Source organism: Carassius carassius, chromosome 50, assembly GCF_963082965.1.
Source record: "Carassius carassius chromosome 50, fCarCar2.1, whole genome shotgun sequence".
Taxonomy (NCBI): Eukaryota; Metazoa; Chordata; class Actinopteri; order Cypriniformes; family Cyprinidae; genus Carassius; species Carassius carassius.
Genome location: NC_081804.1, coordinates 6,969,744 through 7,033,352, shown reverse-complemented (window position 1 = coordinate 7,033,352; position 63,609 = coordinate 6,969,744). Strand labels below are relative to the sequence as shown.

Here is a 63,609-nt window from a genome sequence, read left to right as displayed (position 1 = left end):
TTTTTAACTCAACCAGATTCTATCGGTAATGAAAGAGGTAACTTTCTTTACTAATGAGTCACTTAATTATTCACTCAACTCTTCAGTTCAGAAACACTCATTCATTCATTCATTCCAATGATAAGCTTTATAGATGAGTCACTCAACTGTTTTTTTTTTCCTTAAAAAACAAATAAATCTGGAGTCACTGAATGTTTTATTCAACCAATTTGTTCAAAGTACATATCATATGCTATTATGTAAATTATGACAAAATATTCAAGCTCCAGTTAACTATTCCTTTAGTCTTATAATTTGCATCACAGCGAAAAGAAAATGTGGCATTGTCCATCCAACCCCACAGCATGAAGAACGACTAATATCCAGCACCTTCCCCTCTCCTCCTTCCCACCAACCACTTCCCAATCAGCCCAGCCAAGCGATTTATCATCCTCACCTGCGGCCGCTCCATTTATCATCCTTAGATCGCATCTCCAACGGACAGGAAATGTTTATTTTCGCTCATTACAGTCACCACCATTCCCCTTCCACCAATGTCTTCTCAACCCCCCAACCCTTATGTGATACCTGGGCCTGTCTGATCTCATTGCATGTACCCCCGTCTCATGCAGACCATGCACCGCTGCCCTCAGCCATCAAGCCCTCACAGCCTCCAGCACCACTCCATTTGCATTTAAATGGCCAAAAATACACATTTCACAGCCTGTTATTGGATTACACTCCCCCTCCCCTGATATCTCCTATTAGCAACCGGAAAGGTTAAATGGCTAATATTGTCGAGTCACACCAGGACTTGTAATAAAATTGATGCGATGCTACACAAACTCATATGGAGGGGGTTCGAGGGAATTACCTTCCATTTTATACACCAGCGGCATCCCAATTATTCTGTCAGACCTGCAGTGATAGCAAATAACACCCACATTTCATACAAGTTAACTCGCCCGGGCAAGACTGCATTAGAGTTGAATTATGAGGATCCAATAGGGATTTGTTTGCAGTCTTGCATAAAACCCTTCATCCTGGAGAATATGATCAAGAGCAGAGTATTATTACAGTGACTGCTACAAGCTACCCTTGATTGCACGCCATGTAGTGCAGATGGTAAACAACCATCTCCGACCACCGATAAGGGCACTTGAACCTCTTTCACACTGTGCTTCATTCGAGATCAATCATTACAATCCTCTGCGCAGGGAAAGGACTGTTTGCTTGCACCAAAAATCCCACTTTTTCCCACATGCCGCGTGGCATTGAAATTCTCATTTGGAACCAAATCTATTCAAATTTAAATTTTTTATTTCTATTGTAAGTTAACATCAATATGAGCGAGCCTGTTCATTTCTGAGCCGCTGTGAATAAACAGCTCTAACTTCAAGGTTGTACATTTTCAATGCTCGTACAGTAAGTCGGTCTGCTGTGTTTTTCTGGCCTCTAATTACTAGATTTGGTTTGGCTGGGATGAACCAAAGCTCTTTTTAGAGTCTGTCTCCCCCGTATTTTGCTGAAAACTGCACCTCTGCATCCGCTCTCCCTGCTGACAAATCAATCCAACACTTTTCTTTATAGCAGCAGGCCTGCAAGGAGCTTTCGACTGCCTCCTTTGGTTTTGTGGATTGCAAAGTACTTCGGTAACAGTGAATAAAATGTGCATATGCTGCAGTTAAGTTACTTTGCCATGTAGTCTACAGTTAAGTATATTGTCCTTATTGGAAAATTCACACAGTTATACTTTAAATACAAAAAGAAAGTATGCAAAAATACTATTTTACCATATTACTACTATAATACTATTTTATAGTATATCATATTTAGACAATATGTGAACATTTACAATAAAAATTTAATTTTTAGTCAAATAATTCATATTAAAATTGTTTTAATAAAACAAATAATATTAATATTATAATCAATTAATTTTAACCTATAATTTACAGTAAAAAGCAAAACAATCTTTTCCCCTAGCTTTTACTGAAGTCATATTTTGATCATATTTTATATATTTTTTTTTTTTTATGTAATATGTTTATGTATAAATGTATTGATTTATTTTGCAAGTTATGTATAAGTATTAGAATGTTTAATGTCATACTTTAGCCAATTTTACTGTGAACCAGATGTTAGTTTACTAACAAATTGAACAGTAGGCCTATTTTTTGCTGGTGGATATAGAAGTCTTCTTCGGATATAGAAGGCTTTTTATTTATTTTTTGCAAGAAAAGCAAAATATCAGAATTTTTTTTTTTTTTTTTTTTAATAGATTTCTCAGATGAAGCCTTGAGTGGCTGGTAATTTGTAGGATACGCATGCAGATGGTGTGTGTACAGAATCATGCGAGCATGTGTCCATTCCCACTGGAATATATCTGATGAGATTGTGTGAGATTAAATTGTCTGAAGCCTCTGCACCTGAACTAAATTGATTCACACGACATGGCAGAGAGCCCAAGAGACAGTTAGATTTATATGACAATAACACAAAAAGCAAGCACTCCACTCATCTTGCATAAAAATGGAAGAATGGAAGAAATGCAAGGATGTGTTTATCATGGGCTACAAGATCTGCAGGTTTACCTTCAAACCAGGGTCACTCAAAGAGTTCGTGTTTTTTGACATACTAAACATAGTTAAACATAAAACTTATACTTGCTCCGAAGTGACAAATGTGATTTCTGTTTCTGTTCTTTTTACAAATTTCTCTGACACACAATATCACAGTGAGTTATGTATTCAATTGAACTCAGAAGGACCTGAAAACCTTGAATATTTTATACATTTGTAAGATACACGTCCATTACAGTGACAGAATATGCAGTAGGCCATTGTAAAAACCATTTGATGTTAAGCTTCCTTTGACATTAGCTTGTATTATGCAAGAGTGCTCTTTATTAAACATTCATGCTTACACATCAATCTCAAAGGTGGAGCGAAACCCTTTTATATTGTGCGAGGAGGAAAAGAAACATTAAATAAATTGCCACAGGAAACATCCAAGCACCAAAGAAACTATTTGACATTACAGCAGATGAAAACGATGTAAAAGGCAATGTAAAAATGCTGCTGATGTAGAGCAAACGGCCTTTAAAAGTGAAGCTGACCCTTACTAAGGCCACCACTGAATTAAATTTGATATTTTATCAACAGGGGAGAGCTTTGACTGGCAGATTAATTAAACAAAATGACATGTGTTACCCAACCGCAGTCGCATTTTATGTGAGCAAATGCGAACTACTCCGTTTGCCTCAGGTAAGAGATCAGAGCGCATTTCAAATGTAAATTTATTTAAAATGTCGGTTTCTAAACTTCAACTTGAATACTTTGTTCCCCATGTTTGCATAAATGTTCATTCCATGGATATTTTGATATGCGAGTCAAAGTCGGTAAGGTAAAGAATGATATTTTTGCATAATTGCATCCACTGAGTGGACCGGCGTACTGTAATACACGGCTGATGAAGGGGGTGAGAAGCAGCTGCCAGCTGTGGTGTAATAAAACCCTTTTATGCCTCACGCTGATTGCTGAGCTATGGAGGTTGAGCTTATGACCACCGAGCTGATTTCCGCCACCAGAATAGCCCTTTTCGCCATCTAGGCTGTGTTTGAATGCTGAGAACATACCGATTCAGATTCAATGTTTGCGTAATATGTTGTCCAAGATTCCTTCAAGTGGTCAGTTTAATAGGTGTGCTCGAGCTGAACTATACTTGGCTTCCACCAAAAGATGAGATTTCAGGCAGAAGAGGAGTAAAGAGCCATTTTCTGCTTCCTGTAGTGATGCTTACTCGTTGTTTTATCACAAGATAAAGTGGATTAGATGCAATATTTGTCAAACACATTTTCAGACATTTTCATAAAGCATGGTTGGACAGTTGGCTCATGGTTTGACGGTTGACTAAATTATTACATTTTCACGTCAGAAACCTGAATTGTAGTGAATAAATATTTGAATATGTCCAAAGGTGAGATGAATTTGTTCTATCCGCTTAGAAGTGATCTTGTGATGCCTGAAATCGTAAAATCGTAAAAAATGTTGTCAACATAGATAATTCAATGTTCTTTTCAAACACATTGCAGTATTAAACAGACTTACCATAGAAGAAAAGTGTGAAATAATGTTGTGGTTTTCAAACTTTTTTAAGAGTGGATTCTGACAAACCGAAACACCTCTGATAGGCCAATGAGTTCCAGAAATCAGCAGATATGTCTGTGATTGCTACAATGTTCAACACTGCTAAAAACACATTATGAATAATCTTGGATGTGGTCCATAGTATAATAAGCTGCTGTGAGGCGGCTGCCGAGTACTGTATGTTTATTGTATTTTTAAAGTTACGTTTGTCTGTTCCCGCTTCCTTCTTTTACTTTGTTACATACACATTTTCCTTAAATCATCCTGGCGACCCATTTTTCAAGTCTCATCTCCGTCAAACTGGTTTGAAACCTAGGGTTTGAGAACCACTACATTATTGTATCCCTCGTGTCAAAACTGATAAATTATGAATTGTGGCATGAAGGTGTTTGTGCAAGTGCAGTTACAGTACATACTTACATAGAGCTTATTCCAATTATAAGACCTGACACATTTTGGAAAAAATTTAGGCTTGTGTATTCCAATGTATCTTATCTCCAAAAACGGTTATATTAGAATCAATTTGTCATAAATAGTGGTCTGAATGTTACGTCAGTTTATTGTCAAAGATGAAATGGGTGCTTTGTGATATGTTTCTCTGAAAATACACTCACTCTTACTCTAATGATGCTGATTACTCGCCAAACTTTTTCTTTTCTTTTTTTTTTGACGTGAAATGGGGGCATTAAGTACAGTCATGAATCTTGTTCTTTCTCCCAAATGGGAGCGGCGTCAGGGGCAGCGCAGGATTAATGGTCATTCCTCCTGCCTTCTCCTTTTTTCTTCAGGGCCTGGGTTTCTATTCACCCACAGGCTAATGCAAATTAATATCCACTCTCCCAGAAAATGAGTCCTGCAGAGCTGGGCTCTCTCGGCCCCGACAGATGCCGAAAAGGAGTTGCCGAGCACAAACACTTCATTAACCAATTCTTCGCGCATTAATAGAAATAAAAAGCAGTGGAACCTTGCCACAGACTGGATGGTGGTAATCAGTTTTCTGCTTGATTGTTTGTTTGCAGAAGAGAAAGTCCACCACCCATGGGTTCTCGTTCGGTTAGTGCGATGTGTATATATTCTGAGGAATTTAATAACTTATAGAAACTAGTTCATAGTGTAGTCGTCCTTGATAAGATTGGCTTTGCTCTAACTCACTTATTCATTCATTTATTCATTCATGCCTACCAATGTGTATAAAATGACTAAGTTTCAGAGCACTTTTGAACCTGACAAGGTTAAACATCTGCATTGATTGGTAGCTTAGAGGGCACACTGTACATGCAAGTAAAGAGCCTTCAGAGGACTGTTCTCATGCACAGCTTTTTAAGTGCAGATGCCACTCAATAAAGTGGCACGATTAAAGCTGCCTCCTTTTTTTTGTCCTAACCAGCTGCGAAAAGGACATTTTGTCAACAGTTTGGATTAATTAAAACTCAGCAATTCATTTGCGTCAATGTCTGGTTTGAAAAAGTAAAGAAGTATTTTTTTTTTTAATTATGGTTCATAAAATAAATACATAAAAAGTTTAAATAAAAATGGCATTTTTGAAATATTGGATATTAATGGTGTGTTAAAGGATGATTTTGCTGGCAATGTGAAATTTAAGCAACTTGAAATGAGTAGGATGGCTGAAAACTCATTATTTGTAAAACAATATGTTTTGATATTGTCTCTGATTAAAACGTAATAGCAAAAATGGCATGCATAAATACCACTTTGGCATGCATGAAGTGGGCTAGGCTTCCTATGCTTGCGCTTTTCAGGAAGTCGCACAGATGGAGACTTGCCTCCGGTGAATTTTTCACATTATCTACAATTAGACATTCTGAACAACATGCCTTTCGGGCATCCACTGCCCATGATACAGTTTATTAGCAGTAGTTTTGGGACAAGGAAGGTTTCGCACAATATGATGATGTTTGACAAATTGAAAGTGCATTGTACAGGCTGATTTCCATAAAAATAACTCTTCAGATGGCAGGAGACTGTAAAGACACAGAGCTTCCTCAGGGAACTAAAGCGTTCCAACCTCCCTGTGTGCGTCTCTGTTTCTCAAGAGAGTCAGAGATGTAAACACATCACAACACAACTTCACATCTGTCATTTTTCTAACCTTGAACCACTTAGATGATCGCATATGAGGTTTATAAATACTGTACCATTGTTTAAAGCATCTTTAAGATGTCACTTTTTTCTTGTCCTTTAAGTAAAAAGGAACGGAATATGACTAATACTGTTAAATATAAAGCTGTCTCACTGGAGAATATGAAAAAATATGATTAAAAAACGACATAATGAACATAATGTCTTATTCCAAAGTCATGTTGTATGCACGACATTTGCCATAAATAAATAAACTCATGAGTTTGCTAGTGGCATGCTCTGCTATTATGATTAATAAATGTATTTATTATTATATTTATTTAATATATAAATGGTTAATATATTCAACTGTAAATAATAATAATAATTTGCATCTAATCTAAAAATATAAAAATAAAAAATGTAACAATAATCAATAAAAAATAAATTAATTATAATAAAATGTAAAATAATGTTTAAATAATAAAATGTTATTAAAAATTTGAAAAGTAAATAAAAATGAGAAAAACCTCATTTGAAATAATAAACACTTTCAAATTTGTAATTTAAATTTTGTTTAATACAAATAATTTACAGTACTTTAAAGTTTCATTCCAAAGTCATATTTTATGCACATTATTTGCATAAATAAATAAATAAATAAATAAAACCCATGACTTTTCTAGTGGCATGCTTTACTGTAAAAATGTATATATCTAAAATATATATATATACAGTATATAACAAAAGTATAACAAAAATCATTTAAATATTAATTACATTTTAAATAATTAAAAAATATTTATAGTTCAAATCTAATAAAATAATGAATTAAGTGAATTGTATTAAAATGTTTATTCAGTACTACTTTTTGTTTTAATGATTTATCAACTTCATAATTAATCTTTAGGCAAATAGTTTGCATGGTTTTATGCACATGCATGATATATTTTTAGAACTTGATAAATGTGCTTTGACATTTAGTCTCGTTCCAATATGTTTTATCAAGCAATTTCACATTTGCATGATTTATCAAGCATATGAGTATGTGGCATATTTGCTTCTCATTTTAATGACCCCTTTCCTCTTGTCAAACAGAAACGATAAAGGCAGCGGCACAATTTCCTGTTGTGAGGGGCTAAAAATACCTCAGACTTGCTGATCTAGATGGATTCAGTCAATAAAAAGATGTGAAAATTACAGGGCAGCTCAAAAGGACAAGGCTAGTAGCCGGTGAGCGTGCGTTTGTATGAGTAACCCTATATGAATATGTGTGTGTGTGTTTGCACCAGGATGGCATATGAATGCATCTGGCTCTTTTCACAGGTGTGAAGGAAATGCAAAAGACCCAGAGACTTGATGGAAAGCCCATTCTATTTAAAATACTCTCTTAAAGCCAAGTGCAAAATGGAGTTATAGGAGACCTGTTTGTTAGACCACTTCTCTCAGCTTTTCTCATTTGGTGAGCTTCAAATAAGATTCAGTGTGTTACCACCATCAGTTTTCAGCAGTCCGTCTACCTTCTTTACTCTCTGCATTCTAATTTGATTCTCTTTCATTCGCCATTCATTTTCCTCCCCCTCTCTCTCTTATTCACTCACTTTCTCTTAAACTCCTCGACATCTCTGTCTTAGCAGTCCAATTTCATTCCAATCAGCCTTGAACTGTCCAGCAAAATGAAAAAAGGAGCCAAAAAGAACAATGGAAGGCATTGTTAATCAAAGCAAGCAAGCCAGTGTTATTGGATACCACATTAAAGCTAAAATACCTGCTTTAGAAGATGCTTTAGTAAACAGATTGCACTTGCTTTTCTAAATGCTATTGTACATGGTCTGAAATATTTCCAAATTAAACATTAATTGCAGCAAGTGAGTAAGACACTAACAAGCCAGTATTGCTCAAATCGCTTCATTTACTTGTAAATAATGCTGTGTCTTGCCAGGTCTAGGCGATTTATTGAATATTAATGGTGTGTTCAAAAAAACTTTTTACTTGATATCAAATTTAGTTCAGTCATTCCTACTTCCAAATATGCTTACTTCCCTGATATACACTACGAAAATGTTGTGGAAAAAGCCATATGTCACATAAATAGGAAGAAGTCTGAACCATAATCATTAAAAAAAATAATCAAAAAAAAAAAGTAATAAAAAATAATAATAAATGTAAAGTCTGCTAAAGTTGTCTGAAAAAATATAATAGTTTCAATAGCAAAAAATGCTGTTAGACTTATAAGAATAAGTTCAAACTATTTGTTTCAGTGAACCAAACCTGTTGATTTGAAAATGTCGATTTGAAAGTGCAGATTTAGATTAAAAAAAAGAACAGTTGTGATTCTGATACAAACTGATTTATTGAGTGTATTCATTTAAAACCTATTTAAAGATTTACTTTGATTGACATCATTCAAAAAATAAAAAATGGTCTAAATGCTTTCAAACCTTTTCAGATGAAATACACAAATATTGAGATATTGAATATCCTTATTTCTCACTAAGCCCTATTATATAAAACTAAGCTGAGATTTTCTGGAACTGAGAGAGAGAGTGATTTCAAAATGTATCAGTGGCTCATTTGCATATAGAGGAGGTTGCACAATCGTGACCAGTGTGAAATGAGTTTGGTCACTGATGAGAAAATAAACAGTATTTGTTGGCTCCTCTATACACTGAAATGCACTTTCTTCACAGAGTGTGTGTTTCAAAAAATAAATGTATTATACATTAGACTTTACAAATCATTTGAAGGTCATCCTGTGAATAGTTGCATGGAAACTGGAAATATAATTGAAAGGGGATCCAGTAACATACAGTATAACAATAAGAACAAATTAATCAAACTGTGTTTCTCTGCCTTTTACAACCTATCTCTACTGATAGCAAGCAATTGGGAAATGGGAAAAATCGTATCTTCAACTTCATTAGCTGGGTTATCTAAATTACAGCCCTTATCTGTTTTAATTATTATAAGTTTTAAGTGACTTCTTTATCTGTACTGTTCAAATACAATGTGGTGATATACTGCTGAAAGTTAAAAGAAAAACTGTAGAAAATTTCAATTACAAGTCTAAATCTACTAGGATTTTCTTGCTCTAGAACTATTAAACTGATATGAGGTTCCCATCTGCTTGTCATCTTATTCTAAGTCATCTGACAGACCCGAAAAAAAGAGGGAAAAGTTCGATTTGAAACTGCAATCCACATGATGCACTGCTGTTTCATTTACAAGCCCAGCAGCTCCAGAATGCAGTCTGATTTCAGCACCATGGAGAGCTCACAAAGCAAGCTCCTCACAGCTGAGCTCTCCTCTTTCAACTAGGGAATTTCTCTGTGTATCTGTGTTTCATGTCTGTTTTTGGAAAGTGGCATGGAATATATTTTCCTACCTTACTGGATGGGTTCTGTCATATTGTTGCCCTATTTTCCCTCTCCCCAAATGTAAATTATTTAAATATCCCTATTTGAGGACATTTTAGGACATTTTATGCCACTAAATCTTTGATTACTCAATTATTTGTGCTAACTGTGCAGCCTTCTAAACTCTAAAATATATGTTAGTCATCCTGTCCATTTTGGGGTCAAATAAATAAATAAATACATACATGGGTCAAAGATGTTAAAAAGTGATTTTGTGTCCATAGAAAGCACATTAAATGTAAATAAAATGTCTACTTTTAAGGTTTCAAATACGTTTTTGGAGAATAAAATGTCGAAATTTGGTTAAAATAAAGTTACATTGTCATTCAGTGTAACACAATATTTATGCAAAAATTCTAACAACATGCTTATTCTGACGTGTACATATTAAAATATCTAAATGAATAATGGAGCATACTAAATTTTATTGTGTTTTAAATTAGCACAAAATTCTTACTGACATGGGCAAAACCTAGGATAGTGGCAAATGTTAAAAATGTAAAATTACAACTCATTAGTATTTGGGGTGAAAGTAATTAGTCTTTTAATATGTCATCAATTGATTTTTGTTGTAAATATGCCTGACAAGATTGTTACACTGAATGACATTTTACTGGGTGTCTGTAAATCAGGGGGAAATTTATGATATTTATTTTTTGCTCAGGAAAACAAACACAAAATTGCAATTAAATAAAACAGAAAACTTTTTGCATTTTTTGTTTGGGGGGGGGGGGGACTTCAACAGTTTAAAGCAGTATTACACTTTTTTTAATGCTTAAACACTTTTTCATCTTTGACCCACATACATACACACATAAAATGATTTTATTAATTAAATAAAAATAATACATTATTTATATTCATGCATAATGAATATGTGTGTGTGTGTGTGTGTGTGTGTGTGTGTGTGTGTGTGTGTGTGTGTGTGTGTGTGTGTGTGTGTGTGTGTGTGTGTGTAATCATTGTACTGCATTTAATGTGGTAAAGTTAGTTGTGTTTTAGGGTCAACTGCATTCTTCACTGACTTAAGAAATCGATCTGAATTAAGCTAAACTGAATTTTCTTGCCTTGTATTGTAGTATCTCAGTGCATAATGTTAAAACAAATGTGAAATGCTTCCTTTCTCTCTCTTTACTTCTCCTTTTTAGCTTGTCCTTGATGCCATTTCACTCAACCCAAGGCGAAAAAAAGCTACACAGAGCTATTTTAGCAACACAATGGCTTTTTTCATACAGCTCCACAACCTTTTTGGCACATTATCCACAGGGCCTGTGAGGTCATTTATATAAGACTGTAAAGAGCCGCGGTCTTTCAAGGGCTATAGTAATACGCCTTTGGATTTACACAGTTTCGTTTTGCGCATATGAATGTACATTTCTAATAAAAAGCATTCACGAGCACAGACCTTTATTACTGTGCTGTGAAACACCTCACTGTGGTTTAATTAGTCCCATTACCCAGCATTCTCTCTGGCTGAGCATTGATAATACAGCGAATGCAAACGCTGTGTAATTGTATTCGAGGCCCTCGCTTGAAGCCGGCGTCTGCGACACATTAAAAATGAAGCAGCACACATACCCAACTCTCACAAACACTCCACTTGCTAATCTCCTGCCTGAGTTAGCACTTGTTATGTTGAGGGGAGAGTCAAATAGTATGGCCCACTGCCTCACAGACAAATGTGCCACATTAGCATTTGAATATGTATTGTATTCTAATCTCCTTTCACTCAAGCATATTGAATATAAACCAACTTTTTTCCTGTCCATTCAGATTAGTCACTTTGCATTGCTCCGAAAGGACATGGTTAATATTCAGTATCAGATTTTCATATCTTGTAGGTTCATTGTGTGATAATGATATTTTATGCTATAATACATTTTTTAGCGATTTTTACTGATGTGGGTTTTATACTAGGCTTTGTCTGAAGTCTATTTTTTTCTTTTGCTCTGATACAAACCTATCTTTGAAGCTGTCATAAACTTTAGAAGGATGTTGAACAAGGTTTCTGTGTGCTATATTTAATCAGAGATATGAAGGCAGGAGTTAAGGCCCATTCACACCAAGAACGCTAAATATAAAGATAACTATAAAGATAACGACATTAGCGTCCACACCAGCAAACGATATTGTCTGTGTATTCTAAGCGGATGCGCGTCTGCTACTTTAAATTCTCGAGCTGGAGGATTGATTCTGATTGGATGGCTATGTTTTTATCGTTCATCAGAAAAAAAAATCGTTCTGAAAGTGATTCCAACGATATCGTTTCTCTTTGCCTTTATCGTTATAGTTGTGGTGTGGACTCCGCTATTCTTTAATATTGAGAACGATTTTTAGAACTGTATCTTTATCGTTATCTTTATAGTTATCGTGCTTGGTGTGAACGGGCCTTTAGCCAGCTTCTTCAGAGCGAGCCTCAAAAGGCCAGATCAAACATTTTGTGTGTGTGTGTATATATATATATATATATACAGTACAGACCAAAAGTTTGGACACACCTTCTCATTCAAAGAATTTTCTTTATTTTCATGACTATGAAAATTGTAGAGTCACACTGAAGGCATCAAGGGCTATTTGACCAAGAAGGAGAGTGATGGGGTGCTGCGCCAGATGACCTGGCCTCCACAGTCACCGGACCTGAACCCAATCGAGATGGTTTAGGGGTGAGCTGGACCGCAGACAGAAGGCAAAAGGGCCAACAAGTGCTAAGCATCTCTCGGGGAACTCCTTCAAGACTGTTGGAAGACCATTTCAGGTGACTACCTCTTGAAGCTCATCAAGAGAATGCCAAGAGTGTGCAAAGCAGTAATCAAAGCAAAAGGTGGCTACTTTGAAGAACCTAGAATGTGACATATTTTCAGTTGTTTCACACTTTTTTGTTATAATTCCATATATAATTCCACATGTGTTAATTCATAGTTTTGATGCCTTCAGTGTGAATCTACAATTTTCATAGTCATGAAAATAAAGAAAACTCTTTGAATGAGAAGGTGTGTCCAAACTTTTGGTCTGTACTATATATATAGAACCACTCTGATTTCGTAAGCCCATTAATTATAAAATTTATAATATTCATATTTAATATAATAACAGGATAATAATAATTGGATTGTTTTTAATGTTAACATTTACATTTTAAATAAGTTGTGTGTTTTAAAAAGTAATTACCTGTTTTCATTTGTAAACATTGACCTCGTATGTACCAAATGTACCAAACTAGTTCTTGCATAATTTACAGCAACAGCTGAAAGAGAATGTCTTCCATTTAAGCAAAATTCCATTACAACTAATTATATACCTTGAAGCTGCGTAGAAACTCCCTGGACAATGACCCACAATGCCCTTTTATTGTGAAAGGAAGTCTTTCTTGAACAAATACTGCTTAAAATCTACGGTAATAGCATCTCCATCCATTAGCATCGCCCCTGTTACAAGATGGGAAAACCTCTGGTGTGTGCTACATAAAACACTTTCGCTACTAACAGGCTTCTATAATTAGAGCTTTGTCAATCAAATATTGAATTTCTGGACTTGTTTTATTAAAGGACAGTATTCAAAAGAAAAAAGAACAGCCTGTCTCATACAGTTTATAGCAAGGGACCCAAGCAGGTGGTGATCATTAGTCTCTGGGTTTGATGTTGCTTCTGGGAAGTGTCTACGTCATTGTGTCTTATCAAAGAGAAATACACCACCAGACCACAGCTACAGATGACCACAGCAGAGCTATTGTGGATCTGTTCACCTCTAACATAATTAGGGGTTAAGTGCTTTAAAATGGCCCTTGACTGATTTGCTTCACCAGAGCCATCATTAAAGGATTTGAGTTCTGCACGGGAGGGCCTAATAAATCTCTGTTTCTCACTAAGTGTGAAATCGTGAGAGTAGATTTCATGATTTCAAGATTCACCCTCAGCACTTTCTACTGACCTAAAAGCTAAGCTTTGCAGTCAGACCCACAAGTGAGAGAAGCGCCTGCAGTCAGCTGCGAGCAGCAGCCCGTGACAAGTTATGTCCATGGTTTGACGAAGCACATCTTCAGAATGAATGGTGTCAGGTCATTACAATGACATATTCTATGGATGGATCACTGTAACATGTCCTCCAGCCAATATGCCCGTATAGGTTGTTTGTCAAAATCCCTGAAATACGACCCATCAAAGTGTATACTACAATTATGCCCCTATCGGCAACAGGACACTTTCATATTAATGCTTTGTACTCTTTTATCTGTGTCATAATTTGGGATTCGTATAGCTCAGTTGGTAGAGCATCATGTTATATACGACAATATGCAATCATGTGATCATGGGATCATGGATTTGATTTTGCATGATTTCTGTGAGGGTAGGTTTAGTGGCGTGGTTAGGTGTGTTCATTCGTACGAATTCATATTAATAAGTCACCTAGTAAAATATGTATGAATTGCTGTGAGATCATGTTGAACCATGTAAAAAGTCTGCACGCTGCATTTAAATAAACACACATTTTGATTGGTAATGACAGTCATTTCATGACAACAGACGCAACACAACACTGTCATTATTTTTACGCCCGCTAGAGGGCACTTAACTTTAATATGTAAATATAGGTCGTAATAAGGTGCTTGCACAAATTACCTATAGGGTGTTTTTTTGTTGGAGAAAAGTTTGGGTGGATTATATTTTGTTTGTTTCATATGAGGCGAACAAAACAAACAGATCCTTATACATATTAAACAGTTTTATAATGTTTTCTCTGAAACAGTGGGGACATCTAATTACTGCATTTGTTGTGATGTTAAAACCTGTGCAAATCTGCTCCTCGCAAAAAGACAGATATCAAAGTGAACATGTGTCCAATTATGGAAGCGTATGGGTAGCAATATTCAATTTGGGATGTAATATGCAATATGTAAAATGACATTTATGGCATTTCTTTATTTACATTTACATTTTCCAATACATTTGTGCAACGTTTGGTGCAAAATAAAAATGAAAATTAAATTACATAATTTTCATTTGCCGTTTCATACACCAGTTTTAATATGTAAAATGAAAACTAATTTTAACGCTTTTATAAGTTGCAAAATTAAAATTAAAATGTATTACAGAAATGATTAGATATGTATAACATGTTTAAGCAAAAACTGTGGCAAAATTATCATTTAAATGTTATTTTTCTTAAATGCATTAACACTCACATTCAAGACACGATTACATTTTCATTCAGTGTCCCGCAATGAATGTAGCAAAATTCAATGTGCACATTGAAAATGCATTCCGAGCCAATCACGTCTCCGCCCCCTCCCAACATGTCAATAACTGCGTGAACAAGGCGGGGCTTGCGGAAGGTCAGAGACTCAAATCTCAAGCGTGCCGCCATCTTGTAGCAGAACTTCACTTGCGTTAGCATTCCCATTGACTCCCATTCATTTTGGCGTCACTTTGACAGCGAATAACTTTACATCTAAGGTGTTTAAAGACTCCATTTGTCCATTATTTATTTCTAAAGATACACGACAATGTATAAAGAGCTCTATTACCTTCTATGTTACATTATGGCCCCGTAGAAACAGTTTTTGTAAATATAGGCTAACGATTGCGTCATAACCACTCGACTCTCTGTCCCACAGTAGAGAAATTACCGTACAGACAGGAGGAGAAGCTCGCAGGCAATCGGGGAGACGTCAAGAGAGAAGCCCATAGATACAAGCCCTGTCGTTACATTTTAAAATACTATACAAAATAATTAATCAGAATACTTACTCCTGCTCACTCATGCCAAAGAACTCCCCGCTCAAGCTCGCCGTCTCTGCAAGATTAACGATGGCAGTTTGCACGCACAGCTACTAGAAGATTTACATCTGTCAGACAGGTTGCTGATGTCATCAAGCTTAGTTTGAGTCTGCGCGTCAGAAACGGAAGTGCTAAAAAATGCTAAAAATGGGCTTCACTTGTCTCAATTGAGTTCCAATGGGGTCGCTGTGTCCATTTCTTTTACTGTCTAATGATCTCAAGAAGAGGATTCAAGTGAGAGAACATGGACAAGACAGTTGGTCCGTGTACGTTTTGATCATTTCGGTTTATGGCTTCAATATTTCATTCGCACTTGTGGGCGGAGCTGAAACGCTGCTTTCATCTGATTGGTCGAATTGCTCCACCTTCAGCTTGGTCTTTTCATTCTTTCAGGCAGAATAAGAGTCAGTGCGAGTGACACACTGTAATGTCTGAAACCACCGCTCACTGTTAATTAGCATAATATTTGAATCAGATGTAGCTGGGCACATAATTCGTGCTGCTGAGACCTGCAAATTATTTCTAGGTTGTAGTATTGTATAAATATTGTCCCACTGATAAATACAGTGAAAATAGTTCTGTCTCTTTGGATAAAAGTGAAGTGAAAAAAAAAAACAATAATAGACTGAACAGTTCCATGTCTGTAACATTTACCACTCTCATCTTTTAAGTCATAAGGCACTAGGTATGTGTGTGTGACATTAATAAATAATTGTAAAAATTAATATAGTTACATTTCTGAAAAAAATAGTAAAAGTAGCTCTATGCTGCTCAGTGCTCCTGTAGCCTACCCCAGAGCGCCCTCTCGCTACTGTAGACGGTAATGTTTTTTCTTGGTTCTGAATAAATGCGACTTAATAGTCCAGTGCGACTTATATATGTTTTTTTCCTCGTCATGATGTATTTTTGGACTGATGCAACTTATACCGAAAAATACGGGTAACATTATTTTTATTATTTATTATGAGAGTAACTGACACAGACTAGAACTTTAATGTTTCACCAAATTCAGCTCAGATCTTCAGACTCATCTGACTCGTGTAGCTGTATAACTGGCCAGACTTACCTTCCCAAAAAATCCTATTTAATTTTATTTCATAAATTTAACTATATTTATTTCCACTTCACTGTTATCCAAGGAGACAGAACTATTTGCACTGTTTTTATCAGTGGGACAATATTTATACAATACTATAACCTAGAAATAATTTAACGGGTTCTCTTGCAAGTCGCAGCAGCACGAATTATGTGGCCAGCATCATCTGATTCAAATATTATGCTAATTAACAGTGTGCGGTGGTTTGAACATGGTGAACATGTTATACATATCTAATCATTTCTGTAATACATTTTCATTTTAATTTTGCTACTTATAAAGCGTTAAAATTAGTATTCATTTTACATATTAAAACTAGTGTATGAAATGGCAAATGAAAATTATGTGATTTAATTTTCATTTTGCACCAAACGTTGCACAAATGTATTGTAAAATGTAAATGTAAATACAGAAATGCATTGCTATTTTACATATTGCATTGTCATTTTGCATATTACATTCCAAATTGAATATTGCTACCCATATGCTTCCATATCCAATGACATGTGTGAGGGTGATTGTATCGATGTAGACCCCATGCACTGAATTTCAAGGGGGATGCGTTGAACCTGACTCCAGACACGGCAGGCTGACAGTGAAATGCCTCGGATTGAGAGTGGATACAACATTCATTAGACAAGGCCCTAAATGAAATGGAGAGCTAATGGACTAGAAACTAAATGAAACTCTGGTCTGTGTGTGTGGAAAGCAGGATTTCTGGAGTTTTTTTTTACCTTGGCTAAACAAACTTTGCATCAAATATTAAAATAAGATTATACGTATAATGAAATTTTAAAGCTAATGAAATCAATACAACATAGTATAATGTCTCCTCTTTATATTTCAAGCACATCTTAGCAGTATCATTGAGTAATCATAAGTAGACTATCTACTGTACAGTGACTTTGAATGCTGAAAACAAATGTTTCTATAGGAACTATGGGTTCCATCTATCTAGTACTTTTGTGAAAGAGGCAAAAAATAATAATTTGCAGAAATTTGCTTTTATAGGTGAAATACAAAGAGTAGGAGAAGAATTGCAGCTCACTGGAACAAAGAAAGTCATAGTTGGCATATTGGGTACTGAACAGTCTGAACACAGGCTGTTGTGGAAAAAAAAAAGATCTTTTACAAGAAGAGACTCTTGTAAAAGGCCTTTAAAATGGGTTTCATTTAAAAGTAATACCACAGGGATTAATCTCAGCATTATACGCTCAATTTAGGATCACATTTTCAAAACATATAGTTAAATATTAAAGATAAAAAACTCCCAAAGATAAAACTCCCAAATGTTTAGTGCTGCAGACCAGTGTTATTTCAGTATTAATTTTATACTGTAATAGTGTTTATTAATATTTAGATTTTGTTTCTTCTCATTTTATTTGAGTTTCATTTTAGTTAAATTTTTTTTTGTAATTTTGTTATTTGGTTTTTATTATTTTTGTATTTTTGTATTTAGGTTTATTTATTTTTATTTCAGTTCTTTTCTTTTATTTACATTTAGTAATTTTAGTGCTTCAGCTTTTATCAGTTAGTTGCCAAGGAAACATTTCTAGTTTTCATTTATTGTAAGTTTTTAATGAAATATTTATATTTTATTTTATTTCAGCTTTATTTCAGTTAACAAACAAACAAATACTCTGTAATACAGTATTTTTAGTTAACAATAATAACTGCTGTGGACATGATAAAAAAAACACCTAGCAATGGCCGAGAATACCCAAACAGCCACTCCAAATGCATAAGCATCCACACAGAAATGTACAAATAATACTATTTATTAAATATGAATATTTTAGCAAATCATACCTATAATTTCCAGCAGTTGTTTTTCATATAAAAAATATTTTAATAACCAAAATGTAAAAAAAAAAATTACTTATAATGAAATATATTAATGTTTTTTTTTCTAGCATATTTTCACAAATATTTTTCCTATATGGCATTTGAATATTTTTCTATGATATTTTGTAGCAAATTTAAAAAAACACATAGCTGGAAGTAAAAACGGATTATTTCTTTGACAGTGAAAATATTGGCAGGTCAATTAAAATCAGAACTACAGGTCTGACAGGCCAGCAGCAAAACTCCTTAATGCTGAACACTGAAGGTATATCTGTTTGTAATGCCAACAACACACATGCCTGCACACACACACTCACTGGTTTTAGATGGTGGTGGATAAGAGAGTCTGTAGACTCAGTATTTGTATTCAGAATGCTTTGGTCCAGTTGAATGAGTTCATGTTTTTGTAATGATGATCGTAATAAGAGGCTGTGTGTTTTTGCTAAGATTTCCCACGAGCCCCATTACAGACATCAGACAGCTGCCGCCACTACCTCTGTCCACCAGTTCCAGCATCTGCTACACACACACACACACAGATGCCAATAGACACCATTCACTCACATACAAAGGCGGACTTCCTGAGGAGCCAGTAGGGGCCTCAAGTTTCACTTCTCACCTTTAAAAGGCCACTGGGACCGCGTACTCTTGTGCCAATAACCGTGCCAAATAAGGTTTATTAACATTTTAGACAATCAATCATTCAATCAATCAATAAATAATTTTCTTTTCATTTTAAAATGGCCTAATACAAAGGAATGCATCAATGTATCATTTAAATGCACCTCAAATATCATGCTGACCGGTTTTATTTCACGTATTAAATCAATTTTCTTTTCTAAAATTGCTTATTCGTTAACTAATGTTTAAAAAATATATTTAAAGAAGTCTGCTATCATGTAAATTTGCCTCAAAACTTATGCCAACAAATTATATTTTGCCATTTTTTACCGGATTTCTCTTCACAAATAAATTATTCAAATTGGCCTAAAACAAAGAAGTACAGCAAAGAATCAGTCATCATTTAAATGCACCTCAAAAATAATGCAAACAGGGTTTATTTTATGTTTTAACTCCATAAACTTCCTAAATTGCTTACTCATTCTCAATACCTTAATGAAATATATCAAGAAATCTTTTATCACCTCATGTCAACAAGTTTGCCAATGTATGTGAATTTTCCAGATTGCTTTGCTTATTCATTCTCTATTATTTATAATGAAATGCATAAATGTTTCAAATGGTCCACAAGAGTAACATAACCACAAAGCCACAAAGTGATGTCAACAAATCCCACAAGACCCAATCCACAGTTGCCAAACATGTTAGCCGATAGCTTCCTGTGTGCCAGAAATGGGAGGGAATGTTCTTCCACGTTTACCTAAAACTAACTAATCACGAGAAACCAATATGACCCAAACCTGACTTCACCGATCTGTCGTTTTTTCCCTCCGAGGGCTCAAGATTAAGCCGAACAAATGGACAGATTGTGCAAAAGAAACCCCATCTCCTTTCAAGCCAACTTTATTACATTGTGTTGTCATCCGATACCATGATTAGGACAATGACTCTCAGTGTGAGACAGCGTATGGCTATACGAGACAGAAACGAATATCCTTCGATTCACACAAAAGCGGCCTTAAATGTTAGCAGACATCCAAACTCAGTAAAGGACATTTCTGTTTTCCTTTCATTCCTGATTATTCAGAATAGATGGACCCCAACACTATGTCTGGCATACAATTATCATTGGGCCCATTTAGCAAAGGAAAGAAAGAGCAGCTTGTTGATTAAAAAGCTTTTTACTTAAGACGTGTCCTCCATTAATTCTATTCAAACGCTCACGTCAAATCGCCTTGTCTGGAGGCTAATCACTATGAATGATCTGCAAACTCAAGCAGCCCAAAGAGAAGCTATTCATAACTGTTAGCAGCCTCAATAATAAAGCCTTCTAATGCTTTAATGGCTGTAGCTGGTGTGTAGTGGGATTCATTTTCCTTTTTAAAAGCAATTACGTTCACAGGTGCGCAGTCTCTCTCAGAGCTGTTTACTGCAACACAGGGTGCAATAAACCTTCTTTTGGATGGCATAGACTAATTTGAAAACAGCTGATTGATTCATATGCTAGACTTTATAGCTTCCACGAGCTCTCTGGTGGATGCTAGCTCAGTTTTAGTATTGTATAATATGTTAAAACTACGCTAATCTAACTCACACCCGATCCTGGAAAGTTGAGCTTTTCGGTGGCACGGTTATTTTTAAAGAGTGCAGCTTCTCATTACTGTCAAGAACTAAAGGACCGTCTTCTCCGACTTAAAGGTGCTAATTTCGCAAACAGTGCATTTTTTACCAGTCAAGTCCTCGTTTCTTTATATTTTCTGTGGCACGCAGCAAAACCAGCTTAAGTAACATATTGCAGCGGAAGCTAAAATTCACAAAACTTAAGTATGCAGATTACACGTACTTTACGGCACCTCTTGACTCTATTTGTCTTTAGTTTCTGTTACTGTCATCACCTCGCTCCTCCAGACGTCTCAAAGGGAAGCAGGCAGGTGCAGAGGGTCATTCATGGCCGTGATACGTTCTCATCCATTCTGACCGAGAAAAGGAGCTTTTCTGAGAAACATCTAAAGTGCTCGTCTGCCCACCAGCTGATAGCAGCATTTCAGACTTAGAAATTTTTTATGACAGAGATAATATTGGAAAGAAAAATTGAATTCATCATTTTAACCCTTATGTCATTCCAAACCTGCAGGATTTTATTATTTCCATAAAACGCAATAGATAGTTGGATGTTCAAGATGCTGTTTTCCATCAAAGTGAGCCTTGACCAAGGCCTGTCAATGTCGAAAATGAGTAAGCAATGTATATGTAGCATAGCGGTCGCCGTGATTGATAGCTGATAACTGGAAATGATAGCTGATTCACAAGGGCGTAGAAGCACCTAACTCTGATTGTAAGCCTAAAACAGATATTTCCTGAAAAGTTATATCTCAATTCTGATTGGTTGATTGGAATGCTGTTCCAGGATCAACATGGTGAAATCATGCTCAGTGTAGCCTAAAAGTGGTTCATATCATTAGCATATCACAATAGGTCTTTCAATTTACTCGCCTTCATACTTCATCAGTATATTAATTGTTAATTATTGTCCATATATTCTTGTTTAAATAAAAACCGCAACAAGGATAATAATAGCTACAATTATTATTTATTAAACATTGAATATTTTAATATAGTTAATAGTTCAAAATAATTTAAAATATATTGTATTTTCATTCATAGCTTTATTTTTTTCAGGCTTACACCTCTAACTCTAAATGAAAAAAGATAAACAATTAAAGATCTTTTCCGCACATACTGTTAAAAATAAATCGGTCTTTATATGTGACCCTGGACCACAAAACCAGCCATAAGGGTACATTTTTTGAAATTGAGATTTATACATCATTTGAAAGCTGAATAAATAAGCTTTCCATTGATGTATGGTTTGTTATGATAGGACAGTATTTTAGATTCAACTACGGTATTCGAAAATCTGGAATCTGAGGGTGCAAATCTAAAAACTGAGAAAATCACCTTTAAAGTTGTCCAAATGAATCTGGATCTTTATGTAATGTCCTAAAGATTTTTGGCATAAAAGAAAAAACTATATTTTTAACCCATACAATGTATTTTTTGCTATTGCTACAAAAATACCCCAGCAACTTAAGACAGGTTTTGTGTTCCAGGGTTCACATATATGAAATAAGTGTATAGCTTCCTCAATATTTTTGGAAAGGGATCCAATGCAAGGGAGTTCGTGGCATCAAAAAGCTTACAAATCTCTGGGTTAACAAACTCCAGGAAGCATCCCTTATTTGTCTTTTCCTTGTATTTCATTGATTTCTTCATTGTGTTTTCATTTTGATAATGGAATTTGAGACGGTTTATTCTTTGTGACATTAATGATTCAGACTGACCTACCATGTTTGAGCCAAATAACAAGGCCAGTGGATTCAGACTGCAGAACCAAATGAGAGTGGCAAATTATCTAAACATCAGAATCTAGCAGATCATCCGACTCATTGTCTCCGGTGTGTTCATTTCAGTTCCGTTCTTGTTCGAGGTATGGAGGATGAGTCACTGGAAGCGTTTTTAAGCTCATAAATGCACTCTGCTCATCATCTGCAACTGATGAAGTCATAATTACAGAGCTTTGCAGCCGTGCAGCCGCCAGATATCATTCAGCATCACCTCCATCCTCAGAGGTCTGTCTAAGAGTCGGGCCAGTGGAAAGAGATGCTGCACAGCCACAGTTAGGAATCCATGTTCACAGATGGTCACAGCCTTCAAACACTTTGTGCAACATCAATCTTGTGGACGTGACATTTGGCCCCCTCCCGGCACCTTCCACAAAGGTTGCTTTTGAAAGATTACTTCAGGGAGCGTTTTTCTGGAGAGCAGAACAACCTGATGTATTTCGGTCTTGGAAAAACCTCAAAAAGATTAACAGCAGACTGCACCTGCACCTGCAATCGACATATTTTTGTACAACGTGATAAATGGATATCCTAGTTTTTCAGTTATTAACTGCATTAAAGAGTTTCTGTACTGGTCAGCAGAGATCTGGTAGCTGGTCATTAGTGGTGCCTCCTAAAGCAAAGCATTGCTAATACTTTTGCTCATTCATGAGGGATTTGAACAAATCACTAAGCAGTAAAATTTGGTGCATTCATTTTCCTGAATGCATAAAATCAAGCAGCTTGTTGAGGAAATGTTCGATTGCGTTCGATTTTTATACCTGGTGGACAATAAAATGTATGAAAATATCCTTAGACTTACACTGAAGAGGAGACCTGAGCCATATCTAGAGTCCAGAATATCATAGATTTTGGTCCATCCAGTGACTTTTGAGGTACTACTAGCACTGTTCTTGCCATCCAGCTGGTCCTTGTAGAAAAGCATTATATAAATGTAAGGAATTATTATTATTATTATTCAATTCAGCAAGACAAGACTGCTTTGCTGTCTTCTCACACCATGCCAGCTCTGTGAGACATCCAATAAATCACCCGTGCATTAACTGGCATGGACACTCATTCCTGGCAAGACAAGAATTAAACCTAATACAGCATGGATCAGCACCACCTGTTCTCACAGAACAACAAGACTTAGACCCAAAACGTCCTGGTTTTCATTTAAAAAAAACAACACTTTACATAAAAACACTCTTAAGCCACTATAAAACGGCTTTTGGGGACTTACTTGGTTTGAAATTAAACTGATAATGTCCGTATTAAAACTTTTATTTTACTAATCAAGTCACATTCATGGATTCATATGCTACTCATATAGTCCAAAACATACTAATATATCTATTATAAATGTCAGAAAGAAATGAGAAGGTCATTGAAAAAGCAGGAACTTGTTAATCATTTATAATGTCTGAGACGCATAAAGATTTTGAATAACGCAAAAGTTTTTTCTGAAGGCAGATTTCATCAAATAGTATGCTTTTTACAACACTTAAATTTTACAAGGATGTACTTTATATTAAAACTACTTCTACTGATAGCAAGGGACAGCTTAAGGGTCAGCTCTTTTGATGCACGTTTTAAAAGCATTCAATTTTAATTGTCCATGGTTGATTTTATCCAGTAAAAAGGGATTAGTCTAAGAGATATTTCTCTGGTATCACTACATACAGCAGGAGGTTTGAAGGCTTATTGTAGAGCAGGTTCCAGCTTGTCAGCGACTTTGCCTCTGCTTTGTCAGTGATTGAATTTAGAGCCTTTAACACCTAGAAATTTATCAGACCATTCATAACAAACGTCTGGAATGTCCCCAAGTTCAGTCTAGACTTACCATTATTGAACAAAACACATGGCACATCTGAAATTGGATTGGTTGTCTCGGAAAATATATAAAAAATAAGAGTGAGCCTCTTTTTTATGCACTCTGCTCAGTTTTCAAGCATGATAAGTTGTGAGGTATTTAAGTCATTCTTAAATCCAGATCTCAATTTTGATAGACAGAAGAAAGAATCTTCTCTATGAATGTTATTAAACTTTAGACCTTAACAATTTAACTCAAGAAATCCATGCTGGCACTGTAGATTAATAGAAAAATAAAGTGGGAGGCTAGTTTAAAACGTGTACTTAAAGCGCCATCTAGAGGCAAGTAAATGGTCTATTATTTTAAAATATATTTGTTTTTTAATTATAATAAATTATTTATTGTTTAAATGTATGGATTAGAATATTTATACAACATCTTGTATAGAATATAATTTCTTAATATAATAAATTATAGGCTCAGTAAACTTCCAAAGGGCCACAAGATGTCTGAAAAAAGAAACAATGTTACATTATACTGTACATACTAGATTAAAATGTTAAAACCATTAATAATAATAATAATAATAATAATAATAATAATAAACCTGTAACAGGAAAAAAATCTGAAACTTTACAACTCAACATTTCTCCCACTAAATAAATAAATAAACAATAAATCAGCGGATATAAAATGTTTATTTACTCATGTTTCCTGTAAATAGCTAAAAAAAAAAAAAAAAAAGACTAGTTGCAAAAGGCGGTTATGAAGGCTGTTCATGACCCCTTTAAAACATTCTCCATTTAATTTTTTTTGCTTTCATTCTAGTAAAGGGGGGAAAATAACATTGATGGCAATATTCATTGCACTTGCCTGATAAAAAAGTAGCAACTTGCACAAAATATTGTGTAATGAATCTTTATATCTACTACTTATATCTACACACACACACACACACACACACATATATATATATATATACATACATACATAAAATAGTGCCGAAATGTATCTACCTGTACTAGTAGAGCTGGAATGCTAAATTCTCAAATTAAAATAAATGAGTGACACCAACAATCAAAAAATTTCAACTGGTTTAGCTGGTTTACTACTACTAAATGCTTGTAGGATTAAAATGAAAGATTTATAACAAAACAACACAAAAGTCACATTCACAATTATCCTTTAAAGTTAAAAAGTACTTTAAAAAAAATTTTTATTGGATTCTCTGGTTCCAGGAACCTTTAACATACATTGAACCATTCCATTGAAAAATAAAATTTAAAAATTCTTTAAATTATTCAAATGTTCTTCAAACTAAGAAAAAAAGTTTATTTTAAATGGATACTCCACCCATAAATACACAATTTAGTCATCATTTACTCACCCTCATTATTTAATACATTTTGAAGAATGTTGGTAACAAAACCATTTCTGTTCCTAGAACCATACAAAATATAATCATACAGGTTTGGAACGATATGAGGTGGAATAATTGATGACAGAATTTTCATTTTTTAAGTGAACTATACCTTTTAGAATTGTTCAAAAAAAAAGTTCTTTCTAGAACCCAAAATGGTTCTGTGGTATTGCTGCAAAACAAAACTTTATTTTTAAGAGCAAATGACAAAATAATCATAGCAGAAAGCCATGTAAGCAATAAAAAAGAATGTGCGTTTATTTACATTGAAAGGTTAACGTAAAATCAGTTTCAATCAGTTAGAAATTACAAAAGAAGAGGAAGAAAAAAACTAACCAGGGAGCAGGACTTCAACGGAGCAAAAACAAAGAAAATAATAAAATACAAATCCACTTTAACTAGATTCCCATTCCCAAAAACTACCTACATAAAATAATAATAATAATAATAATAATCATAATAATAATAATCATAATTTTAAAAGTTATTATTAACTTTCCTAATGTGTTTACAGTTTGATTTCCTAGGTGTGTGCAAAAATGGAAGACAAGTGACATGCTTCCCTAGTCTCTGTCACTGTTTCCAGCAACTTCAGAAAACACATGCAAATAGAAAAGCACTAGCAAATAAAGAAAACCTCTTTATCAGTTTGACAGCAGGTGCTGCAAATGCACACAATGCAAACAAATAAAGAAATGCATTTCAAATGCTTACAACATGACCAAATAAAGAATTTTATTTGAAGCGTTTCTTTGTTTGGTTGTTTTGTGAGTGTTTGCAATGCATTTTGTTCTTTTTGGTTGTGTGTTGTCAAATTGATTAAGTTGTTTTCTTAATTTGCAGGTGCTTTTTTTCTATTTGCATCGCGTTTCTTTATTTAGTTGTGTTGTGAGCATTTGCAGCAGTGCATCTGTTGTCAAACTGATGAAGTTGTTTTCTTAATTTGCAGGTGTTTATTCTATTTGAAGCACGTTGAGCTCTCTCGGCCACCGTAGGCCGGCGATCACAAATCATAACAAACTGGCAAGTAGCAACATTAAAACTCAGAATATCAAAGTAACACCAAAAATTACAAATTAAAAAAAATGAAAACTAGTTAGTTCAAAGCAGGAACGACATTAACTAACACACACACACAGTCACTAAGCCTGTTCAATTGCTTGGTAACACAAATTGCTAATCAGCAAATCACATGGCAGCATCTCTCATTTAGACATCTAAATGTGGTGAAGACGACTTGCTGATGTTCAAACTGAGCATCATGGGGTGTAGAAAGGGGATTTAAGTGACTTTGAACGTGGAATGGTTTTTGGTTCCAGGTGGGCTGGTCTGAGTATTTCAAAAACTGCTGATCTCCTGGGATTTTCAAGCAAAACCATCTTTAGAGTTTATAGAGAATTTTTGAAAAAAAATATCCAATGAACAGCAGTTGTGTGGACAAAAATGCCTTGTTGATGTCAGAGGTCAGAGGAGAATGGTAAGAGATGATAGAAAGGCAACAGTAACTCAAATAACCACTCTTTACAACCATGGTATGCAGAATAACATCTCTGACTGCACAACACATCGAACCCTGAAGCAGGTGGGCTACAGCAGCAGAAGACCACACCGGATCCTGCTCCTGTCTGCTAAGAACAGGAAACAGAGGCTACAATTCACACAGGCTCACCAAAATTTGACAATAGAAGATTGGAGAAACGTTGTCTGGTCCGATGAGTCTCGATTTCTTTTGCGACATTCAGATGGTATGGGTCAGAATTTGGTGTAAAGAACATGAAAGCATGGATCCATCCTGCCTTTTCTCAATGGTTCAGGCTGCTTCTGGTGGTGTAATGGTGTGGGGGATATTTTCTTGGCACACTTTGGGCCCCTTAGTGCCAATTGAAGATAGTTTACCTCTGTTAGAAAAAGGTTTGAAGTACAAGTACACATACACATTTCAGCTTTCATCAGATACATTTCTGGCTTCAAATGTTTGCATGTTAAAATTATCATCACTGATTTTATTTGCATTCAGCAAATATATTTCACAGCTTCCTCAGATATGATAATCCATGTTGTGGTAGGAATGATTGCTTTTTAAAATTAAACGTAACAAATCAAAAAAGAAAAGTAATTGTAACAGTTTCGCTTTGCAATGAGAAGATGGTTCAACATGGTGAAAAAAATAATATTTATTTATTTATTTGGAGGACTTTATTTGTACTCCAACTTAATTTGTACTTTTTTTTTTTTACATTTAGTCAAGTATGGTTTTGGCCAGATACTTTTCCTCCTTTTAATTTTGACAGAGTATCTGTACTTTCACTTGAGTATAATTTTTAAAATACTTTTTATCCCTTTGCAAGCCTGAATATCATTCAGTTCCTACTTTATTAATTGTTTAAAAAAAAAAACTGAACTATTAATCAGATTTAAATATCCATCCAGATGTGTAATAACAACTTTATATATTTAAAAAAAATCATAATAACCAGAAATAAAAAAATTAAAAAAAAAAAAAAATTAATAAAGTGCTTTACTATTCTTTCTTGTAAAACGATAAACTCATGGATAACAACAATAATTATATTTTAGTGTTAGAAACACTGTGACTAAAGAGCTTACACATACTGGTAGATTAGCCATTACAGAAACATAAAAAAGATTTTGGTTATCACCAATCATAATAGTTTAGGGCAGCTGTGGAAATGTTTTCTTATGTTGGAATGAAACACAACACAAAGGACGAAGGGCTTCTTATTCTTACCCAAAAATACAAAATGGAAGAAATAGAAATACAACTGAAACTGAATACAGTCTTGCTATTCAAGCTGTGTATGAACATTTCTATATAGAGAGGTGCTGGTCATATAATTAGAATATCATCGAAAAGTTGATTTATTTCACTAATTCCATTCAAAAAGTGTATATACTTGTATATTATATTCAAATGTTTATTTCTTTTAATTTTTATGTTTATAACAGACAACTAAGGAAAATCCCAAATTCACTATCTCAGAAAATTAGAATATTGTGAAAAGGTTCAATATTGGAGACACCTGGTGTCACACTCTAATCAGCTAATTAACTCAAAACATCTGCAAAGGCCTTTAAATGGTCTCTCAGCCTAGTTCTGTAGGCTACACAATCATGGGGAAGACTGCTGACTTGACAGTTGTCCAGAAGATGACCACTGACACCTTGCACAAGGAGGGCAAGACTGCTGGACTGGACTGTTGATGAGTGGTCCACAGTTATGTTCTCTGATGAAAGTAAATTTTGCATTTCCTTTGGAAGTCAGGTTCCCAGAGTCTAGAGGAAGAGAGAAGAGGCACACAATCCACGTTGCTTGAGGTCCAGTGTCAAGTTTCCACATTCAGTGATGGTTTGGGGTGCCATGTCATCTGCTGGTGTTGGTCCACTGTGTTTTCTGAAGTCCAAGGTCAACACAACTATATACCAGGAAGTTTTAGAGCACTTCATGCATTCTGCTGCTGACCAACTTTATGGAGATGCAGATTTCATTTTCCAACAGGACTTTGCACCTGCACACAGTGCCAAAGCTACCAGTACCTGGTTTAAGGACCATGGTATCCCTGTTCTCAATTGGCCAGCAAACTAGCCTGACCTTAACCCCATAGAAAATCTATGAGGAAGATGCGATATCCCAGACCTAACAATGCAGAAGAGCTGAAGGCCACTATCAGAGCAATCTGGGCTCTCATAATACCTGAGCAGTGCCACAGACTGATCGACTCCATGCCACGCCGCATTGCTGCAGTAATTCAGGCAAAAGGAGCCCCAACTAGGTATTGAGTGCTGTACATGCTCATACTTTTCATGTTCATACTTTCGTTTGGCCAAGATTTCTAACAATCCTTTCTTTGTATTGGTCTTAAGTTATATTCTAATTCTCTGAGATACTGAATTTGGAATTTTCCTTAGTTGTCAGTTATAATCATCCAATTAAAAGAAATAAACATTTGAAATATATCAGTCTGTGTGTGATGAATGAATATAATATACAAGTTTCACTTTTTGATTGGAATTAGTGAAATAAATAAAAAAAATGATGATATTATAATTATATTACCAGCACCTTTATGTATGTATATATATATATATATATATATATATATATATATATATATATATATATATATATATATATATATATATATATATATATATATATATATATATATATATATATATATATGCCTCTTTTCCATTTTGCATTTACTTGCACTTTTAACTTCCATACTTAAGTACATTTAAGATTTAAAAAATACTTCTCGGACTTAAGTACAATAAATATCACATACTTTAAGACTTTTACTCAAGTAATATTCTAAACAATGACTTCAACTTCAACCAAAGTCATTTTGTTTGGTAAGATTTCCGGACTTTTACTTGAGTATGACTTTAAGGTACTTTATACAGCACTCTTGGTAACAGCTGCTATTAATGATGGTTATTCAGTCAAAGGCAGTGAGCGATTGTGTCAACCTCTTTAATAATAAAATTAATAAATATTATTAATATTAATATCATTAATTTAATAAGTAATATTGTATTATACTACAGTATATATTACGTTGCTACACTATTGACATAAATGTTTCATCCATATTATAAATAAAAAATATGACTTGGCCACAACAAATAGCCTTTAAAATTCACTGACCCTAATCTGAACTTTGTTTTATCTGAGCATAGCAATGTGTAGACCTACCACGAGGGGGTGCGAAACACCACTTAATTGCAAACACGTTAATGCAAGCGCGTTTCTTCAGTTTATGCTTATAAAACATTTAGACCGTCATGTCCTCTAGTGTTGTGCTCAGTGCATATATTGAACAAAGACTTGCCGTCTGTTTACCTCAGAACACTTAAGCGTGTGCTTTACGTGTGTTACCAGTTGCATGAACTGATATCCTGATTTACCGAGTATTTCCCACGAACACGGCGAACAACACACCAGAGAAACGTGACGGGGCTGGACTTCCACCGTGGGGCGGAACCAATAGCCGCCAGGAAGCGCGAGTCACTCACTCTGGTAATCCGTACACGTGTCGTTCTGCTACCCAATGAAAGAGACGAGAGGCGGAAAAACCATCGAGTCTAGTGTGACTGCCCCTCATCTCAAACTTCACAGAGAGGCATATGTGGCTCCTGTTCGGCTGAAATCGTGAATTTGTTTACGCTTGTGAAATACCATCGACTTCACTGAACCTTTAAGATGGAATAAAGTGCAACTATGGTGGTGAATTCCGTGCATTGGTTTCGCAAAGGGCTGCGGCTTCATGATAATCCGGCTTTGCAGGAAGCACTCAATGGCGCGGATACTGTACGGTGTGTTTATATTTTGGACCCGTGGTTTGCAGGCTCGGCCAACGTGGGAATCAACAGATGGAGGTACGTGCCTTTTGTTTTAGTTTTTTTTTTAGCTATAAACAGACATACGGTGTGAAGGGTAAACTACGCAGCATTTTTGCACAGTCGTTGTTATGTTTTGGCCCTGACATAGGCCGACTGGTGCTCTGCTATGTCATTTCAAGGCAATACTTGTGCATATATCTTATTTAAGTTGAAAAAAATGTAACGCTGTTTTTTATTACCCGTGTATATTATAAAATGCGTAAATTATTGACTCGCGTAAGGGGCCCAACTGCGGTTTAGAGCAAGTGAACAAACTTCACAAGTCAGGTGGACACTTCTGTTCAACTTCTTTAAATCCAATAGATTGTTATTTCTATTTTAAAAATAGGTCCTGAATGAATTCTTCTTTAACTGCATGAAATGTATATAATTGTGGTGGTACCGTGACAGAGTTCAGACATCTCCGCTAACGTTATATGGAAGCTAGCAGGCCAGTCGTTTTGTTCAGACCCAATTTTGGTTTTATACAACCACTAAAATTACCAATTTCATTATTGCGTCACTGGCTGTGTCTTTCGGTGGATTCAAACACGCAGTTTGGAGACAGAATTTATAAAAGCGTGCGCGATTCTGAAGATTCTAAATTTGATTCCGCGAGTCACGTGACAGAACGGTCCTGTTTTCACGTGTGCTGTCGTATGCTGCATTCAAGCCATGTCATTATTAATGTAATTTCGCAATGACAGCACGTGCTGTTCTACTTAGAGCTGTTCACACCCTTGGACTCGGTGCTATCTCACTATCAATCTATGCCTAAACATAGAGCCTAATGAATCTGAAGTGGTCAGGTGGTAATAATTGCAGCTGTCAGAAAACTCCCGGTTCACCAGTTGTAAATACGAGTTCTACGAGGATGTGAACGATTTTCACGGGTTGGTATCTAATAATCACGGTAATTACGATATGCCGTGATGCTGTAAAATGAATTGTGTTAATTAATGAATAGGCTTAACCAAAAACTTAAAATATTTTAATGGAATATATATCAGAGCATTGTCATGTAATCTTGTCAAAACGCCGTCAGAATTATTTACATTTATTGCAAGTAATGTGGTGCATGCTGAATCAGACACTACGAGTTTTATTAAATATTCATTCCCTTGACAGATTAGTTCAAAACCAATTTTACTCACTATTTCAAATAGAATGTTAAGAGTAGCGAGCTGGAGTTTATTAAATGTCAGATGTTGAATAGTATTTACAGTTGTCCAATGAAAATCTGAATAAATAGCAACCAATTGAGATTTGGGTGATCAGTGCAAGGTGCTAATAATATTGCAATTTGCAGCAAATCATTTGGATAAGTACTTAACGTTTGTCATTTCAATTTGTCCCAAATGTTGACAGAAAAAAAATATACAGTATGTATACTACACTATTGAGAAATTACTATTGGTAAACTACTACAATTTAGCTCTACTATAAGGTTATGGCTTATTCTTATAAACTTTTGAAAATATTATAATTGTAAAAATTTTCTCTCTGGCAGATTTTTACTGGAGTCTTTAGAGGATTTGGACACAAGTTTGAGGAAACTGAATTCCCGGCTTTTTGTGGTGCGAGGACAGCCAGCGGATGTCTTCCCAAGACTCTTCAAGGTTTGTATTTCTCTCTGGATATTTGTCGTGTTCCTTTAAGTCTCACTTTGGCTTTAAGAATCTAAATCAGTATGTCTGATAACTTGAAACATGGACATCCATTCCACCAGGTCTGATGATATAATGGTGCATAAATGCTGAGTTTTTCAGCATGTCTAAGTGTTTACTATGGTTAGTGGATCTGATGAAGCATAAGCGTATCTACAGAGAATTTTGTGGTTATCTATCATTATGCGGTTCAGTTACAAGTGATGACTTGTTTCAACAAATACACAATTTTTGTAAGGGTTCAGTCTACATTTTTCTTAAAAACTATAGAAAAACTGGTATGCAGTGTGTATTTTTTTTTTTATCAACAGCCGTTCTTAACCGATAACAAGCCTAAACACTGATTTAAAACATATTGTCAAATATGTGGGTGTTGTGATCACTGGTCCATCACAGTATCAGCGTAAGAAACATCCTCAAAATGATGTTCACCTTCCTGTGTTGCCCATTTGGTACAAGACATAATAAAATGATGCAATATGACCTGGATGGTGTTTGTTGGAAATCACGGCTTAAGTTGTTTTTTTTCTTTATAATGATAAGACTAACAAAATCACAAAATGTTTGGAGATGGTCTCCATGGAGGATGACAAACCTCGTGTTGCTCTAGTCTTAGTCTTTTTGTGGGCCGGTTACCTAGTGTGATAATTGATGTTTTTTTTTGTATTACAAGTACACAACCATTCAGAGGTTTGGGAGCAGTAATAATTTTTTTTATTTATTTTGGTAGGAGTCTTATGTCTTCCAAGGGTGCGTTTATTTGATCTCATTACATGACCTTATTTTCCTTATTCAGTAATCATGAACAGCTGGAAAATCCATGGGAATTCATTGTTTGAAAGGTGTGGGAACCTTGAGTACTATAAGTGTTTATTAGCTATGCTTGCTAAGGTGATCATCTCTTTACTATTTAGGGTTTAGGGGAGTATTCTAACCTAAAGTAATAAAGTTCAGTGCATCCCACAGCTCTTACATTTCTCATTTAGATGCTCCATTAATTCAATATTCAGCTAAACACCTGAGTCCTGATTGATTTGCACCTGCATTTTAGAGTAGTTTGCTATGAAAGATCTCATTTTCTTGCAGTCGGAGCGGTCTTCTGTCTCTTGAGCACAGCAATACATCACTCAAGTGGCTTGTACAAACCCTTTGTCAGGTTAATAGTGCTGTTTATGCAAGGGGGTGAGGGCACCCGCACACCAGCCCTTCAAAGTGCCCTTATGCAAAATGCACAAAATGTCACAAAATTAGCCTACAGTAAACTTACCTGAGTGATGTGTGAAAGGATATTGAAATTACTAGTAACAGTTTTCTTTTTCAGGCCTTTTGGTAATAATACTAAATTATCATATCACTAGATGAGATGTACTTGCTGTCAAAAGAAGCAGTTTGCCAATTATGTTAACTCCTCACTATATATATATATATATATATATATATATATATATATATATATATATAGATAGATAGATATAGATATATATATATAGATAGATAGATATAGATATATATATATAGATATATATAGATATAGATATTAGGGGTGTAACGATACTCGTATTCGTATTGAACCGTTCGTTGGACTAATTAATTATATTTGGAAAATAAAAAAAAAATTGTGAAATATAATGATATGCGTTCAACAAGGTAGCCCAATAACCCAAACGACGTAACAGGCAACGCCCCTGACACCCCTGAAAGAGAAAAAAACACCAACTTATATGTTTATGTTAAGGCTACTCAGTCAGGCGCTCGCTCACTCAGTAATACACGCTGAAGGCTCGTTGCAAAATGGCCAATGCGTTTAACAGACCAGAAATAGAAGATCCTCCAATAACCAACAGGTCTGGTGTTTGGGTGCACTTTGGATTCCCTGTAAGCTATAATGGTGATGGCAAGAGAGTGGTGGATAAAAAAAACAACGATATGTCGCATCTAGGGTAGCCTACACCAGCGGGAATACAAAAAAAAAAAAAAAACACCAGCGGGAATACTTGAAACATGTCAACTCATTTACGCCGACATCACCTTAGTGTGTCAGTATCTGGGAAAAGACGAAAACAAGGAGAAACATACACAAAACAAGCTATCCCCGCAGCATTTAGACAGACATTTCCAACGGATTCAAACAGGGCAAAAGACATCACCACAGCGATTGGTAGGCTACATTTACGTTATAGCCGCGGATATGAGACCTTACTATTTACCATACATTCTATCATCACCATTATAGCTTACAGGGAATCCAAAGTGCACCCAAACACCAGACCTGTTGGTTATTGGAGGATCTTCTATTTCTGGTCTGTTAAACGCATTAGCCATTTTGCAGCGAGCCGTCAGCGCGTACTGAGTGAGCGAGCGCCATACTCTGTAGTGGAAAATGTAGGTTTTAAGAACATGCTTAATGTAATTGAGCCCCGTTACAATATTCCTTCACGAGCCCATTTCAGACAGACCATAATTCCTGCTTTGTTCCAAAAAACATAAGCCCTTTAGAGAACCAATTGAGTAAAAACACGCTCAATATAAAGAGTTATAGAGTTCCATATAAAAAGTTAAATCTTTGTATTTGTTCGTAACTACTACAATATAACATTTTCATTTTTTTTTTTTTATAAGGAGCTGTTTTTGTTTTATACAGTATGCTGCTAAGAAAACACCATAGAAGATGGGTAAAGAATAGCTCCATCATTGTTCAATGTAAAAAAAAAAAAAAAAAAAAACATTGTTAGTTTTAATAAATAAAACATTTTTTAAAAATCAAGGAAATTTATCTGCCAATTTTTTCTTTTTGCTGTATCTAAAACGTACCGAACCAAACCGTGACACCAGTGTATCGTATCGAACCGAACTGTGAATTTTGTGAACCGTTACATCCCTAATAGATATAGATAGATAGATAGATAGATAGATAGATAGATAGATTTAAAAGATTCTACACCCTGATGTTTTTATAGTTAGTTGTAATATTTGTATCATTTTAACACACATATATCTGGTCTCTCTTGTCTCTTTTAGGAGTGGAATGTCACACGTCTCACCTTTGAATATGACTCTGAGCCTTATGGCAAAGAAAGAGATGCAGCTATCATTAAAATGGCACAGGAATATGGTGTGGAAACCCTGGTACGAAACACTCACACGCTCTACAGTCCAGACAGGTGGGTGATGAACTGAACTTGCACACAATCCTCATGGAAATCTGACACTTATACATACACACGGACATTCACTCACAGATGCAACCTTAAAGGGTTTATGTTTAAGGTTTTTAAACAAGAAGTAAAGAAGTTCATTTAGTGCAATTATTTGTCTAAAAAAATGTCTGTATTAAATTAACTTAAGCATGTCAATATTTGCCAGGTAGTGTATTAATGATATTTTTAATAATTATTTTTTTCAACCATTCACAAGTGTTTTAAGAGGTTTTATTATGATTGTTTACTACCGTTTAAAAGGTTGGGGTCAGTACAAATTAAAATATTTTTGAAAGAAGCACAATAAGCTTCGAAAAATAACTCAAGAGCAATCACACACCCAATTTACACAAAAAAAAGATAAAATAACAAAAATGACTGTCATGGTACAAATCGTTATCATAAAACAAAAATACTCATTTTGTGAATGCGATTTTGGTCATGTTTACAGTTGTATAATTTCAGGTATTATTTTTATAATTCTAAAATAATTATTTAATATTTATAATTTAATAAATTTTAATAGCTGAAAATGTGTGGGTGTGGGTATATATATAATTGAAAATGTCATTCATTGTTAATATAATAATAAATATTATTTACATGTATTAATAATGCATTACATCTGCAATACTATCATTTTCAGCTATTACAAATTGTATTTGTTAAATGTTTTTATACATTTTATCATTCTTTTTAAATATATATATATATATATATATATATATATTTATATATTTTATTATTATTTATTTTATTTTTTGCAAATGTCATAGGAAAACTTTCTGACACTGATGAAATATAAAATAAAATGATACAATCTACTAACTTAGTTCAAATAAAAAAATCAAATAAAATAAAACTGTATTTGGGACAAAAAAAAACATTGACAGTAGGGCTTGTACACATCTCAACTAACTGGGCCAGAGGGGAAAACCTCCTTGTTAGTGCACATCATGGGGCAACATTCCCTAATCATTGATTAGATTCCTCAGTAAACTTTGCCAGCACTTTTAGTATAATATGACATAAAGATGAATTATGACTCTGGCCTGCACTTATGTTTATGTGCAACTCCCGTTCTATCTCATGCCTTTCCTGAGAGTATTACCAGACAGGAGAGAATGACTCTTCCCTTCTCAGATCATCATGCAGATACCATTCCTGACGTGTAATGTAAAACAAGTGGCCTTCTGCGTAGGTTACATAAATGGGACAGATGATGGTAATACGCCCAGATTCTACGTCTCATTCAGAAGGGAAGAGAATGAGCTTGCATTCATAAGCGTGTGTGCATGCATGTGCGGGTGTGCATATGACGTCAATCGCTCTCCTGGACATTATGAGACTCGCTGCTGCCATCTGGCCGTGGGAAGCGGCACTGGCGGTCACACTGTGAAACATGTGCTGTGGGTGGGAGGGTGAAATAGCTCATCCTGCAAGTCACCACTCCAAACATGTGCGAGCCGAGCGCTAGGCTTTTCCTAACGAGCACGCGGATGCACCCTGATTCTGCACCGTGCCGAGACAACCAGCCAATGGCAGGGGCTCCACCCCTGACCGATATAGACAGGAGTTGTATAAGGTCAGGACTATAAATAAGGGACAGGCTGTTAATGTTTTAAGGCTGTTGTTTCTCTCATAGAGGAGCAACTGAGACTATTAGCTGTTCTCTTTGAGTCTCTCAGAGCCAGACAGACATATGTGCTTGCATTTGAAGAATGAGGGGAAATGTATTCCCATTGGACACATTGCTATGCACACTTTCTGCTTGATCCAATATGATTTTACTTTAGTGACCTTGTTTTCTGAAGAACAAAATTGGGCTTTTTGTAGTGCCACTTTAATAGAATGTTCTAGTGATGTATCCAATAATCAAGCAATTTTATATTATATCAGTCAGGGCTATAAGTCTTTGTTGTTTTTGATTTTCTGTTATATCATATTTCTGGTCTGACCACATTTTATATTTTATTTTGAGTAATTTAATTAAATAATGTTTATTAATTTTTTTTTTTTTGTAGGAATGTTTTAAGTCTTTTATGCTCACCAAGTCTGCATTCATAAAAAAAGAAAATATATATATATATATATATATAATAAAAAATAACTGATGTGAAGTATTATTACAATTTTAAGTAACGGTTTTCTTTAATTTATTCTGAAATGTGATTAATTCCTGTGATAGCAAAGCTGAATTTCCAGTATTCAGTGTCATATGATCCATCAGAAATCATCCCAGTATGCTGATTTGGTTCTCACAAAAATATATATTTATTATTATTATTATTATTATTATTAGCAGAAAAGCAAACAGTTGGGCTGCTTAATATTTTATTGCAAACCGTGATCCACTGTAATTTTCAGAATTCTTTGAATATAATGATTAAAAGAACAGCATTTGTAATATTATGCATGTTTACAGTCACTTTTGATCAGTTGAAGGTGTCCTTGCTCAAAAGTATTCCTTTCCACAAAAAATTACTTGCTGTCCCCATATTTTCTAACAGTATTGCAATTTGCAACATGTTTTTTACACAAATGTAAAACCTTTGACAGCCTGTGATCAGCTGGATCAAACTTATGAACTGGATGAACTCTGCAATGCCTTTGAAAATTATTTATCTTCTCAAAAACAAGAAGACAAAACCGAAATGGTTCAAAACAAATACTTTTAAAATTAAGTTAAAATTCAATGACATGTTTTTGCTTTTCCCTCAGGATCATTGAAATGAACAATCACAGCCCCCCCCTTACTTTCAAGAGATTTCAAGCCATTGTGAATCGACTCGAACTTCCCAGGAAACCATTGCCGACCATCACTCAAGAGCAGATGGCCAGGTGTCGGACGCGGATCTTGGAAAATCATGATGAACGTTATGGCGTACCCTCTCTCGAGGAGCTGGGTTTTAATACTCGGGGTGACCGCTCACATGTATGGAAGGGTGGTGAGACAGAAGCCCTGGAAAGATTAAATAAACACTTAGACAGAAAGGTGAGACATGGTGATACTTCAAGGTATAAAGGTCAAGTCATAAAGTTCAACATTTTAGAATAGATTTTAATAATGACTGTGTACTAATTAATTATTAACTAGAAATCCTATTATGTATTTTTAAATAAAAATATATATTTTTTTACAACTCCAGTGTATTTCTAGAAAGTAATAATTAAATGGTTATATGTCTGCCAAATTAGTTATTTTTAAATTTGTATTTATTATTCTTTTTTTAATATTTGATTATGTTATTTTGATGCAGGCCTGGGTAGCAAATTTCGAGAGGCCTAGAATAACCGCTCATTCACTGTTCGCGAGCCCCACTGGACTTAGTCCTTACCTACGATTCGGATGTCTGTCATGTCGTGTGTTCTACTACAATCTGCGGGATCTTTATATGAAGGTAAGTCATTGCTGTTTTATGGAGTTGTTGGTAGTCTAGAGAAGTGGAAGTTTAATATTCTGCGGTAGCTGGTTTCGAAATTATGAAAGTGGATGCTCACATCAAATAATTACTGCATTTATGCTGAATAATAGAGGGGCCCAGAATCGAGCCTTGGGGACACCACAAAAACAAAAAACATGATGATTATACACTAATAGCCAAAGTTCTGGACACACTTGACTGATGATCTTAATGATCTTAAAAGTCCTTTTGATCTACAGGCTGATGTTAAGATGCTTGAAAGTATTTTAGGAGAAAGTTATAAAGATATAAAGTTTATTTACAAATACATGGAAAGTTCAGTACTCCTTAAAAGTATGACCGGTGGATACATCATGAAGTTAGCTTTGAAATAGAAAATTCAAATGTGGCAGTAATTAGAATGTAAGAAATAATTGTGACCCTGGACCACAAAACCAGTCTTAAGTCACTGGGGTATATTTTTTGCAATAGCCAAAAAAAAATTGTATTGGTCAAAATTATCGATTCTTCTTATATGCCAAAAATCATTAGGATATTAAGTAAAGATTATGTTCCATGAATATATTGTGTAAATTTCCTACCATAAACAGATCGAAACTTAATTTTTGATTAATAATATGCATTGCTCAAAATTCATTTAGACAACTTCAAAGGCGATTTATTTATTATTTTTTTTAGTATTTTGACTTTTTTGCAGCCTTAGATTCCAGATTTTCAAATAGTTGTGTCTCGGCCAAATATTGTCCGATCCTAACAAACCATACATCAGTGGAAAGCTTATTTTTCACATTTCAGATGATGTATAAATATGACTTATGACTGGTTTTGTGGTCCAGGGTCACAATTATAAAAGACATACTGTAGAACTGCCACAGCATAGTAAAAATAATATTTTGTGACAATTTTCATGACCCTTTTGCACTTGTCCAGCTGCGGAGACACTCCAGTCCACCGCTCTCGCTCTTCGGACAGCTGCTGTGGCGAGAGTTTTTCTACACGGCAGCCACCAACAACCCCAACTTTGACCGTATGGAGGGAAACCCCATCTGCGTGCAGATACCCTGGGATCACAATCCAGAGGCGCTGGCTAAATGGGCAGAAGGTCGGACAGGGTTCCCTTGGATCGATGCCATCATGACCCAGCTAAGACAGGAAGGCTGGATCCACCACCTGGCCAGACATGCCGTAGCCTGTTTCCTCACTCGTGGAGACTTGTGGATCAGCTGGGAAAGTGGAATGAAAGTAAATGAGATGGCACAACTTTGCCGCCTTTACTTTTTTCTTTTTTCCCCTCTCTTAATCTCTTTCTCTTTCCTTCAGGTATTTGAGGAGTTGTTATTGGATGCGGACTGGAGCGTGAATGCAGGCAGCTGGATGTGGCTTTCCTGCAGTGCGTTCTTCCAGCAGTTCTTCCACTGTTACTGTCCCGTGGGCTTCGGTCGCAGGACGGATCCCAGTGGAGACTACATCAGGTACACAAACCAGCCCTGAACCACTCTTAAGCAGGTCATACATCACTGGCAGGTGTTACATTTTGAGGGTTTCGCAGATTTGTGTTGCGTAAAGGCTTATGTAAACCGCCACAGGTTCAGGCCTTTCCACTGTGCATATTCAAAAGAGCTGCTGTGACATTGTGAATAAAGACTATCAGAAGAATACCTTGGAAAATAACCAGCTGTGTCAAATTTTAGCACCTGCAAGATGCCATAAAAATACTAAGAAATTATGAAATGAGATTTTTATACTTTTGTAATAAAATGTATATAATTAAATTAGGTAAGTGTTTATTAAGCCATTATTTGTGTCTGATATAAAACTTGTACTTTCTCACATACAGGAGGTACATCCCGAAGTTAAAAGACTATCCTAACCGCTATATCTACGAGCCATGGAACGCTCCAGAATCGGTGCAGAAAGAGGCCAACTGCATTGTGGGAGTGGACTATCCTAAACCTATGATCAACCATGCCGAGAGCAGCCGGCTCAACATCGAGCGAATGAAGCAAGTTTACCAGCAGCTGTCGCACTACAGAGGCCTTAGTGAGTAACACACAGTGGACTTCTCAATGATGACATTACTAAAATATCATTCTGATGATATTGAGTGCTTGTGTTTGGGGTTGTTTAAGCTGTTATTAAGCAATAATTTACAGTACAGTAATTTACTGTCATTTCACACAAAATATCTTTGAAGCAGTAGCTTTAAGAACTGTAATGATGCAGTTTGTTTTTGATGAAAACAAACTCCAATGGAGTTTGTAGATCATTAAACCGCATAGAGAAGTGATCATGCTTGCCTACACAAAATGGAAAATATTACATTTGCAGAGGCCATTTTAGCTGAAAATCGATTGCAAATTATACAACAACTGAAAAAGCTTTTAAAAACTGCCATTATAACAGATAAAAATAAGATAACTGGTATATTGCATTGATTTCAATTTTTAGAGTATTGTTAACATTGCACACACAAAAAACAAGGCTGAGAACATTACTTGTTTATACTAAAAGAGGCCTTGGTGATTTAAAAAATACCAATATTTTCAGCATTTTAATAGAATTTCTGTAAATGTACAACCCAGACCATCAGAAAGACTTGATTATACGTAATGTGAACCTTGTATATTTGTTGTATGCAGATGACAACTTAATTAGCATTTACAAAAAATTGCAACTAAGCCTCTTTCTCTCTTTTCATGGCAGGTTTGCTCGCCTCAGTTCCTACGATCCAGGAAGAGGCAGAGCCTCCCATGTCAGATGACTCTCATGCCAGCAGTAGCTCTGCCGGTGAGACACATAAATCATCCATCATCATACTAACAGGATTCACTGTTCAGCTTTCGGTTTGCTTTGCTTTGCTTTTATCTGTAAAGCAGAATGCAACTACACTCCCTGATCTGACAAAAAAGTTTTACAATGCCAAAGAAAGTAAATGCTTAAAGCAGATTTCACCTTTAATATGTTATCATCCCTTTGGCCCTTAAATTTTTCTTGTCAGGACAATGATTTGCTGATGAACCATTGTGTTTTCTATAGGTCAAGCGTCCAGTCCTGTCTCATCACCGCACCAGCCCACATCTGCACCATCAACCCCACCCAACTCAGAGCCCTCAAGCCCGACAGCGGCTGCCCCGGGGGCCCACACCCAGAGGAAGAGGGGCCGGCCCTCTGGGCTCCCATGCAAACAGAAGTCAAAAGTCAAGCACACCAGCCAAGCCAAAGGAGTCAAGCAGAATACTGACGACAAGCAGTGACAACAGGTACCAGGCAGAGTTATAAAAACATATAATTAATAATATAATTATATTTTATGTTTATTATTGAATTAAAATAACTAAATTATTATTGTTGTTTTTTTTATTATTACCATATAATGTTTTTTTTTTTTTTTTTTTTTTTTTTTTAAGATCATTATTTTGTGTATTTGGTGTAACAGAATATCCTGACATGCTTTAATTTTCAAAGAACCCTTTTTTTTTTAAATACTGTACATTATTGTAGATCCTCTATACCCTGCCTCTCTCAAACACGTTGTTTAATTGTTATAATTGTGTATATATATATGTATACATATAAAATATTGAAACAAAACACTTCTAAATTGTCCAATTAAAAAGCATGTTTAGAATGAGATTTTATGTTTTTAGCTTAAAACAATTCATAATAATTATCGTTACTTTTTACATTTTATATATATATATATATATATATGTATATATATATATATATGTATATGTGTATGAAATCTTATTAATAATTCAATATAATATTCTTGTTCATAATTATCGACAAATTAAAAAGCATCATTTTAAATCATGCATATATGCATTAAAAAAGTGCAGTTTTATAGTCAAGTCAGTCATTTTAATTTGAATAACTGGCAGCTCCGGTTGAATGTATATGTATCTAGTTAATACTGAAGTGTTTCGTGATGAGGTCTGTGGGAGCAGTTTCATAAACCAGCTTTATTTCTTAATTTAATTTGCTGAATCCCACAACTGATTTATTAAGCGTATTCAGCAAAGAGCTAAATGAGCCAGCCAACAACGATAATGAAGATGATGAAATGCATATATTCTGCTCTCTTCAGGTTGAGACTGCATTTGCGGTTCCATATTCAAGGAAGTCGGAGGAGTCTCGGCCACCTCCCTGAACCAGCAGACACAGAAACCACAGGAGAAAAGTATGAAATGGCGCCACCTTTTGCAGAAAACAGAAACAGCACCAAAAAAATAAAAATAAATACAGCAAAAAAATGAATGCTGCAGTTCCGTCAATGCGTGTGACAAATCCAGGACTTAATTTTGTCAAACACCCATAACAAAAAAGCTGTTTTTGTTCCAGTTTTGACCTGCTAAACTAAACATGATTGTATGAAGATACAGATCTGTGTCAGGTGTGTAGTTCTCTTGGCGTTATGATCTGACCGAGATCTAATGGATATTGCTGTCACTGTTTAAGTTTTAGGGTAACGAGTGATTTGCCTGATATAAGTATTCATGGATTCTAGCCAAATTTTATGCAACCCATGTTTATGTTTAATAATAAAAATGATGCAGGAACATTAGAAGATACGGCCTACAGTGTTCTGACCAGGTGGATTAAAAATGTTAATTTTTTTTTATATGAAGTCTGATGTAGTTGGACTCAATAACTGTTTGCAAGCTCCAAGCAACTAGTTCGCACAAGCAATGAAGAATTTAACTTCTTCGGTTTCTGGTTTAGTAATTTATCTCTGTAAATATACGCTTTGTGTATCTAACTCTGAATGCAAACATTTCATTGCCATTGGCTGCACTAAAGTTTTCTGAATTTAACAGTATCCAATACTCCGTTTATAATTCTATAAGCTTGATTTATTTACCAAGTGATTCATTTTAACGTCTGCAAGGTTTTAGATGACGAGGATTACATTCCACTAATGTGCATTCATAATTTAACATTTTAAGATGTTCTCTCTGACAATGTAGAACCGCTTTATTTATTTTTCGTCCCTTTATCTTTTTTGTATTGTATAAAAGAGTTTATTTTCATGAAAATGCTGATGGGATTGTTAAGCTGTTATGTTTGTAGGCAGTAATTTATTTATGCCCTTTCACTGCATGCTTCTGTCAGCGACAAACAGTTTCCGCAATATATTGCATCTACGATGTTTCAGTGTAGATTACAATACATCAAATAAATTTCTTGAACCCATTTAAAAAATATTTGAGATTGTTTTTCTTTAACCTGAACATTTTATCATGTTATTCAGACATGAACGAATTCTCATACAGCTTGCAGAAGAAAGTGTGTTATTTACTTTTCTAAGTGATCAGCCGAGATGTTAGAACAGCTAGATCCCATAGATCAATACTAAAGGAGGGGCCGTAGCCATATGTAGGTATCACATGATCAGGTTGTGCGCTCTTTTGACTTAATCGCTAGTAGCAATTGTTTAGCAATTCCCTATCAACCACTCGCAACACTAGCATGGTGATGGAAGTTCCTGCACAGTCTGGTTTTAGTTTTGAGAAACACTGACTTCAGCCATCACTAGAGGGCATCATGTCGACCTAATGTTTGTTTTTAATAAATATATGAAAATGCTAAAGGCCATTGAGTGGTTAAAATTGATCATATTTATGGTCATAGTCATGAATCTTATAAATCCTTAATTTAAAAATCTTTCCAAATGTCTCTTTTTATGACTGCACAGTGCATATCTCAAATAAATATACTGTTATATGATTTAGTATTGTGTATTTTATTTCTGCATTTTTTGCATTTTCTTTATTTTCATTTCCATTACATTAAAAAAAATCGCTTTTTATGTTGTGTTTTGGGTGGTTGTATACATAACATGTTTATATGTTTAGTATTTTAGGTTTTCTTTTTATTTCTCTTTTTAATTATTCTAGTATTGTTTTATTGTGAGTATTATTGTTATATTTAGTGTATGTATTTTAGATTTTTTTTGCCTTTAATTCTATTAAATATATAGTATTTTGTTTTTAGTATTTATTTTATTGTATAGTATTATCTTGTATCGTCTTGTATTGTCCTGTCCTTTTGGTGTCCTGTTTTGTTTTTTATTGTTCTTTTTTCCACATTTGTTTTTGTTTTCTTTCTCTTCTCTCTTTTTGGTGTGTTTTGGACTTTTTGTTTAATTTTTTTGTTCTGTTTTGAGTTTTTTTTCTCTCTTTTTTGTGTTTTTTTTTCTCTTTGTTTTTTGTTGCTTTGTTTTACATTAAAGTCTCACATCGTTAGTTTTTTTTCTGAATAAGTGTAAGATTAAAACGACATCTATGAATTTCCCATTTTTATTAAATCAGTGTGCCATCAGTGCACACCTGAGTGAACTGGTCAGCATCCAGCAGTGAGGCTGGCAGTGTAATAATGCAATAGAGCTGCTGTAAGCAGAGCTGATGTGAATGGCGTCCTGTGGGAGCTGCGCTAATGAGGGAAGAGCTCTCAGCTCCTGTCTAGGTCTGCTAATGTCTGCTCTTATAGAGCATAATGACCATGGAGAGACTCTTATCTCTGCCCGTTTCTCTATCTTCGTCCTCCATCTTCTGCAGAGTCCCACAAAGAAACGGATCTCCTCCAAATCAATAACACACGTTATCTGCAATCGCCCCACTGTGCAATGTAAAATAAGATGACGCATGTATGATCCGTCAATAACATGCTTGTTTTTCCAATAATGAAATGCAAGAAGATCTGAATCTAATTAACAGGGTTTCGTCGGAGATCTTAATGAACTTTAATGATGCAATATATATCTCGGGAAGCTTTCCAGATATTTTCATCTGGTTATCAATGCCATCGATTCCCAGCAGGCATCTCTTCACCAAACTGGCCTGCACTTGTGTGGAGGTGGCAACTCGAGCCGCATTGATCTGGACCATCAATCAGTGGGGTGGCAGACCCTTTTAGTGGAGACTACGCCTCTCTCTCTCTTTCTCTCTCTCTCTCCCTCAGTCATCCGCTGCTGACTTTAATGGCTCCATTGAAGGACACACGCAGAGCAGAGCAAGGAGTGTTAGGGGTGTACAGTAGGATGTTTTCGAGGGGAAGTGAGGACGTCCTCAACAGCTTCCCGTGGCTGATGTAACCCCCCCGAGGACCCTCGTGGAGGACATTTCTGTGTGGAGTGCCGGACGGGTGGTTGAGAAAGAAAGTGGCATAATTGTTGGCTCCATCGATTTTCCCCACAAGAAGGGTCCAGTGGCATCCTGCCCTGCCCTGCAGATGGTGCTCAGTCTGGCCATGGACTCCAGAGAGGATGGGGACAGCTGGATGGAGGAACAGTGGGAGAAATGGTACAGTAGTGATACTGCTGTGTCCCCCTGCACTTTCTTTTTGCACTGCACTTACCTGACCTTGGATCAGCTTGTGTGTTCTGAAATAGGCCAAAATGTTAGTTTGGTGTGCATGAAGGAAATATTTGTAGCGTTATGGATGGGACTGAATGAGATGTGAAGGTTTAGTCATTTAATGTGTGTATGTTTGTGTTTCCGATCTAAAATTATGCTTGCTTTCATTCTTTTGAATGGTACAAAATCATAATCAAAGGATACAATAATGATTGTGGTCTGCGGAAAGACGTTAATAGTTCTGCTAGGTTAATTAGATTGACTGACTAAATTTGCTATGTTAAATTGTCTTGTTCGTCTTGTTATCAATCTATAAATGTGGAGGCTGCACAATTGCAGGTGTATAAACAGGAAGTACTCCAAATGTTGTATGTCGGAGTGCTTTTAAAGCTTAATTTATCAGTGCATGGCTAGCTTGCAGACAGCAGGTATAAGAATACTGAAAACCAACTTTATTCAAAACATTAGGTAGAATAAGAATGTTGTTGTCATTAAGCAAGTTGATACAATGTGTTAAATCAGCATTTAGGATTTAAAATTTAGGAAAACAAAAACAGAAGAATTGTATTTGCTTATGCTTTCTTACAACAGATTTCCACATGCATAACTTGCATAATTCTGAATAATATCCTTGAATCTATCTAATATTATTTTATGTAAATTTGTTTGTATATAAATATAAATTAATGTAAAGGTTTATAATATAGACTATTAAATAACTAAATAATCTTAAAGTTAGCAGGATGTCAACCGATAACTACAGGATTACATTAAATGACTAAAGAAACTACTTTAAAAGAAAGTAAGGGGGAATATACACATTTATATAAATGTATATAAACACACACACACACACATATATATACATATGCATACATGCTAATTTTATTTACATTTTTATTTGCATTCATAGATCAATGAGTTATACACCTACAAGTTACAGCATTGCAGTAGTTGTGCAGTTGAGCAAGCAAGCCGTGCCCTCTCTGTGTATGACTGTTTAGCGATGGCCTCGTGGAGGGATGACGTAATGTGTGTCACTATCTGTGTGGGTGTGCTGGCACTTTGCAGGTTAACCCATGACATCAGTCTGAATGAATACGAGGATGACGACCTTTCAGAAATGACAGAAATCATGGATGAGAATGGAATCACTCTCAGCCAGCTCGACCTCGACCCTAGTGTAAGTCTGTACCCTCAAATAAACTTACTGGACAGATTTTAGTCTGTTTTCATAGCTGGCATTTTGGGGTAAACATACATTTTCGTGCACTCTCAGAAAAGAAGGTACACTGGGACAGTACCTTTTCAAAAGGTACACTTTTGTACCTTATTTACCCTAAAATGGCACATATTAGTACTTTTTGAAAAGGTACTACCCCAGTGACTTTTTTTCTGGGAGGGTATTAGTAATTTAGGTTATTTCCATATAAATATATTTACTTGTATATTTAAGCAGTATATTTGTAATTTTTACCATTTATTTATTTTGTTGGTGTATATATATATATATATATATATATATAACATATTGTGGTGTCAGGGTTTACTCTTAATTTTTGGGAGGTGTGCCAAAGCACCACCTGTACATGCCTATTAGGGTTAATTAACATCTGCTCTGAGCCTGTAGCTAATCTCCAGTGGGCCAGTTTAGGAATCAAACCTTACACTTAACTTTAGATTTATTCACAACTACAAAATCATTTTATGTAAAAAACAAAAGATGATGTTAGGCAAACATCACTCACCAACTCTCAGTGTGTAAAAGAGAAGCTTGGACATTCTGTTAAGCATTTTCCTTTGCTTTTTTATGAACAAAAAGTCAAACCGGTTTAAAACGGCATGAGGGTGTGTAAATGATGACCAGCTGACTTGTGCATGATCTATCCTTCCGTTTTTGACCTCCTTTGTGTCCTCCTTTAAGTAAAATGACTTTCAAGAGCATGGACTATAGTGATTACTATTGACTATAGTAATCACAGTTATCTTAATTTTAAAACATTACATGTCAACAGGCAGTCCTCACCACAAAGTAAAACGTGTATATGTGGTTTATCTCCACCCTTAAACCAAACAGTCACTTATCTTTCCATGAGACACAGTCTGGAGCTGAATGAGGATTCATCTGACGGTGCAAAGCTTGGCTGTTTACCCAACAGCAAAAATAGATTTTTAGTTCAAAGGCACATCATCCGTCTCCATGTCCAACTAATGTGTAGAGATTGAGAATTTTTGTATTTGAGTGAGTAAGTGAGGTCACAAGAGACTGTTGTGTTCAGAGCCAATTAGCATAGCAGTCAGTTAGCATTAGCATTAGACATAAACTCTGAGGGAAGCTGTCAAAGTCAATCACATCTGACTGTTTATCATGTAACCACTTCCAAAAATCCCTCATTTATCATTTCAATAACTTTTTATGTGATTATGAAGTGTTTTTTGCTAGAAAAGCTGTGTTTGAAGACAATAAGGCGAGTTAGAGTTATTGGTTTGACAGAGAGAATTTATTGTTCAGTCTCATCTGGTGGTTCAACATGGATATCATTGTCTGAGCACTTACATAAAAATCCCTAATTTATGAATTCACAACCTTTAATGTGATAATTAGCACTGGAAGTGTTTATGCTATCAAAAGCTGAGTTTAATGACAAGAAGGCAGTTAAGTGTCATGACTTTGACAGAGAGAATCCAAAACATTTTAAATTACGTCAGATGATTGATCATAATTATCATCATCTGACCAATGATTCCACTACCCTTTTAATGCAATGATTAGCATTATGACGTAAGTGTTAATGCTAAGAAAATCTGCGCTGAAAGAGCATAAATTTCAGCTTAATTTGCTTTGACAGAATTTATAATATGTTCAGTAACATCTAACTGTATAGCATGGATATCATTATCACTATCAATAAAAATCCTTTTTTTATTTTCACAGCCTTTCAATTAGATACTGGAATAGTGTTTATGGTAAAAATAGCTGAGTTTAAATACAGCAGGGCAGTTTAGTGTAATTAAACATGTTATAATCGTTCTCCTCGTCATTTTTGGGTGTGTTTATTTTGCTTCTGTCTTGTGACACGCCTCATTGTTCTCTGGGATTGAATTAGCTTTCCTTAAAGCAGCCAGGAAGAGAGCCACAGGCTGATGTCATCACCGTGCTCTGATTGGCCGGCTGCGTCTGACTGCAGCTCCTTTGCTCTCGCTTCTAAAGCTCTGCTGCCTGCTCTTCCCAGGATCACATGACTCAGCCGACCAATGGCACGCCGAGGAGCGGCCGGAGGAGGGGGGTGCTGGAGCTGCAGACCGAGATGCTCCACTTGGACCTGATTGATGCAGAGGGAGGAATCTTGGAAGAAGAGGAGGAAGAGGAGAACAAGAGGCGGCCGGTTGATCCCGTCGATGACAACCACAAGGAAGTGCAGGGTGCAGGGCCGCCTGTCACTCAGCCTCAGCTAAAGGATTTCATCCCTGCCGTCGCCATGGATACATACCGGCCCAAGAGACCCACCACCCTGAATCTTTTCCCCCAAGTGCCAAGGACTCAGGTGAGACGGACAGGTTTTGGTAGTGGCCTATGGTCTTTAAGAGGCTTGTGATTACGTCTGAGACAGATGGAAAGGGATTAGAAATTGTTTTACAGTAGAAGTGATGATTTCCATACTGCTCAAACAGGATCTTGAGCCATAATCTCGAGCCGTTCCCCTGGAGGGATGGCATGTATTTTCAGTGTGTATGCAAATCGGTGGCATGTAGCGTTCAGGTTTCTTTGATACTACCGACCGGTGATGTTGATGATGTTTCCTGTTTGTGAGCTCCCGCTCGTCCCAATCACTGCTATCCGCCCTCCGTGTAATGCAATCCAACAAGAAAGAGCGCGAGTGGATCATTACTGTTGACCTGTGAGGGTCAAACAGCAGGGGGCGGCACTTTAATGGGTCGATTTGAACATAAAAACATAATCAAATGTGGAGCTGTTTTTGAAATGGTTGTGATTGACATTTTTGGGCTAGCTACTGTAAATAATTTGTTGATCTATATATCATGTTAGAAGAGACCAGGGCATGTTTATAAAATGTGTTAAAAAAAATTGTTATTACTTTCTTATAACTGCGCATAATCTTACCTAATATTGTTATTGTTAAATCAAAGTAAAACTATAAAAAAAATAATTTCTGGAAATTGAAATGAAGCTTAAATAAAATAAATATTACATTTAAAAAATATATAAGAAATCTGAAATGTTGCCTTGGCAATTAACAAAAATAAGTAAAAGTACAGATATTACTAAACTAAAAAAATTATTTAAAATACAAATAATAAAAAATAATTAAAATACAAAATTAAAATAGTTAAATGTATTTAAAAATACTAAAATAAATTATGATAATAAAAATTAAAAAAGCACATAACAAAATTACTAAAACTAAAATGCATTTAAATACTATATATTAAAAAACTATGACTCACTGAGTCTTCATTTAAGTAATGGCCCAGCATTGATCTCCTGAAAAAAAAAGTGAAAAGTGAAAGTGACGTGACATTCAGCCAAGTATGGTGACCCATACTCAGAATTCGTGCTCTGCATTTAACCCATCCAAAGTGCACACACACCTGGAGCAGTGGGCAGCCATTTATGCTGCGGCGCCCGGGGAGCAGTTGGGGGTTCAGTGCCTTGCTCAAGGGACACCTAAGCCATGGTATTGAGGGTGGAGAGAGAACTGTACATGCACTCCCCCCACCCACAATTCCTGCCGGCCCGAGACTCAAACTCACAACCCTTCGATTGAGAGTCCAACTCTCTAACCATTAGGCCATGACTTCCCTTAAGGGGAAAAGACTTCCAGCCCAGACTGTACTGAACTTAAAATGACCTTTTCAGTTTTCTCTATTACTGAAATTGGATTTAGTTATGCTGCTTGCTGTAATTTTCAATATTGCCCCAAGTTTTTTCAAAAATACATTTATTCTAGAAATAATGGTTTTATGTGTTCTGTATTTTCAACTCCACACCCAAAAATGAATATTTTCATCATTTACTAACCCTAATGTAAATCCAAACTTCTATCTTTCATAGAACACAAAGGGAGATACTTTGCTGAATGTTCCATCTGCTCTATTGCATATAATAAAGTGTCAAAAAGTACTTTATTCCAGATCTTCTGATATCATTCTTGATTTAATACAGCTCAATAATACAAGTTTGGAATGACATGAGGGTGAGTAAATGATGAAAGAAAGTTAATCTGTTTAACCTGTGCCGAGCTAAAAATGTACATTTAATATAATGCAGTTTAATCAGGTTGTTCTGCAGTAATTGCATAACAATATTTACCATTTTATTAGTCCTGGCCAGTCCAGTGTCCCGAATTCCCAAATCACCAGAGATATTGAAACCAGTGGTCTTTATCATTAAGACTTGCAAAAGCCCACTTTTTTATATCCAGTTATTTTGCCAACTGGTTATTATGAGGTGACATGAAACCTAGTAGTTGCTTGTGTAAAGAAAAACAGGCTTTTGCTTGAATATTTGAGCATACTGAATCGTATCCAGGTCAGCAGACTTTTTAACGATCAGAGAAGATGATGCGACTGTAAATGTGCTTGCCTGTCTTTAATCTCATAATCTTGCCTTGTCGAATCTCTCCACGTCTGCAGCATTGGCACAGCGGCTGGGCTCAAAGGGCATTTGAGGAATTAGCAAAGAGCTTTTCAACCGAAAGAAAACAGAGTTATTGGATAATACAAGTAAAACCATAAAATATCTACATTGTGACGGTAATATTTTAGGCCTGGCTATTGGCTGAAACCCTAAGAATCAATGTGGGGCACTATTGACAACTTATTTATATTACTTCTGTAATCTGACAGCATGTTTCTGAGAGAAATGGCATATTCAGCTGTTAAAAATTTAAACACTTGATTTTACAAGGAAATGTAATTTTTAAAAGTGTTCATGGCATACCATAACTTGCATTTTTTTCTTTTGTTGACATATTTCCTATTTCCTAAATCGTATTTTTGGGCAAAAGTAGTCTCTGAAAAATAAGCCAATGGCCTTTAGTGATTTTTTATTTTTATTTTTTTTTATAAAGCTTTACAGTCATTCTTACACTAGAAAGCATCTGATTGGATGAAACAATGTAGTGCAGGATGAGTCATCAGCACCAATAATATCCATTTTAAATCTGCTAAAGGAACTTTTAGGTGTACATTAGAATATAGATAATGCTATATATGATAGTAGCATATAGCTAACTGGGTTCTTTCCTCATACTGTTTTTATTGTCACTAAATGAGACCATCATATCAACCATCTGTGTCTTCTTTCTCCATTACGAACACTACTGTGCATTCCCATCTACCCCCACACTTACGCACACACTACTGACATGCTCTCACGCATGCCAGTTCCTGCATCATCGATGGGCGCGTTGCTATGACAGCATTGGAGTGTCCGTGTTAAAGGTGCATTATAGCGTGGTCAATTCATGAGTCAGTGTCAGGAAAGAGCAGTAAATCTATCTGTAGATTGCTCTTCCTGTAACTCTCTCATTTTACGGACTGTCAGATATAGTTTCTGTTTCAATATATGATAGAAAATCACCTAAAATGTGTTGACAATTAGAAATGCTGACAAAATCACATGATTTATCCATGATGGAGGGATGTACATGTCCGTCTGTGTTTTAGTATAATTGTTTTTTTATATTTTTATTTTTTACATTTGATTTAAATTTTATATACTTTAAATAAAAACTATTAAAAATGCTATGACTGTACTGTACTTTTTTATTTATTAATTTTAGAAATATTTTAAAAAAAATTGTATCCTGTTTAGTTTTGGTATAAACAATATGGACTCTCTCTGCATTTTGTATATTGAAAAACCTATCCCTCATTCTTTTTACTTTAATTGCAGGACACAATAAATAACAATTCCTTTGGGGAGAAAGAGCGGAGGAAAGATAAGAAAAGCCATTCTTCATCACCACACATTAAGGGTGAGTAATGGCCACTCACACCACACAAATGAATATGTCTGAAGAATTGCTGAGACTTGAATCTTCCAAACAAGTAATTTTTCAATAAACACTTCTATGCATAAGAATAAATACCATGAGATAAATGAAAGAAATACATGTTGTAGGTGTATTATTGTTCATACTGTAGCTGTTTTTGTAGTATTCGCTTTCATGGAATGAAAATCTGTTTACGTGATGTGATTAGCTTAATGGGATTTCTGTCAATCTGCTTACCCAGAAAGTTCATCAGACTTGTGTCTGACTCTTCCAGTATGAAAAAAGGTTTGGATACTGTAAAGCTAATGTGTTTAATTTTTGTTGAAACACTTTATTCTGTTCCAGGTTTATACATCTAGGAGTGTAAATATTATGGCTTTGTCCCAATTTGAATGAGTTAACTATATACTAAAATGACATGCTTCCCTAATGATGGGAAATTAGCATTTGGTATATGTAAGAATTAGCACCTACCTCAATGCATTGCCAGTCTGTATGAAATGAAAATTCACACTATTTTCTATTACCTATTTATATGTAATTTATATATTTTTATAAACCCATGTTTTTGATCTTACTCTTAACGATGTTTATGATTGAATTTTTTTTTCCCCCTCTTACTACCTTGCGATTCTTAATCAAAATGTCATAACTGGATCTTCTGTTGAAACAACAGACTTCTTTCTGGTGACATACTTCTCCAATTAAGATCTGGCTCCATCCAATCAGCAACCGATGGATTGAAATAAGTCCCCGCCGTACAAATTAGATTTTTCGATAATCTGAATTTAAATGTAAGTCCTAGTATGGATAAAAACTACTGTCGCTACTTCTATTGCAATACGATTTTAAAATTCATTACGATTTTAATTTTAAGTTCATACCTTTGGTGCGAAGGAAGCTTTGATCTCATTGTATTTGATGGTACCTTTCTTCAGTTGACAAAATGACAAATTTCACCTTTATATATTATACCATATATATCATATATTCACCTTTTACATTGGTTTAAAAGTCATCAGGATTCATTACTTCCTGTGCTGAGTTAAACTTGGCATTTTGCAAGGCTTTAACTGTGGCATTAACTGACATTTTACATAATCCTCTTCAGATGTTTTTCTCCATTAGGCTTATTGCCTAATGTATAATCTTCTGTGTGTGTGAAACAGGAGATTCCGCTGTCAAACCTGAGCAGGTTAGCCTGACCGATGCGGACAAAGTTCAGGCCAGGGCTGGCACAAAACCACGGGGACCTGCCTCCTCCATGAACAAAGCCTCAGCCTTTCACACCAAGAAGCAAGATAAGCTGTCTGAACCTTTGAAAAAGTCCAATGTGGTAGCACCCCTTACGCAGACAGTCATGAAGGGAAAATCCACGGAAGTGACACTGATAGAGGGTGTCCTTGACATCCCAATCATTTGCAAGGAAAAAGCCCGGTATCACACCGTCAATGGCTATCGGGAACAAGTGCATTATCCTGTGGAGAATGAAGGTATGTGTGACCAATTGGTCGACAAAAACAAGGACTATCTCATTTCAGAAGGAAATGCAACAGAGGAGATCCACCTCACACCAGTCAACGGTGAACAAGAGCGACCATTTCTGTCCCAGAGCAGTGACAGCAACCGCATGTCCATTAGTTCGGACACAGAGCTTCCTCCCCTTCACTACTACCCATCAGCGGGTTGTCCGAACCCCTCTATTAGTGAGGAGGATGAGGTGTACGCACCCACACCCCCATGCCGGACTGTCAGCCTCAGCAATGCGGGGGACTCTTGTCAGTGGGCTGAATCTCGTAAGCTTAAATTGGTGAAGGAGGACACAGGGAACTTAAAGACAGTGGCGGTCAGCACAGATGCTTCGGGACTGACTTATGACTCTGTTAAGTACACCCTGGTGGTGGATGAGCATGCTAAGCTCGAGCTAGTGAGTATCAAGGACTGCTACAAAGGTTACGAAAGTGACAGTGACAATACCGTCTATGAGTCTGCCATCGATGAGGATGAGGAGGATCAGGAAGTGGACGAAGAGGAGGAAGAGTCGGGAGCGAGAAGCATGAGGAGAGACACTTCCTGTTTGTCTGCGGATTCCACCACAGACACCACCTCAGACATACCCCGCTCCCGCAAGTTCATGAATGTCTTTGTGAATGGACGGTCACGTTTATCTGGTGGGTAATAGAAGCTGATTTGGAATTTAGAAAATAATTAATTAAAAAAAAATTTTTTTATAAATACATTTTCTTAATATAGGGGTTGTTGCAAATGTGTACAGATCTTAAACATTGTAAGTACTCCGAAATCCATTTAGTCATATACTGTGGCTGCTTCGGCTACTTTGATCATGAAACACTTCCGCTGTCCACAATACCAAGTTTATGAGTTTATTTTTGGCTTCTGGTATGTTACAATAATATGCAGTGGATATCAAATGAAGGCAAGAGCAGTGTGAGATGCTCAGAAAGAATGGCAAAGGGCCAATGGTTGAGCCTTGTGGCACCCCTTCAGTAATACATCTGCCTGAGACTTTGCAAGAAAAGACTTTGTTTTTTTCATTTATGGGTTTGCTATCAGACCCACCTTTCACCAGCCAGGATCAAGATGATGAAATTCAGCCAGCAGTTCCTACCGAAATGTCTCTATCCTTTGTTGTTCTTGTTGTGACAATGAACGTTTGTTCTCCCACTCAGCTGCTGAGTTTGGATTCTTCTCCTGTGTTATTAACGGAGAGGAAAGAGAACAGAGCCACAGAGCAGTGTTCAGGTAAGAATTCAATCAAATTCTTGATGCAACGTTTGAAAAAAAAAAAAAACAGGAAAGTAACCATGCGACTTAAAAAGGATATTGAACCCTATCCTGTCAAAGAAATTTTAACGAAGATTTTTTTTTTTATTTATTATTAAATGAAGCCTATTTTGGGGACCATTATTATTATTTATTTTTCTGCTTTTTTACTTTTTTTAAGTTATGCAAAGAGCATAACTGTAATACTGTGTTGGTTTATTACTATTGTTGCTATTATTATTAATATATTTTATATATATATAATATGTATATAAATGTGCTAAACTGTCATTAAACTGTCCTAAAAAATATATATTTTTATTTGAGTGTGAATTTTACCCATTGACCCAAATGAAACACGAGTAATAGGAAAAACTACGCAAATATATAGTTTTCTTCAAATAGATAGTCTACTCATTGGTTATTACCCTAAATCAAATTTTGGCTTTTTTAAAGGTTTATTCCTCGCCATGAAGATGAGTTGGAATTAGAGGCAGATGACCCCTTACTAGTTGATATGCAGGCCGAGGATCTATGGTGCGAGGCCTACAACATGCGCACTGGATCCAGAGGCATCTTCCCTGCATTTTATGCCGTCAAAGTGACAAAGGATGAACTTGTTAAAGGTACATCTTGGCTTTGCTATAAGTATTTTAAGTATTTGAGCTTTTGTATCTTGTGCATTGAGGAATAATGGCCTTCTCTGTCTGCTGATTTGTTCAGAGGTAAAAAGTGACTGGATGGACAAATTCTGGGTAAAATTCCTTGGTTCTGTTCAAGTTCCGTATCACAAAGGGAATGATGTGCTTTGTGCCGCCATGCACAAGGTATACTAATCATCCATTTCTGCATTATAATTCTGCCCTGGATTTCCATATATTTACATAATTACAAAGACATGATGTTGTTCAAATGTAATCTGATGTTCATATGCAATTTTATTGTCAACAGATAGCATCAAACAGACGAACAACAATGCAGTTTAACCCCCCCTCGCCTTGCATTCTGGAAATCAACACACAAGGAGTGAAAATCATCGTTCAGGATGACTGTCGGACTTCTGGAAGGGTTTGTATAATGTAGAAGACCTATAATATTCTTTTTAAAGAAGCGCAAGGGTCATTCCTGTCATGCAGTATCTTTTCAAACCTCAAAGTTGAAAAAATAAATAATAAAAATGAATGTTATTTTACAATTTATGGAGGTAATTCAATAAGGTTTTATGGTGTCAATTTAATTTAGATAACTTGAATCCTTATTTTAACCTTGTTTTTGATATTTCTAATGTTATATTTTAAGTTATACATATTTCTCTCATATGACATTTTCAAAAAAACAAAATGTTCTTTTCAATCTTGAAAAAACTTTTCAATCTTGACATATTATGATACTAATCTATATGATGTTATCAAAAATGTTGAAAAAAACTGAAAACTGAGACAGACCAAGTAATGACACAAAACCTCACAGAATTAATATGATCTATTGCAAAAAAGTGATATTAACTAAACCTGTGATATGGGTTTTATAATTTTTTGTTATAAATAATATGATTTCTATCTTTAAAAATTTGATGATGACATGGGGACATAGGGAAATAGCATAGGAATTAATAACATGACACAGTTTGAAGTGCTCTCAATATTACCATCCATAGATCTATAATATGGATAAATAATTATTTTAATTCCTTATTTGGAAATAAAAAATTTACCTTTGACCTCAAGGTGAAATGATTCCTCCTGCCTCTGCTTCACATTGTAGCTATGTTGCCACCAAAAGGCTCTTCCAATCAGCTGTGCTCTATGATGCAACATTTGCAGTCCTACAGCTATGCAATTAAGCATTTTAAGACCGAATGGTAATCTGTAGCCATAATGTGTGGGGGGGGGAGGTCTTGCCCCCTAAACCTCTCTGAATTAGTGAATTAGTGAGCCTGCTCAGTGATGTAAACCACAGGATTCAGGAGTTTAGCACACGTACTAAGACAACCTCACACTTGCGCCTACACCAATGTTTCAATCCTTGCTGCTGATTAGACCACTCAGTCTTTCTTTCTGTATTTTACAGGGTGAGAAGTGCTTTCACTTTTTTCAGCTAAAAAACATCTCCTTCTGTGGGTGCCATCCGAAGAACAAGAAGTGAGTTTGAACAGAAATGCATGGTTTCTCTCAAAGTGCTATTATTAGATACTTTCTGTCCATTTTGACTTGTTCCGATCTGAAAATAAGCGAATTGGGTTCTTGAAGTGTCTTAGAGACTTCGCCACAGTTCTTCTGGATTTAATCGGTCTCAGTTCGTTCTGTTTCTTCATGTTATTCCAGACTGAATGATGGTGAGATCAGATCTCTGTGTGGAGCACTGGCTATTGACTTCTTGTGCAAACAAAAATTTCACTGGATTACAATCAATAGCAAAAATAATGGTTAGAAATGTAAACTGATATTTACTACTGACACACTACAGAAAAATATAGAAATAACTGACTTAAAACCATTTTTGTTGGTGAAAATACTAGTGGACTTTTGCACATATATATATATATAGCTGTAAAAACAATAACCCAAGTTTTAGCCTACAGGAAGAGGAAAAAAATACAACATTCTAGACAGTATTTTCTCTGTGTTTCTTTCAGGTATTTTGGAGTAATAACGAAACATCCAGCATATGACAGATTCGCCTGTCATGTGTTCTTTTCAGATGATACAACCACAAAACTGGCTGAATCTGTTGGGTGAGTTCTCTAGATCCCACAAACACAATTTTTGTTTCTCGATTATATTTTCCTGCAGAAACCAACTTATTTATCGTGGAACATTTCCTTCTCATTTAACATACTGCTTTATGTATGTTACAAATCATTATGTATACTGCATATACAATAGTATACATGATTTTATTTGTTTTATTTTTGTTTGGGGGGGGCATATTTTTCTTTGTAAAAAAGTTATAAGCCACGAACAAGGTTATTCACAATGTTTCAAACTTTGATGTGAAGCCAAAAATTATATGAAAACTGGACCAAAAACAAAGGTGCAAGACTTTGTGGTTTTAATGAAGGTAAAAAACAATCCCACAAAGCATTGTGAATGCAACTGAATTAAAAGCAATAGAGAAATATAGAGCTACCGATTTAAAAATGTTGATTACAATATGTTTTGCTTATTGCAAAATATGTTTATATATACAAAATCTTTAAGGAGTTTGAGAGCATATTATAGAGAGACTGACTCTAAAGGGCTCTAAAAGGTCATTTTGATGCAGTTGGTGAAGATTCTCTGAAGAATCATGGGTAATGTAGTTTTTCACCAGCAATTCTACTATTAAACATTATTATTAAAAATAATACTAAAATATATACTAAAAGCATATACCATTGATTAACAACTTTGTAGCTTAAAGGGATAGTTCACCCCAAAAATTAATTAATTCTGTAATTAATTACTCACCCTCATGTCATTCCAAACCTTCAAGACCTTTGTTCATCTTCTGAACAAGATGAAGATATTTTTGAGCTATGAGCTAAAACTATGACGCTTGCATGTGGTGCCGCTGACGTAGAACAAGTATGCGTTCTTACAAGCAAAGGAATGCACATGCATGCGTCATGGTACTCTCGTGAATAGAGGAGGACAGTGACAGGGAAGAGAAGAATTGTTGAATAAAGTCATTGTTTTTGTTTAGCTTGTAGCTCATAGCTTTATAAAATTAAGGTCGAACCATTGATGTCACATGGACTATTTTAATGATGCCCTTTCTATGTTTCTGGGCCTTGAATGTGGTAGTTCCCTTAATGTCTATGCAGGGTCAGAAAGCTTTTGGATTTCATCAAAAATATCTTAATTTGCGTTCCAAAGATGAACAAAGGTCTTAGGGTTTTGATAGAATTAATGACAGACTTGTTATTTTTGGGTGAACTATCTTTAACGGTTTACAAGTTAGCGTTAAAAATGTTACGTTAAAATATGGCAAAATTATTATGCTTTTTAAGGCAGAAATATGAGTTCTGTTCCAGAGTCAATTTTCGAAAGCACAAATAAAAACAAAACTCGTTCTAGATCTAAAATCACATCTAGACCTTCCCAAAATGAAATCAAAATATGACTACAGTGGATAATTTATAGATATGCATATAAATAAATACTTTTTTTAATAAATACTTTATTTTTACAGGAAAGCATTTCAGCAGTTCTACAAAGAACATATGGAATATTCCTGTCCAACAGAAGACATCTTCCTCGAATGACCTTCAGTCTGCTTGTATTTTTTCATTATCACTTAATATATGAGGCGTCGCATGATGGTGGTTTTGAGTCACTTTGTACGTATTGATGATGTTTATTTTAGACAAATGTTAAAATCGAAACAGATATCAGCTACAGCGCAACTACTTTCACATACTGGTGTAAAGCCTTAAGATGTTTAATAACAGAAAAAAAGTTTGATGTGACTTGTATAAATCATTTGTGCAAAGTCTGGTTTTGAATTCATTCGAAGCACAATGTCTGACGCATTAATGATGAATGAAACATCACAAAAAGATCTTAAAACAACTGTATGTTTAAAAAAAAATTACCTTGAAATATAAATTTCTAAATCATTCTGATTGCTTACATAATCTATCTGAGCCAAATGGCTTGTTTTTTTCCCGCGCTCCTTCACAAATGCCTGGGAATGTGTAAGATTGGTGGGCGGATACGAAATACTGCGAAAAGGGCGGTACTGTTTTACGGCAGCAACAAATACACATTTACTGTTTAATGTAATTACGACACCGAAGTTCACTCTTTTAACTGAAGGGAGCTTCAAAGTCGCAAAACATAGCTACAATACAGTCTATGAAAAATACACATACAGTTGCTTTAAAGCTAAACTGTATCCAAAATCAAAGATTATCTGAAACCAAAGCTATTTTGGGCCATGTCCTTCTTCACTCAGAATGGATGTGAACCGTGTAATTGAATTCAGCCCAGTCTGTCCATCTGGTGTCCCACTATGCGAAACCCCAGGTTGAAGACCACTTTAAAGCGTTTCTCACATTGTTTTGAAAGGGTGGTTAGCACCGCTTCGAACCCAAGGTTATGAACCCGTGATCCAGAGCATTGCTGTGCCACAATTTCAAGTGTTGTGTGTTAAATAGGGTAATTGCTGCCGTTTTTCTTCAGTCAGTTGAGCACTTCACAGTCTCACAAATCCATACTATGACGTCCATGCTCCATCTGTGAATGCTTTTTCTTTTTGTTTGTTGTATTTAATGTTTATGTGTGCTTATATTTCCATATGTTGCTCTGTTAAACAGAGCGTAGTCTGGGCTTATTCACATTCTTGCTATCCATGATGTATGTAGCTGTGAAAACCAAATAATTTTATTTTCTTTTTACATATTATATATATATATATATGTATATCTTGTTTAGAATTCTATTGAAATTGAAAGATCTTAAAATATATTATTCTGACAACTGAAACATATAAGGAGAGAATGCAACACTACTGTCAGAAATGGTGCTGAGAAATACAGCTGTTTGGTAATAAAAAAAAATGTGGTACTCCCCCCCCCCCCCCCCCCCCCAGATACAAAATGAAAGGTTTTAAAGTCTTGGCCTAAAATGGACCCATCTTAACCAGTCGTTTCAAAATGGCACATCCACACAGCATGCGCTTACCTTATATGCAATATTTACTAAATGAGCAAAGTTTTCAATGAACTGATCATCAGGCCAAATGGTTTGTGAAGAAGTTTTGGTTGGTACGGCCATTTTGAAAGGTGGAATTCAGTTATTAGGATCATATGTGTCTGCAAAATATATCTGCGATCCGATCCTGCAAAATCACAAGTTGTGCCTACTTCATTTCTCACTGTAAATTTTTTTTTATGATCATAACTGTTCTGTGGAACCCATAAAGTTAAATCCTATTTGTAAATGGATTGTCCTGGTGTGTAATTATTAAAAGTCTATTTTAATAAGGAAATGAAATATGAAAGTTACGTTAAATATCAATGTGAAAGGAGGAAAATTTCAAGGAATCATCTATATCTATATATACATATATACATACATATATACACGCACACACACACACACACACACACACACACACACACACACACATGAATCTACCTGGTTGCGTTTTGTACCATCTCAGTAGGAAAGTCAGGACACAACAGTTGTAAAAGTGAACTATATTCTGCCATTGCCAACAGTTCTGCAAGAAACAGCTGTATTTGTTCACTGTAAACACACAAATGCAAGCAACTAACATAACATAAAGAGTTATGGCTTAACATAAAAAATGATAAGAGGATTTGCCTTGGCTGACCATCATTCATTCCAATCTGTCTGAAGCATTACCAGAAGATATGGATGAAGGACTCTCGGTTGTGAGAAGTCACCTTGATGTAACTGAATTCCCTGAAGAGCACGATTCCCATTTTTCACACTGGTAAAACTGTAAAATTATATTTTGGAACATGTAGCATGGTATATATCTGTATTTTAAAAAGATATACATATATTTATTTATTTAATATAAAAATAAAATATTATAGTAATTAATAAGATAATATTATTAATTTCCATTAACAGCTGTAAAATTAAAAATGCTAAATAATAACAACTTACTATTATGCAAAATATCGGAAGAAACGCCAATGACATGACAGTAGTGTAGTGTGTTCATTCTTTTTAATGAAACTGTCAATCATTCTGTGAGCAGGCATCTTGGAACCAACTGCAGTTTATCAATCTACGAACCACCCAAATAATAATAACCTAACAATACCCAAATACTCGTCAACAGTGAGGTTGAATCGATCCGTATTCATTTTCATGGTGTTTTATGAAATTAACTGATTAGTCTTAGCTGAGATGCAGATGCAGAATGGAGTCCCTAAAGATGCTTTAGCGGTCAGTTTGCCCACTCTAAACTGCGCCAGAGTAACATGCGTACATTTTCTAATGGCTCAGTGCTGAAACTGCAGGTAAAACGTTATATTAATCCATTTAAATTGACTTTATTCTCTTATTTAAAAAGTATACGATCACTGAAAGTCGATATTTGTGTTTTCCCCGAAACATTTACTTTGTATTTGTGTAAGAACCTCAGTCTCTTCGCAAAAATTAATCCAGGGATATAAACCAACCAATAGACGACGCGGTTGAGTAGCACGTGACACAACAC

General features: G+C 35.4%; 2 protein-coding genes across 2 annotated transcripts; both read left to right on the top strand.

Annotated features, from left to right (window-relative positions):
- Nucleotides 1-30,635: 30,635 nt before the first annotated feature.
- On the top strand, nucleotides 30,636-44,471 carry LOC132133799 (cryptochrome-2-like). The gene is made up of 11 exons (XM_059546775.1): nucleotides 30,636-30,974; nucleotides 32,488-32,596; nucleotides 35,663-35,805; nucleotides 38,563-38,836; nucleotides 39,102-39,242; nucleotides 40,197-40,508; nucleotides 40,587-40,738; nucleotides 41,104-41,306; nucleotides 41,970-42,053; nucleotides 42,303-42,526; nucleotides 43,357-44,471. The coding sequence occupies exons 1-10, from the start codon at nucleotides 30,817-30,819 to the stop codon at nucleotides 42,518-42,520; spliced, it is 1,794 nt and encodes a 597-aa protein (XP_059402758.1). The 5' UTR covers nucleotides 30,636-30,816; the 3' UTR covers nucleotides 42,521-42,526; nucleotides 43,357-44,471.
- Nucleotides 44,472-46,237: 1,766 nt separating this feature from the next.
- LOC132133747 (C-Jun-amino-terminal kinase-interacting protein 1-like) lies at nucleotides 46,238-62,352 on the top strand. The gene is made up of 12 exons (XM_059546684.1): nucleotides 46,238-46,570; nucleotides 47,696-47,807; nucleotides 49,858-50,169; nucleotides 53,544-53,625; nucleotides 54,813-55,814; nucleotides 56,334-56,406; nucleotides 56,884-57,053; nucleotides 57,151-57,254; nucleotides 57,379-57,495; nucleotides 58,498-58,568; nucleotides 59,063-59,161; nucleotides 60,601-62,352. The coding sequence occupies exons 1-12, from the start codon at nucleotides 46,500-46,502 to the stop codon at nucleotides 60,671-60,673; spliced, it is 2,286 nt and encodes a 761-aa protein (XP_059402667.1). The 5' UTR covers nucleotides 46,238-46,499; the 3' UTR covers nucleotides 60,674-62,352.
- Nucleotides 62,353-63,609: the final 1,257 nt, after the last annotated feature.

What these genes read in the sequence shown, in the direction of transcription:
- LOC132133747 (XM_059546684.1), top strand. Translation starts at nt 46,500, where the DNA reads ATGGTGCTCAGTCTGGCCATGGACTCCAGAGAGGATGGGGACAGCTGG. An exon ending in AGCCACAGAGCAGTGTTCAG is followed by an intron (nt 56,407 to 56,883) that starts GTAAGAATTCAA and finishes GCTTTTTTAAAG; the next exon opens with GTTTATTCCTCGCCATGAAG. An exon ending in AAACTGGCTGAATCTGTTGG is followed by an intron (nt 59,162 to 60,600) that starts GTGAGTTCTCTA and finishes TTATTTTTACAG; the next exon opens with GAAAGCATTTCAGCAGTTCT.
- LOC132133799 (XM_059546775.1), top strand. Translation starts at nt 30,817, where the DNA reads ATGGTGGTGAATTCCGTGCATTGGTTTCGCAAAGGGCTGCGGCTTCAT. An exon ending in ATAAACACTTAGACAGAAAG is followed by an intron (nt 38,837 to 39,101) that starts GTGAGACATGGT and finishes ATTTTGATGCAG; the next exon opens with GCCTGGGTAGCAAATTTCGA. An exon ending in TGCCAGCAGTAGCTCTGCCG is followed by an intron (nt 42,054 to 42,302) that starts GTGAGACACATA and finishes TGTTTTCTATAG; the next exon opens with GTCAAGCGTCCAGTCCTGTC.